Here is a 72,089-nt window from a genome sequence, read left to right as displayed (position 1 = left end):
CAAAGAAAGAAGCATCATGACTTCGTCACAGCTATCAAATATTCTTAACTGCTAGTGACAATGTTTAGTGATAAAGTTTGGTGATATGAGTATAGATCTAGTAGAGACATGTTTTAGTGATAAGGCTTAGTGACAGAGCTTAGGCATGAATGAAAGGAATTGAACAATTGTTGTCAATTTATTCATGTCTAAAAATAAAAGTGGTTTCAGTGGTGACCTTTATTTGTTTTCGCTATCTAATCAAAGTCACTAGAGCGTAAAGAAAAATATCTTATTATGATATACAGAAGTAAGTAAAAGAAATCATTCGAGCGTATCCAAACTTCACGCGCATATCTCTATTTGAATGGTATCGATAGAAGTAAGCACTAAGTATGTACCATCCATTCATACAAGTGGGGGTGGGACTGCGAAAAAAAATCAGGTGAAATAAAAGCGAGGAAAAAAAAAAAGAGAATTCATGTAGGGACATGACTCTTCGTCCAAATATATATATATATTGTATATTTCTGTAATGGTAACAGTAGACCCCGAGGAATGATAGTCAGAAACATTATAAGAAGAACATAACGTGAAACTCTTGTTTCCTATCGTCCAAGTTGAGTCAACTTAAATATTGAACAGTTTCTAAGTTGTCTATTCGTTATAAATGTGTCAATGACGCACGATATAACACCATACCTATTTGTGTATATGGGTTTCACGGTTTCATATATTTTAGATGTTGCTTCAGACTGGAAGATAGTTACATCCTAGTCCAAACCTTCTGGGGATGGAAACGGGCAGGGTTGTAATCCGGGACAATGGTAGCAATTAAACGGGCAGGGTTGTAATCCGGGACAATCGTAGCAATTAATGGACAGCCAAACGACAAGGCAGATATCATTAAACATCGCATGAATGTGTGTGCAATATGCCTGGCCGGGTGGTTAAGGCACCTTTTAAAATGCTTTTATGCAAGAAACAGCTGGTTATTCCTATTACTATGGTATGTCAGTTTCTTTGGAAGAGAGTTTATTGAGGTAGCAAATATTCGTTGAAGAATATTTGTAATCTATTTACAATTATTAGAAAGAGAGCAAGTAGTATTAAGAATACTGTAAGACTTATCTACAGACAATAAACACAAGCTTATAACATTAGCTTAATTCTTCTAGACATTATCAGCGTCTTAAATAATAGACTAAATTCCTCTAAACATAGATCCAGCTCAATTTACCGTTACAGGCATAGAGATTTCTGGTAGAAGAAATTTGAAAATGACAGAAACTGATTTCCGAGAGTTGGAGAATGTCTTATTCGCGAAACTGAGCGGTGACCTTGAACTTTGTTGACTACAAAAAAAGTTGCAGTTAAAATAACAATGTAGGCCTACGTTAGTACAGTGGTAAGAAATTAAAACTGTTACGACAGTTCCTTTTCTAGACATATCTAAGACCAGTTCTCGTGAAAACAATATAAAAGAGAAAAGCGAACGGAATGTCGAGGTTCGTTAAGTTGACTGATTTAGATGGTTCGTTTAATTTAGATTAAATCTACTCATTTGGTATAGCACGTTTTCTTTCGTGTCATTTCAGTGTAAAGATTTAAACGTATGAACTCATTTATTGTTTCTGTTAATGCAACTGGAATCTCATCTTGTGGACATCTCTGCTCTTAATTCGTTTTGAAGTTTAGTTATGTTTACAAGAGGATGAAGAATCCGCTCAAATCTACCACCGAGGCTGTGGGTGTACACGATCAAGGAAGCTGTTACAGCAGAGAGACCCAAGAAAAAGAAGTCACAGAGAGACCCAAGAAATAGAAGTCACAGAGACCCAAGAAATAGAAATCACACAGAGACAAAAGAAATAGAAGTCACAGAGACCCAAGAAATAGAAATCACACAGAGACACAAGAAATAGAAGTCACAGAGAGACCCAAGAAATAGAAATCACACAGAGACACAAGAAATAGAAGTCACACAGAGACAAAAGAAATAGAAATCACACAGAGACACAAGAAATAGAAGTCACACAGAGACACAAGAAATAGAAGTCACACAGAGACACAAGAAATAGAAATCACACAGAGACAAAAGAAATAGAAGTCACACAGAGACACAAGAAATAGAAGTCACACAGAGACACAAGAAATAGAAGTCACACAGAGACACAAGAAATAGAAGTCACACAGAGACACAAGAAATAGAAGTCACAGAGACCCAAGAAATAGAAATCACAGAGACACAAGAAATAGAAGTCACACAGAGACACAAGAAATAGAAGTCACACAGAGACACAAGAAATAGAAGTCACAGAGACACAAGAAATAGAAGTCACACAGAGACACAAGAAATAGAAATCACACAGAGACAAAAGAAATAGAAGTCACACAGAGACACAAGAAATAGAAGTCACAGAGAGACCCAAGAAATAGAAGTCACACAGAGACACAAGAAATAGAAGTCACACAGAGACACAAGAAATAGAAGTCACACAGAGACCCAAGAAATAGAAATCACACAGAGACACAAGAAATAGAAGTCACACAGAGACACAAGAAATAGAAGTCACACAGAGACCCAAGAAATAGAAGTCACAGAGAGACCCAAGAAATAGAAGTCACACAGAGACACAAGAAATAGAAGTCACACAGAGACCCAAGAAATAGAAGTCACACAGAGACACAAGAAATAGAAATCACACAGAGACACAAGAAATAGAAGTCACACAGAGACACAAGAAATAGAAGTCACACAGAGACAAAAGAAATAGAAATCACAGAGAGACCCAAGAAATAGAAGTCACAGAGACACAAGAAATAGAAGTCACACAGAGACCCAAGAAATAGAAGTCACAGAGACACAAGAAATAGAAATCACACAGAGACAAAAGAAATAGAAGTCACACAGAGACACAAGAAATAGAAGTCACACAGAGACCCAAGAAATAGAAGTCACACAGAGACACAAGAAATAGAAGTCACACAGAGACAAAAGAAATAGAAATCACAGAGAGACCCAAGAAATAGAAGTCACAGAGACACAAGAAATAGAAGTCACACAGAGACCCAAGAAATAGAAGTCACAGAGACACAAGAAATAGAAGTCACACAGAGACAAAAGAAATAGAAGTCACACAGAGACCCAAGAAATAGAAGTCACAGAGACACAAGAAATAGAAGTCACACAGAGACACAAGAAATAGAAGTCACACAGAGACCCAAGAAATAGAAGTCACACAGAGACCCAAGAAATAGAAGTCACACAGAGACACAAGAAATAGAAGTCACACAGAGACACAAGAAATAGAAGTCACAGAGATACCCAAGAAATAGAAGTCACACAGAGACACAAGAAATAGAAGTCACACAGAGACACAAGAAATAGAAGTCACAGAGACACAAGAAATAGAAGTCACAGAGACACAAGAAATAGAAGTCACAGAGACACAAGAAATAGAAGTCACAGAGACACAAGAAATAGAAGTCACACAGAGACCCAAGAAATAGAAGTCACAGAGACACAAGAAATAGAAGTCACACAGAGACACAAGAAATAGAAGTCACACAGAGACCCAAGAAATAGAAGTCACACAGAGACACAAGAAATAGAAGTCACACAGAGACCCAAGAAATAGAAGTCACACAGAGACACAAGAAATAGAAGTCACACAGAGACACAAGAAATAGAAGTCACACAGAGACACAAGAAATAGAAGTCACACAGAGACACAAGAAATAGAAGTCACACAGAGACAAAAGAAATAGAAGTCACACAGAGACCCAAGAAATAGAAGTCACACAGAGACCCAAGAAATAGAAGTCACACAGAGACCCAAGAAATAGAAGTCACACAGAGACACAAGAAATAGAAGTCACACAGAGACACAAGAAATAGAAGTCACACAGAGACACAAGAAATAGAAGTCACACAGAGACACAAGAAATAGAAGTCACACAGAGACCCAAGAAATAGAAGTCACACAGAGACACAAGAAATAGAAATCACACAGAGACACAAGAAATAGAAGTCACACAGAGACACAAGAAATAGAAGTCACACAGAGACACAAGAAATAGAAGTCACACAGAGACACAAGAAATAGAAATCACACAGAGACAAAAGAAATAGAAGTCACAGAGACCCAAGAAATAGAAATCACACAGAGACAAAAGAAATAGAAGTCACACAGAGACACAAGAAATAGAAGTCACAGAGAGACCCAAGAAATAGAAGTCACAGAGAGACACAAGAAATAGAAGTCACACAGAGACCCAAGAAATAGAAGTCACACAGAGACACAAGAAATAGAAGTCACACAGAGACACAAGAAATAGAAGTCACACAGAGACAAAAGAAATAGAAGTCACACAGAGACACAAGAAATAGAAGTCACAGAGACACAAGAAATAGAAGTCACACAGAGACAAAAGAAATAGAAGTCACACAGAGACACAAGAAATAGAAGTCACACAGAGACACAAGAAATAGAAGTCACACAGAGACCCAAGAAATAGAAGTCACACAGAGACCCAAGAAATAGAAGTCACACAGAGACACAAGAAATAGAAGTCACACAGAGACCCAAGAAATAGAAGTCACACAGAGACACAAGAAATAGAAGTCACACAGAGACACAAGAAATAGAAGTCACACAGAGACCCAAGAAATAGAAGTCACACAGAGACACAAGAAATAGAAATCACACAGAGACAAAAGAAATAGAAGTCACAGAGACACAAGAAATAGAAGTCACACAGAGACACAAGAAATAGAAGTCACACAGAGACACAAGAAATAGAAATCACACAGAGACAAAAGAAATAGAAGTCACAGAGACCCAAGAAATAGAAATCACACAGAGACAAAAGAAATAGAAGTCACACAGAGACACAAGAAATAGAAGTCACACAGAGACACAAGAAATAGAAGTCACAGAGAGACCCAAGAAATAGAAGTCACAGAGAGACACAAGAAATAGAAGTCACACAGAGACCCAAGAAATAGAAGTCACACAGAGACACAAGAAATAGAAGTCACACAGAGACACAAGAAATAGAAGTCACACAGAGACCCAAGAAATAGAAATCACACAGAGACACAAGAAATAGAAGTCACAGAGATACCCAAGAAATAGAAGTCACACAGAGACACAAGAAATAGAAGTCACACAGAGACACAAGAAATAAAAATCACACAGAGACACAAGAAATAGAAGTCACACAGAGACCCAAGAAATAGAAGTCACACAGAGACACAAGAAATAGAAGTCACACAGAGACAAAAGAAATAGAAGTCACACAGAGACACAAGAAATAGAAGTCACAGAGACACAAGAAATAGAAGTCACACAGAGACAAAAGAAATAGAAGTCACAGAGACCCAAGAAATAGAAGTCACAGAGAGACACAAGAAATAGAAGTCACACAGAGACACAAGAAATAGAAGTCACACAGAGACACAAGAAATAGAAGTCACAGAGAGACCCAAGAAATAGAAGTCACAGAGAGACACAAGAAATAGAAGTCACACAGAGACACAAGAAATAGAAGTCACACAGAGACAAAAGAAATAGAAGTCACAGAGAGACCCAAGAAATAGAAGTCACACAGAGACACAAGAAATAGAAGTCACACAGAGACACAAGAAATAGAAGTCACACAGAGACACAAGAAATAGAAGTCACAGAGAGACCCAAGAAATAGAAGTCACAGAGAGACACAAGAAATAGAAGTCACACAGAGACACAAGAAATAGAAGTCACACAGAGACAAAAGAAATAGAAGTCACAGAGAGACCCAAGAAATAGAAGTCACAGAGACCCAAGAAATAGAAGTCACAGAGAGACCCAAGAAATAGAAGTCACACAGAGACCCAAGAAATAGAAGTCACACAGAGACACAAGAAATAGAAGTCACACAGAGACAAAAGAAATAGAAGTCACAGAGAGACAAAAGAAATAGAAGTCACAGAGAGACACAAGAAATAGAAGTCACAGAGACACAAGAAATAGAAGTCACACAGAGACACAAGAAATAGAAGTCACACAGAGACCCAAGAAATAGAAGTCACACAGAGACACAAGAAATAGAAGTCACACAGAGACACAAGAAATAGAAGTCACACAGAGACCCAAGAAATAGAAGTCACACAGAGACCCAAGAAATAGAAGTCACACAGAGACACAAGAAATAGAAGTCACAGAGAGACACAAGAAATAGAAGTCACAGAGACCCAAGAAATAGAAGTCACAGAGACCCAAGAAATAGAAGTCACAGAGACACAAGAAATAGAAGTCACAGAGACACAAGAAATAGAAGTCACAGAGACCCAAGAAATAGAAGTCACAGAGAGACACAAGAAAAAGAAGTCACAGAAAGACCCAAGAAATAGAAGTCACAGAGAGACCCAAGAAATAGAAGTCACACAAAGACACAAGAAATAGAAGTCACACAGAGACACAAGAAAAAGAAGTCACAGAGAGACACAAGAAATAGAAGTCACAGAGAGACCCAAGAAATAGAAGTCACAGAGAGACCCAAGAAATAGAAGTCACACAGACACACAAGAATAGAAGTCCAAGAGAAGCACTGAAGACACACAAAAAAAAAATAAAAAAAAATTGACCACTCAACTTCATCTGCGATATAAAATAAGTAGATCAGAGCTGGGTCTTAGTAGTCAAATAAAAGTCTACACACTTTAGAAGCGCTCGTTGCTAAAGACAACTTATCACGTGACTGGTTTGGAACAACAGCTGTGGCAAGGCTTCTAAATCTAGTTCTCACCAATCATTTGAAACAAAAGAATCCTAAACTGAACCGTTGAACTATCACTTGGGATAGCGTGGGTTTCTCAGAGGCTAACCTTACACCTCACGGTTTAGTGATAAAACAAAAACAAAAAAAAACAACCTAGATAGTGATTAGTTTTTGTTGTGGAAATGAGAGCTAAGAAGATTATAGCTAACAACATTGATTGTATAATGGCAAACATTTGGTCAAAAGGAAATAAATTCACAGGATATTCGACGTTTTGGCGTGCGAGGTTCTGGCGATAATTTACAAAACACAATTTTTTTTTTAGAATAAATGTTTTTTTTTTCCACTTTACTAGATTATCTGTATATATATGTGAGCTTGCGCTCCCAGAGCTATTTTTATATGTAATTTTAGCTATTTTTATATGTAATTTTATTTTTCTACTTTTTTAGGTCATAGCTATTTTATTTATTCTATTTTTTATAGGTTAGTGTCAGATTTTATAATTGTACTTCCGCATATTGTTATATGGGTTAGGGCGGGTAGTATAAATAGTTGAATCCATGCTACATCCTGTACAGTTGACCAGCGGTCAGAAAATTATATCACTGTCTGTGTGACAGTTGATGATCTTAGTGATCTGGCGTATGATAATTTAATCATTGCTATATTTCTGTACCTGGGACGGCCTGCTGTTTTAACTGCTGAAATACATGCTGCTGAATATAACTGCTGTGTTATTGCTGCTTTTAGCTGCTATTACTCTGCTGCTAATTCATATTGCTTCTGTAGATCTAGGGAATCTAGTGTTATTTTGTTTTTGTAGTGTTGCCTTAGTCGGCTTAGATCTAGTGGCCTAGTCTGTTCTTAGTGAATAGTAAGGTACTAAGGTGTTCTTGTTTTAGTGTTTGTGTAGATCTAGGTCTAGTGTAGTAGTTGTAGTGATTTAGTTAGATAGTTGGTTTGATCAGTTTGTGTTAGATAGTTGGTTGGGTTAGTTTGTTGGTGTTTGTAGTGGCGTAGATTTAGAGGGTTTTAGTTAGTTGCTGGGTTCAGTTGTAGTGGTTAGTGTATATATTATATTTTATTGTTTGTTTATTTTTATGTAAATAAAGTATCGTTTTGTTTTATTTATCCTAAATTAAAGTTTGTTCTTGCTTTCCTTTAGTTTAGGTTAGTATGTCTGGTTACTTAGGCGACTCTAGCCCCTTGGTCGTAGACTGAGGTGTCACAGATGAAACCCACCCAGTAGCGCTAACATCTGCCTACTGTATAAAATTTAATGTTGAGCAGCGAAAAGGTCTTCTCGCGCCTCCTGACCTGCTCACATATATATAGTATACATTCTTAACTCCCTCCCCCCCCCCACCCCTGTTTAATGAACGCATATTGCAAACTATGGATGGCTGGCTGCCTGGTCGTGTGGTATGTGCTTGATGGCTCCGGTTCGAACCCTGTTCTCCGCAATCCCCCCGCCATCCTATGGGAGGTTTGGGCTATCACAACTCAAAACTATCTCCCGGGCTAAGCTCTATCAACTATTCAAGTTTTAAGTTTCAACTGTCTGCTGCGAAAGGAAGCATCATGGAATATTTTACAGGTCAGTGATTTTAAAGATAGGTCAAGGCCTTTTGGCAGCTATTATTTTCCAAAAAAATGCTTTGGTCTGTTTCTTTTACGCGAAAATGTGTGTTTATGCGTGTTTGTGTGTGTACGCGAGGTTTATTTTAAATAATACGAGTCAAAGCGTTTCATAAAGTAGGCTAATAATGCCCATGTTGTAAGCTTAAAAAAAAAAAAAAAGAAAAAAAACTTGTATTCACCAGAAAAAAACTTGTATTCACCAGAAAAAAACTTGTATTCACCAGAAATAGAAATAGGCTGGTGTATCTAGGTATCTGCCTGTTAAATAAGGTTTGGCCACAACGACCTATTCCCCTCCACTGGATTTTAAAAATCTTTTTTTCATATTTCATTGGCATTGGCCATACTGTATGGCTTATTTTTAAACTTAAATTAAGAAGAAGAAAAAAAAATAACTAGCTTCTATTCTCTGGCTGGGATTTGAAAATGTAGATCTCATTGAAGTTGGCAACTGCAAGTCCCATTGCTATTGTTATTCGTTGTCAAGATAACTCTCGAATTTGATTCTACGGTCACTTTTCTAGACTTTATAAAGCGAGAATCAATATGAAAAATAGAGAATATGGCATCCCTGAAAAATTCTTCCACCTATACAGCCATTCAAGCTTCAGCGTTAAAACAGAAGAAAAAAAGGTTCTTTAGCATCGAGACAGGTGTGAGACAGGGGTGTATCTTGTCTTTCTTCCACGTCCTCCTAACCATCGACTACATAATCTCATGATGCCAATGGCGTGAACAGAATCGAATGACAGACTTGGACTAACGACGTTGCACTACTCTCGGGTCTACAAGTAAATGCATACAAGAAAAGGACGGAGAGCCTAGGTAGAAAGGCGCCACACATTTGGCCTCGGCATAAACTTGGATAAGACTAAAATTGTGCGAGTGGGATATAAGGCTAATGCTGCCTATTACTTTTTTGACACTAAACTCCACCTATTTTTAACACACTCGTCATCGCATCAGCAACGTATGCATGCGAGGCCAGGGGCGCAGCTAGGAATTTTTTGGTCATTTGCGGGCCGGGGGACTTGACCTCTTTGGGGGCCCCTGCATTTTGCGTAATATTTAATGAAAACAAACACTCATTAGGGGGTCCCCTCAAGTGGGGGCCCGGGGGATTTTCAAATTCTCCCTTTTCCTCCTCCCACCCTAGCTACGCCACTGTGTGAGATATGGAAGTGACCAGTCAAATTCGAGAGAGGGCTAAATGTGGCTAAGTATAAATGGCTAAGGCGGATATTAGGAGTCAGTTTCAGAGATCGGGTCACAAAGAAATCCTATGCCAAACTGGGACTCCACCAACTAATGAGGTAGTGACCAAGCGTCGAATGAGGTTTGCGGAACATGTCATAAGACATCCCGCATACCAAGAGTTGCAATGACATGTAGGCCTATACGAGGAAAGCACAAACTGTGATGTCCTCGCATAACATGGCGCCACACTTTCATGCAGGAACCCAGAGCAGTGAACACCAGGTGGGAAAAGGCTTCAGACATTGCCAGTGACAGATCTTTATGGAGACAGCTTGCCACCAACTGCACCTAACGGCATGGGAGGATCTAAGTCTAAAGTAGGTAAGTCCTTCTATTAGTACAACAAGTTGACAACAACATTGGATAACTATTCATGAACATTAACAGCTATAAATCACTATCATATAAAAAAAAATCATTCAGATAGAACCAAAGACTAGGCGACATAGGTCAGTGAACACACTAATGTTACATGTCAAAATTGAACATTTATGACAAAAGGAAATCAAATTAATCAATAACCAATGGCTATGCCCTTAGGGCCTAGAGTTGTGTTTATGTACACAAACGTTTGTGGTGGTGGTTTTGTGGGGGAGGAGTATTCTAGCGGCTCATTTCTAGAAAGCACTACTGACGATGTAGCAGTATGAAAGTATTACAAATTAAAGGTTGCCTATATTGTCAATGTCCATAGAGATCTACCTTTAAACGTTACCAAAACGTATGAGAGAATTGTTTTCGGATATGCAGTTGTTTTTCTTTCCAGCTCTGTATTTGTTATAGGACTGAACTAACTAACTAACCAACCTATCTATCTATCCATTGATCTATCTATATCTATATTCATATCTTTTATGTATATATCCATCTAAACACTAAAGGCAAAAGACAACGAGAGGAATGGAAAAAGATGGTCAACAGATCTTGTATGCCCCAACGGTTAAACAGGCTAAGGGAAAGATAAAGAACTCGAAGACAAGCCTTATTATTATTATATATATATATCAAAATCACAAGTTGTCCTCCCTCTCTGCGCTCCTGCTCAACTAAAACAGAACTCGAGACCTAGACTGTGGCGACTTTGTCTATTCATGTTTCGCACGTTCGTTTCTTTTTACTACTGTGTTTGATTATCCCCCTTGGTTGTTGATCATGTTTACAATGCGTTTGTTGGACGGTGTCTCTTCAACTTTTAATCCCCCCCCCCCTTTTTCATTTTTTGTAATCACCTAGAGCATTAAGTTTTCCTTTTTAATTTTTTTTCTGTGTATGTGTGTTCATTTTATTGACACATGCGCAGTGTTTAACAAACATAAACACAATTGACTTTAGAGCGACAAGGTCTAGTGAGTTTATCTAGTTCACACTACTTATAGCAGCTTGATGTCTTTCGTATAGTCACCAATCGATCATTTATCGATGTTAACACAACGAAGTCTATCTCCAACTTTGGTAAAGAGTTGTAGTCTACCAATAATACCTTTGTAGACGATGTTAAACCTTCGACACCTAAGCAGTCTTCAACCCTTCTTCCTGACTGTGTCTTACCAACCCTTCTTACTGATTGTGTCTTACCAACCCTTCTTACTGATTGTGTCTTACCAACCCTTCTTACTGACTGTCTCTTACCAACCCTTCTTACTGATTGTGTCTTACCAAACCTTCTTACCGACTGTCTCTTACCAACCCTTCTTCCTGACTGTGTCTTACCAACCCTTCTTCATGACTGTGTCTTACCAACCCTTCTTCCTGACTGTGTCTTACCAACCCTTCTTCCTGACTGTGTCTTACCAACCCTTCTTACTGACTGTGTCTTACCAACCCTTCTTCCTGACTGTGTCTTACCAACCCTTCTTACTGACTGTGTCTTACAAACCCTTCTTACTGACTGTGTCTTACTAACCCTCCTTACTGAATGTGTCTTACCAACCATTCTTACTGACTGTGTCTTACCAACTGCTATCAAGTAACCGGTGAACTCAAGGTTAAAAGTGCTCACCTTAAAGCAATATGAGTTGTGAATCACACTCAACATTAAAATAGGGTATCAACTATAATACATCAATTTTGAGGTGGTGACAATATATATTATTCATTAACATTGAACTGTTTCTAGTAAAAGAATAAACAACACGTACGTTCCCAGAAAGTTGAATCCACTATCATGTCATAGCCAGAAAGTTGGATCCACTATCAAGTCATAGCCAGAAAGTTGAATCCACTATCATGTCATAGCCAGAAAGTTGAATCCACTATCATGTCATAACCAGAAAGTTGAATCCACTATCATGTCATAGCCAGAAAGTTGAATCCATTATCATGTCATAGCCAGAAAGTTGGATCCACTATCATGTCATAGCCAGAAAGTTGAATCCACTATCATGTCATAGCCAGAAAGTTGAATCCACTATCATGTCATAGCCAGAAAGTTGAATCCACTATCATGTCATAGCCAGAAAGTTGAATCCACTATCAAGTCATAGCCAGAAAGTTGAATCCACTATCATGTCATAGCCAGAAAGTTGAATCCATTATCATGTCATAGCCAGAAAGTTGAATCCACTATCATGTCATAGCCAGAAAGTTGGATCCACTATCATGTCATAGCCAGAAAGTTGAATCCACTATCAAGTCATAGCCAGAAAGTTGGATCCACTATCATGTCATAGCCAGAAAGTTAGATCCACTATCATGTCATAGCCAGAAAGTTGAATCCACTATCATGTCATAGCCAGAAAGTTGGATCCACTATCATGTCATAGCCAGAAAGTTGAATCCACTATCAAGTCATAGCCAGAAAGTTGAATCCACTATCATGTCATAGCCAGAAAGTTGAATCCACTATCATGTCATAGCCAGAAAGTTGAATCCACTATCATGTCATAGCCAGAAAGTTGAATCCACTATCATGTCATAGCCAGAAAGTTGAATCCACTATCATGTCATAGCCAGAAAGTTGAATCCACTATCATGTCATAGCCAGAAAGTTGGATCCACTATCAAGTCATAGCTAGAAAGTTGAATCCACTATCATGTCATAGCCAGAAAGTTGGATCCACTATCATGTCATAGCCAGAAAGTTGAATCCACTATCATGTCATAGCAAGAAAGTTGGATCCACTATCATGTCATAGCCAGAAAGTTGGATCCACTATCATGTCATAGCCAGAAAGTTGAATCCACTATCATGTCATAGCCAGAAAGTTGAATCCACTATCATGTCATAGCCATAAAGTTGAATCCACTATCATGTCATAGCCATAAAGTTGAATCCATTATCATGTCATAGCCATAAAGTTGAATCCACTATCATGTCATAGCCATAAAGTTGAATCCACTATCATGTCATAGCCATAAAGTGGAATCCACTATCATGTCATAGCCATAAAGTTGAATCCACTATCATGTCATAGCCAGAAAGTTGGATCCACTATCATGTCATAGCCAGAAAGTTGAATCCACTATCATGTCATAGCAAGAAAGTTGGATCCACTATCATGTCATAGCCAGAAAGTTGGATCCACTATCATGTCATAGCCATAAAGTTGAATCCACTATCATGTCATAGCCAGAAAGTTGGATCCACTATCATGTCATAGCCAGAAAGTTGAATCCACTATCATGTCATAGCCAGAAAGTTGAATCCACTATCATGTCATAGCCAGAAAGTTGAATCCACTATCATGTCATAGCCAGAAAGTTGAATCCACTATCATGTCATAGCCAGAAAGTTGAATCCACTATCAAGTCATAGCCAGAAAGTTGAATCCACTATCAAGTCATAGCCAGAAAGTTGAATCCACTATCATGTCATAGCCAGAAAGTTGAATCCACTATCATGTCATAGCCAGAAAGTTGAATCCACTATCATGTCATAGCCAGAAAGTTGAATCCACTATCATGTCATAGCCAGAAAGTTGAATCCACTATCATGTCATAGCCAGAAAGTTGAATCCACTATCATGTCATAGCCAGAAAGTTGAATCCACTATCATGTCATAGCCAGAAAGTTGAATCCACTATCATGTCATAGCCAGAAAGTTGAATCCACTATCATGTCATAGCCAGAAAGTTGAATCCACTATCATGTCATAGCCAGAAAGTTGAATCCACTATCATGTCATAGCCAGAAAGTTGAATCCACTATCATGTCATAGCCAGAAAGTTGAATCCACTATCATGTCATAGCCATAAAGTTGAATCCACTATCATGTCATAGCCATAAAGTTGAATCCACTATCATGTCATAGCCAGAAAGTTGAATCCACTATCATGTCATAGCCAGAAAGTTGAATCCACTATCATGTCATAGCCATAAAGTTGAATCCACTATCATGTCATAGCCAGAAAGTTGAATCCACTATCATGTCATAGCCAGAAAGTTGAATCCACTATCATGTCATAGCCAGAAAGTTGAATCCACTATCATGTCATAGCTAGAAAGTTGAATCCACTATCATGTCATAGCCAGAAAGTTGAATCCACTATCATGTCATAGCCAGAAAGTTGAATCCACTATCATGTCATAGCCAGAAAGTTGAATCCACTATCATGTCATAGCCAGAAAGTTGAATCCACTATCATGTCATAGCCAGAAAGTTGAATCCACTATCATGTCATAGCCAGAAAGTTGAATCCACTATCATGTCATAGCCAGAAAGTTGAATCCACTATCATGTCATAGCCAGAAAGTTGAATCCACTATCATGTCATAGCCAGAAAGTTGAATCCACTATCAAGTCATAGCTAGAAAGTTGAATCCACTATCATGTCATAGCCAGAAAGTTGAATCCACTATCATGTCATAGCCAGAAAGTTGAATCCACTATCATGTCATAGCCAGAAAGTTGAATCCACTATCATGTCATAGCCATAAAGTTGAATCCACTATCATGTCATAGCCAGAAAGTTGGGTCCACTATCATGTCATAGCCAGAAAGTTGAATCCACTATCATGTCATAGCCAGAAAGTTGAATCCACTATCATGTCATAGCCAGAAAGTTGAATCCACTATCATGTCATAGCCAGAAAGTTGAATCCACTATCATGTCATAGCCAGAAAGTTGAATCCACTATCAAGTCATAGCTAGAAAGTTGAATCCACTATCATGTCATAGCCAGAAAGTTGAATCCACTATCATGTCATAGCCAGAAAGTTGAATCCACTATCATGTCATAGCCAGAAAGTTGAATCCACTATCATGTCATAGCCAGAAAGTTGAATCCACTATCATGTCATAGCCAGAAAGTTGAATCCACTATCATGTCATAGCCAGAAAGTTGAATCCACTATCATGTCATAGCCAGAAAGTTGAATCCACTATCATGTCATAGCCAGAAAGTTGAATCCACTATCAAGTCATAGCTAGAAAGTTGAATCCACTATCATGTCATAGCCAGAAAGTTGAATCCACTATCATGTCATAGCCAGAAAGTTGAATCCACTATCATGTCATAGCCAGAAAGTTGAATCCACTATCATGTCATAGCCATAAAGTTGAATCCACTATCATGTCATAGCCAGAAAGTTGGGTCCACTATCATGTCATAGCCAGAAAGTTGAATCCACTATCATGTCATAGCCAGAAAGTTGAATCTACTATCATGTCATAGCCAGAAAGTTGAATCCACTATCATGTCATAGCCAGAAAGTTGAATCCACTATCATGTCATAGCCAGAAAGTTGAATCCACTATCAAGTCATAGCTAGAAAGTTGAATCCACTATCATGTCATAGCCAGAAAGTTGAATCCACTATCATGTCATAGCCAGAAAGTTGAATCCACTATCATGTCATAGCCAGAAAGTTGAATCCACTATCATGTCATAGCCATAAAGTTGAATCCACTATCATGTCATAGCCAGAAAGTTGGGTCCACTATCATGTCATAGCCAGAAAGTTGAATCCACTATCATGTCATAGCCAGAAAGTTGAATCCACTATCATGTCATAGCCAGAAAGTTGAATCCACTATCATGTCATAGCCAGAAAGTTGAATCCACTATCATGTCATAGCCATAAAGTTGAATCCACTATCATGTCATAGCCAGAAAGTTGGGTCCACTATCATGTCATAGCCAGAAAGTTGAATCCACTATCATGTCATAGCCAGAAAGTTGAATCCACTATCATGTCATAGCCAGAAAGTTGAATCCACTATCATGTCATAGCCAGAAAGTTGAATCCACTATCATGTCATAGCCAGAAAGTTGAATCCACTATCATGTCATAGCCAGAAAGTTGAATCCACTATCATGTCATAGCCATAAAGTTGAATCCACTATCATGTCATAGCCATAAAGTTGAATCCACTATCATGTCATAGCCATAAAGTTGAATCCACTATCATGTCATAGCCATAAAGTTGAATCCACTATCATGTCATAGCCAGAAAGTTGAATCCACTATCATGTCATAGCCAGAAAGTTGAATCCACTATCATGTCATAGCCAGAAAGTTGAATCCACTATCATGTCATAGCCAGAAAGTTGAATCCACTATCATGTCATAGCCAGAAAGTTGAATCCACTATCATGTCATAGCCAGAAAGTTGGGTCCACTATCATGTCATAGCCAGAAAGTTGAATCCACTATCATGTCATAGCCAGAAAGTTGAATCCACTATCATGTCATAGCCAGAAAGTTGAATCCACTATCATGTCATAGCCAGAAAGTTGGGTCCACTATCATGTCATAGCCAGAAAGTTGAATCCACTATCATGTCATAGCCAGAAAGTTGAATCCACTATCATGTCATAGCCAGAAAGTTGGGTCCACTATCATGTCATAGCCAGAAAGTTGAATCCACTATCATGTCATAGCCAGAAAGTTGAATCCACTATCATGTCATAGCTAGAAAGTTGAATCCACTATCATGTCATAGCCAGAAAGTTGGGTCCACTATCATGTCATAGCCAGAAAGTTGAATCCACTATCATGTCATAGCCAGAAAGTTGAATCCACTATCATGTCATAGCCAGAAAGTTGAATCCACTATCATGTCATAGCCAGAAAGTTGAATCCACTATCATGTCATAGCCAGAAAGTTGAATCCACTATCATGTCATAGCCAGAAAGTTGGGTCCACTATCATGTCATAGCCAGAAAGTTGAATCCACTATCATGTCATAGCCAGAAAGTTGAATCCACTATCATGTCATAGCCAGAAAGTTGGGTCCACTATCATGTCATAGCCAGAAAGTTGGGTCCACTATCATGTCATAGCCAGAAAGTTGAATCCACTATCATGTCATAGCCAGAAAGTTGAATCCACTATCATGTCATAGCCAGAAAGTTGAATCCACTATCATGTCATAGCCAGAAAGTTGGGTCCACTATCATGTCATAGCCAGAAAGTTGAATCCACTATCATGTCATAGCCAGAAAGTTGAATCCACTATCATGTCATAGCCAGAAAGTTGGGTCCACTATCATGTCATAGCCAGAAAGTTGGGTCCACTATCATGTCATAGCCAGAAAGTTGGGTCCACTATCATGTCATAGCCAGAAAGTTGAATCCACTATCATGTCATAGCCAGAAAGTTGAATCCACTATCATGTCATAGCCAGAAAGTTGGGTCCACTATCATGTCATAGCCAGAAAGTTGGATCCACTGTCATGTCATAGCCATAAAGTTGAATCCACTATCATGTCATAGCCAGAAAGTTGGGTCCACTATCATGTCATAGCCAGAAAGTTGGGTCCACTATCATGTCATAGCCAGAAAGTTGAATCCACTATCATGTCATAGCCAGAAAGTTGAATCCACTATCATGTCATAGCCAGAAAGTTGAATCCACTATCATGTCATAGCCAGAAAGTTGGGTCCACTATCATGTCATAGCCAGAAAGTTGGGTCCACTATCATGTCATAGCCAGAAAGTTGGGTCCACTATCATGTCATAGCCAGAAAGTTGAATCCACTATCATGTCATAGCCAGAAAGTTGAATCCACTATCATGTCATAGCCAGAAAGTTGGGTCCACTATCATGTCATAGCCAGAAAGTTGGATCCACTATCATGTCATAGCCATAAAGTTGAATCCACTATCATGTCATAGCCAGAAAGTTGGGTCCACTATCATGTCATAGCCAGAAAGTTGGGTCCACTATCATGTCATAGCCAGAAAGTTGGGTCCACTATCATGTCATAGCCAGAAAGTTGGGTCCACTATCATGTCATAGCCAGAAAGTTGGGTCCACTATCATGTCATAGCCAGAAAGTTGAATCCACTATCATGTCATAGCCAGAAAGTAGGTCATCACGCTCTAGGAACAAAAGGTGTAACATATTTTTCTACGCGTCAGACCATTGTAAACGACAGAGTTAGATCTAGGTGTGTCTTAATCAGACCTAGACGTGTCTTAATCAGACCTAGGTGTGTCTTAATCAGACCTAGACGTGTCTTAATCAGACCTAGGTGTGTCTTACTCAGACCTATTTTTGTCTTAATCAGACCTAGGTTTTTCTTAATCAGACCTAGATGTGTCTTAATCAGACCTAGGTGTGTCTCAATCAGACCTAAATGTGTCTTAGTCCAGGAGGCTCGAATTCCAATTCAGACTTCAGCATTTTGTTTCCTAGCTTTTGAAAGGGCAGCACATAAAGCTTGTGCGATATACCCCCCCCCCCCGGGCCAAACTGGTCCACAAAAATGATTGGATCATATCGCACTGAGCATGCTATGAGGATTGAAGGAAATGAAAAGACTAACGATCGCTTCAGCAGATTTGAAAGATAGCTAAAGTCAAATAAAATAATTCAATGTTCATGTGAAGATTATAACAAAGACTGTATGTTAACCTATAGATTATATTAAAGACTGTAGGTTTATTAATCAATAGTAAAGAAAACTTTGTAATCGATTTGGTAATTAACACTGTCTTTAAATACCATTTTTAAAATACTTTCATCCTAGACTCTTCCATTTACATACATCAGTAGGCCTACTTGAACATGATCGTAAAAGTATAAGACTAAAGACATGAAAATAATCAATAGTAATTATTTTAAAAATAATACATATATTAAAACGCACTAAAAAGCAGATAATAAACAAAAAAACAAGGCGTTGGCTTGTGGAGTTTCACTTGAACTTATAAACTTACCCAACGCTTTTATTTTCTATTTTCTACTTTTTAGTGCGTTTTCTTGTAAGCGTTTTTTTTTTTTTTGCTTCTTAGCTAAGGTTCTATTTATAGTTAAATACCAGATCGCCACCCAAGCGTGACACTTAGTTCAAGGGTCAACCAAACAGAGCGTAACGTTATTATTTCTCAGCGAGCTGTTAGTCCAGATTCTCCTCTAGAGAGAACACAAAAGCTCAGATTCTATTCACTCAAACTCTTCTGTTTTCTTCGTTTACTTTTGGCTTTCATTGTTGAGGCAGGTACAATGGTCAACATTCATATGAGGGCCACATGTATAGGTTCATCTCATTAGTTATTAGTACGTTGAACATGTGCGAAAGTTATTTAAAAACAAAAATGAAATAGAAAAAGGTTTTATGTAAAAAGAAATGGGGCGGCGGCTTAATACATTGCTTGAACTCAGTATCTTATAGTATTAATTATAATGAGAGCTAGATCAGTAGGTGGAAGAGAGAAAAAAAGAGATGGTATGAGAAAAAAAAAGACAAAATAGCAAAAGTGAGCGAGAAAAAGAGAGAGAGAGAGAGGGATGGAGTGAAAGAGAGAGAAAGAGAAAGGCATGGAGAGAGAGAGGGTGCCTTATTGCCCCGGTGAGAGCAGAAAGTGGCAGGGCCTACGAAAAAAAAAAAAAGATGTTCTACTTAAAGACATTATGGACAATATTGCAAAGCTTACTTAACAACTTGCATCTTTACAACCGATGCACTGAGTGGAGCTTATATCCTGTGTGTAATCACAAGAAGCTCAAAGACTTGAAGGAAGCATACGCAACAGAGGTGCTTCTCGTGAAAATCTCAAAGACATGAGCTCAGCTGCCTATAGGGCTTAACAGATGAGTCATAACAGACATATTGACAAGCTCTATTGTGTTCCTTAATGTTTGCACTATATGCGCGTGTTAATTTTCCGTGCAAAAAGATGTTTCAAATACATATAAATAAAGCTTAAGATATAGACCTTAAATACTTATTTTTGAGTTAAATGAAGCCAACGATGTCAACTAACATATAAGACTATATGTTTTTCGTCAATTAGAAGCCATGCCATCAAGACATTCAAGATATCAGAACTCATGCTTTGCGGGGTTACTCATGCACTTGGTAGTCATCTATACATCCAAACCTTTCTCTCCCCTCTCCATTTACAAACAATCACACACTTTTAATAAAGTTTCAATAGATTAAACTAAATCTGTGGCATTTTACGTCTCGTGAGACGATCTTTTCCCTTTGCAACTTCTTGTGTGACTAAAGAGGCCAATCCTTGATACACAGCTGCGATCACAGGTTGGGCATATAAAATCACCAGGCGCCATTGCATTTTCACCCTTCTTTCTGCTTCTGTTGTGTATGACATCTGCAATCTGTGACCCTTCCTTTATGCTCTCTCTCCATGTGGATCTGTCCAGTGCCACCTCTTCCCAGTTGCCAGTGTCGATTTTGAAGAGTTTCATGTCGCGTTTGCATACATCCGTATAACGTAAAAGTGGGCGACCAGCGGCTCTCCTGCCTTCAATTAGATCGCCATACAGGATGTCCTGTGGAAGTCGACCTACTGGCATTCTACGAACGTGGCCAAGCCAGCCAAGGCGTCTGCTGCTGATAACAGAGCGGATGTCCTGGCATCCTGCTCTATGTAGCACTTCCTCATTTGTTATCTTATCTTGCCACCTTATTTTAAAGATCCGCCTTAGGCATCGGAGGTGGAAGACATTCAGCTTTTTTTCCTGCCATGAGTAGGTTGACCATGTTTCACTTCCGTACAGCAAGGTGCTCAACACACAGGTCCGGTAGACTAGGGCTTTAGTACTGCTAGTCAGCAATATGTTGTCCCAGACTCTTTTCTGCAACCGTGACATGGTGGCCATTGCCTTGGCTATCCTGTTGTTTATGTCTTTATCCAGTAGAGTGTTGTTGGATATGATGGAGCCAAGGTAACAAAAGTGATCAACAATTTCTAGTGGTTGGCCATTAATGCTTACTTGAGGTGCAGTGTTTGTGTTTTGGACAAGTATCTTAGTCTTGCTTTGACTGATGTTTAAGCCGAACTTCTGGCAAGCAGCAGATAGTTTGTCAACCATGGACTGTAGCTGAATATCAGAATCAGCCACAATAGCTGCATCATCAGCATACAGGAGTTCCCTGACGAGTAGCTTCCTAACCTTGGTTTTTGCCCGCAGCCTTGATACATTAAATAGTTTTCCAGAGGATCTTGTATGGAGAAACACACCTTCGTTTATGTCGCTGTACGCATAATGCAGTAGACAGGAGAAGAATATGCCAAACAGAGTAGGTGCGAGCACACATCCCTGCTTGACACCACTGCAAACCTCAAAAGGTGCTGATTGGGCTCCATTGAATTTGACAGTACATTTAGTTTCCTCGTGAAAACATTCAATTAACTTCAGTAGTTTGGGAGGGCAACCTATTTTCCTCAGGAGTTTGAAAAGGCCACTTCTGCTGACCATGTCAAAAGCTTTAGTCAGATCGACAAAAACAATGTAAAGGGGTCTGTCTCTCTCTCTAAATTTCTCCTGCAGTAGTCGTAGAGAAGATTTCATGTCTATAGTGGACCTACCACTCCTGAATCCACACTGAGACTCTGGGTAGACTCTAGAAGCTATCACTTGCAGCCTGGATAGTGCCACTCTAGCAAAGATCTTGCCCACTATACTGAGGAGAGAGATACCCCTATAGTTGTTGCAATCACTCCGATCCCCTTTGTTCTTGTATATTGTGACTATAGTTGCGTCACGCATGTCCTGTGGGACATGACCTGTTTCCCAACAGCGGCAGAGGAGAATATAGAGTTCAGGGAGCAGGAGTGATTCGTTGACTTTCACTACTTCCACTGGGATACCATCACTCCCAGGAGATTTTCTATTTTTTAAGCAGTTAATTGCTTTTTTGAGGTCACTAAGGCTCGGAAGCTCATCTAGGCATTCCAGTACTGGAAGATCTGGTAGAGAAGCCAGGGCGACATCGTCTACTGTATTCTGTGTGGCATAGACTTCGAGGTAGTGTTCTGTCCATCGTTCTAGCTGCTTGGTTTGATCTGTAATTTTTTCTCCTGATTTGGATAGAAGGGGGGCAGGCTTAGACACTGCTGGATCCAGGGCCGCTTTAATGACATCAAATAGAGCTTTGCTATTTCCTGAGTGGAGACTGTCTTGGATTCTGTTGCAGGTATCCCTCCAGAAGTTGTTAGCACATTTTCTAGCCATTTGTTTTGCCTCTTTATTAGCACTTTTGAAGGCCTCCAGAGATTTTGGATTAGGCTTTGTCTTGTGAGCGAGGTGTGCAGATCGTTTTTTCTCGATGCAAGGTTCCATATGTGCTAGATTCGCCCAAACCAGTCTACATTTTGGTGTTTTTGAGGCCCAAAGGCGGTGATTGCCGAACTGTAGATTACGTCTCTTAATTTCTCCCATCTGATCGAGATGTCTTCTTCATCACTTAACGAGGGGATTGAACTGTTCAGGAGCTCGCCAAAGAGTGCACACTTCTCTGGGTCACCTACATGGTTGACGTTAATTCGCCTAGTTCTGGGTTGAGTGGAAGTGTAAGCCTTCTTGAGAAGTAGTTTGATTTTGCTTAGCACTAGTGAATGGTCTGAGTTGCAGTCCGCACTATGGTATGAACGGGTGTGGATGACACTTTTCAGATCCATCCTTCGGGTGATGCAGAGGTCAAGCTGGTGCCATCTTTTTGAGCGTGGGTGCTGCCAAGAGACTTTATGGCGTTCCTTGCCAGAGAAGAATGTATTTGTTACACACAGTTCATGAGAGCTACAGAACTCAAGTAGCCTTTGGCCATTGTCATTTATTTTGCCAACACCATGAGGTCCCAAGCATTTTGGCCATGCATCATTTCCATCACCAACAAGGGCATTAAAGTCTCCATTTATATAGAGGTGCTCGGATTTTGGAATACTTTTAATTACGTCCTCTAGAGCTTGAAAGAATCTGGCTGTGTGAAGCGTCTAGTGTGGTAGCTTGACTTGTTGCCACCGCTGGCTAGCATATGTGAAAGGGGAGCAATTTTGTAAGTCTCTCTTGCCAGTACATAGCCTCTCCACAGCAAGTCCTATGCAGTACCTCCTCGTGGTGGCAGATGGAAACTGAGGCTGCGAAGCCTCAGGCTAAACTGCAAGGGTCTCGGAGGAGGTTTGGCCCCAAGATGTGAGGCAGGCATGGCCCGTCGGCGTGCGGACACGCCCTGTTGCCCACAAACCAAACCCCTAGCTATAGGTCAATAGCCGCACTGCCTTGTGTGTGTGTCCCTGTAAGGTCTAAGGCTAAGGGAGTAAACCCTAACAGAAAATCCGGTCCTGGAGCCCCGTAGGCGGGGGGACAGTAGTAAGACTACTGCTCTCTGGCAAACTCCTGCAGCCACCTGTCCCCAAATTGTGATGGCTCGCCATCCCTTTGGACCCGGTCAGTATGGAAGAGAGGCGGGTGCTGACGTGTGGGCAGCCCAGCTAAACTAAATTAAACTAAATTAAATTAAATTAAACTAAATAAACCAACTTTTAACACACGAGACGGAAATAGTGAATCCAAATCCAGCACTAATGGAGTTTTGTTTCTCCGAAATACGTGGCGTTTCAACTGCTAATACAAGACACCCTGGATAGCACATCTCTACATTCATTTTGAATTACCGGTCACGGATTTATTACAGCTCATTGAATTTTATAACAATCTATTTTCAAAGAAACCCCTGTTGTTGTTGTTGTTTTTTAAATAATATATGACTTGGAAAATATTTTACCTAAAAAACAACAACAATAAAAACACAAATACACAAAGACCAAAAAAAAAAACACCACACAACACTGGAACTAAAGGAGTGGATCAACAGTGTTTTACACATTGTACCATCGCAATGCTAGAATGTCGTTGTCATTTATTTTATGTGCCAACAGGACGGGTTAAGGTATTATTGCGTCAGTCGTTGTGGAGCAGAAGTGAACAGCACACATCTGTTCAAAGAGTTATATGAAGCTTGATTGAACTTCCTGTCTCTAGAATATCTCAAATATGCACCTCAATCTTGCCACCTTCAGTCTAAGAGAACATTTGAGGAGAGCGCAAAAGAAACAATTAAAGGTTACTACAAATAACTATAAGTTTTATGGACGCCCTTGATTCTATTATAAAATATCATATCTTATGTCGAATACCGAGCTTAGCCGGCTTGTAAGATTAATAAACGATCATAATTAGAAATTAAATTAAGAAGGTGTTACTTTAGTATAATAATATGAAGCGCTGTATTTTATTATATAACCTTTAACCTACCTACAATTTTACATCGTCATTCCTAATTTAAAAACAACAAGTCACGGATATATCTCAATTAAGAGACATGCATTAAAAAAAAAGTGACTTTTTAATATACTTACGTGTATTATACCCATTATTAAGGTAAAGCCGAATGCACCACAAAATACCATTTATAAATAAATATATCTACTTTTATTTGTTTTGAATGTGTTGATTGATTATAAAAATTATTAAAAATTAAAAAAAAGGATATATACTACAATTTTTTCTTCTGGATCCAACACGTACATCGCAGTTGCCAGGGAGAACTGCAGTTTCCAATACGCAATAAAATCTAAGGCACTTTGTAATCTTGACCAAGCCATATTTGGAATGTTTGCTTGAAAACTGACAATCCTGACACAAAACTATAGCAAGGAGCAGTTGTTGCTCAGTTCAGTGCGCTGAGCTCGTTATGAATAAACCTTGTTTTCCGGGACACAATAAGTGTTCACACCGGAACGACCCTTAACCTTTGAACTGGTTGTCATGGAATATTCAATCATTGCTTTAAAAGTAAAAAACATGGATTAAAAGCAGTCTGGCTTTGTATATTTACTATTAAATCTATATTCTAGTCTATAATAAAATCATATTTTAAAATTTTCATTAAATTTCTGATTATAACAATTTTATGTTCTTTTTTAGTGATACGATTGATGCGTTTTTTTTCAAATATATAAAATATTTATATACAACATAAGAATAAGGAGATTCCAATTTTTAGTAGCACGCATGCGCTCTTTACATTTTTATTTTGTCTAGTTTCCTGTTCCTGTGAAAGAAGACAATCTCAAATTTTACTCTCTTTACTTGATCATTGATGTAGCTTCGAGTCTACTTGTGATTTTGAATTTCAGAGCAATGTTTTAAAGAAATAAGATCCTATTAAATATCTGACATGTAGGTCTAGACCTAGATTAATTATTAATTAGCATTTTAATAAAAAGCAGAGGTTGACTCTTAAATTATTCTAGAAGATTCAATTGTTTACATTTAAATTTGTCATATTTAATTTAATATTTTAAAATATTTATTTTATTTATGATTTACTGATCTAGATCTAGACTCTAGAGTAGAGTAGTCACTCTAAATCATTTTCAATTATTTTGAATTCCTCCCACCTCAGTGTCACTGAGTGTGGTTTACCTAGATTTGAATTTAGTTAAAGGGTAACTCCGATGGTTTTGACAATTTTTGATATAATATGTGTTTTGATTTATAGATATAAGATAATGAATATATTATTCTTTTTTTTTTAATTGCAAGAATAACTTAGTAATTGATGTTTTTGTGACATAATTTTTCTGCGCATCCAAAACAGTCAGATTTTCACTGAATTTCTGTGTGACGTCACGAAGGTGCACTCAAATCCTATTGATACTCATTGATAGGGAGGCGAAAAAGAAATTATCTTTGATAAAAAAAAATTTTCGTTATTACATCATTAAAATACTTTAAAAGAAATTTCTAATGGTGTATAAATTATGACTGTATGTTTGACCGTAAGAAAATTATGATTTTTGTGTGCTGTTTCGACCTAACATTGGTTGACATGGAAAAAGTGATGAGAGAGCTTGACGCTGGCTCAGCCGGCGAGACACACCCCCAAGGTCAAAAGTTAAAAAGTTGGAATTGAGTTTCGTAGACGATAGATCTACTTATTAAATAAGAAATTTAATAGTAGATCTAGTATTCGTAGTAAATTTCTAGCTCACAAATCTGATTTCATTTATATTTATGAACTTCAGTTGTTTAAAATGTCTCAGTAGTATCATTAATTGAATTCTTTGGCCTGGAAATCCAATGTATTGTTGGTACTGCACCTGGTATTAACTTCAATTTTTTTTTTAAATCCCATTTCCACAGCAATGAAGTTGCTGAAACAGCTTCTCTCAAAATGGTTTGAGCATAAACAGGAATTAGCTAATGCCTTTGTAAAATATTTGCTCTTCAGGCGAATAAATTTTCCCTTTAAAACTTCATCTCTTGGATACAAATGAAAAGAGACACTAATTTCTGTATCAGCATACTTGCTGATTTTATCTTTGTGATTGGAACTACTGCAACAAGTTACAAGCTGAAGAACAATATTTAATTTTCTTCAAGTAGAAATAGAGGTTTATAAACAATGACCGATTATAAATCAACGTGGAGACTAGATCTAGCTGTGAAGCGTAACAATAAATGCGATCCGATAGGTCTAGATCTAGACTAGAGAGTTTATCGGTTATATAGGTCTAGATCTATATTTAGCCAGCACCCTCGTGACGTCACGTTTTTAAAAACTAAAAACATCTCGCAGAACCCCGTTTTTTGGGGGGCGTGGAGAATTTTCTGTCTAATTTATTAAATATAAAATTTTCCGAGCATTTAAATAAAAAATGATATAATGTTTACTATTACAACTTTTTACGCAGAATTTAAATATGTCAATAACTAAAATTTGAAAAACTATCGGAGTTTCCCTTTAAGCATTAGCTATTACTATTAGGCAGGCAGTAGAATAAAGACTATGTCGTCTATGTTAACTATGATGACTATGTTACGTAACAAAAACATAGTGTCATAGTTAGTATGTAATTGCAATGAATATTATATCTGTTTCTAGATAGACTTTAATAATGATTATACTTATCATCTAAAACAGACGACTCAGTTAAGAGTCTAGATTCCAGTAGATCTAGACTAATTTAGTTTAATCTAGAGTAAGTTATGCACTCCAAATACCTAGACCTAGTTATAGGCCAAAAATTAAAAGTTTGACTTTGTTTTGAAAGCACATTATTTGATAATGGTTTTGACATAGAAATTAAAAAATCAAAATGTTCTTTAGTTTAAGGAGAATACGGATGACTACTTATATTTGTAACCCTAACCTATATTTGTTTAAAATGTATTTAAGGTAAAAGAGGCCATGTGTCTTCATCTAATCCAAAAAAAAAAAAATTCACACTTTGATTCCGTACACAAAATTTATTCCCAACAGTCTCTATATTTTGGCATAAATAAACTCAGATTTTAATGTTATATTAATATTAAATATTAACTAAATTTTAAGATCCCTAGCCCTAGGCATGATATCCTAAAGATGTTTTCAAATTATGCATAAATACAAACACCTTTCTATTTTTTTTGGTTTAAATCAAACAACTTGGATTATGAATCAAATAAATCAGCTCCAAATCAATTTTGGCTGGCTTATTAGCATAGACTTAGTCAACCAAAAAATACTTAGTCTGAAACCTAGGAAGAGGTAAAGTCATCCTATGATCCTAGCAACATAAGAAAAAAAAAATGACTTAAAAATTTGAACTTTTTTTTCTTACATAAAAAAATAACTAAATGGAAGAAAATGGGGTCAGCATAATTGGAAAATGGAAACACTCATTATACTTATACATTACAAGTGCTATTTCAATATTAAATATCAAAATAAAGATGTAATGACCACAAAAACAGCGAGTTGTTCGAATTCGTGTATAGTCCAGAATAAATAAATTACTCTATTAGATTTTATTAAGTTATATTTGTATATATTAGAGATTCTTCATTACATATTAATGTTGTATAGATCTAGATGCAATCTACTCTAGGACTAGGTCTATAATCTATATCTATACTCTATAGATTTATATTTTAAATAGATTTTATGTAGTTAAATATAGATTATTATAGATCTAGTAACTATTCTATTAATTCTAGATCTAGTCATCTAGATTCTAAATTAGTATAATCTAGATCTAGAAAATAATCTAGACTCAGGCTATATTAGTTTATATTATATATATATTTATATGTTATTATTTTTTGTTTGTTGTATTTATGAGTCAACTATTTCATCTATTTGCTAGAAGAAAAGCAAACATGGACAGCAATCAGTTTCCTTCATTTGGAAGTGGACTTACTCCACAGCCCCAGTTACAGGTACACTTTTTTTTTTTAATTACATTTCTTTGATATACCACATCTGGACTGATTCCCTTAACAGACTTCAGCTAATGATTTTTGGCTATATATTTTTATGAAGTATTGGCTTACAAATTGCATTGAAAAAATGATGCCTCTTTAGGATGTCAAGACATCTGCATCATATGGCACGCAAATTAATACTTAAAAACACAATAAAAAACATACAGATGTCAAAAGGTTTAAATGCCTCAGAGATATTGTCTCCTATGAAGGAACTTGAGTTATGAGTCCACAGCAGCAGATGTGTACGTCAAAAGAATGTAGAAAGACAGTGGCAATCACTATGCACGAAAATTAGACTGATGCCCTCATTTTATGTTAGTGAATCATGGTCTACAGAATTAGAGAGGTGGATCTTAGCCATGGAGTCGAGATGCTACAGAAGGATTCTATGTAACACCTACATCACAAATGAAGAAATCCCATAATATTAGATCATAATGGGGATCATGTCTTATGTAATGTTACAACTAAGGATGTCAAGTGAAATGAGACAACCACATTGTTGCTCAACCACTTGGAGTCAGTTTTGACAAATTTTTTCAACAGTTTTAAAATGTACTATTTTATTAATAATTAATGTACTTTGCTTGTGATCTCCACAGAGTCCCATGCAATCACCTGGCATGGCATTCAACCCGGTGCTTCCTCCATCTAATGCCAGTATGTACCCTGCTACACCCAATCCAAATGGTCCAGGCACACCATTTTCTCCAGCCACTCCGGCATCTGAGGGTTCAACCTCAGGAATCACACCACAGCTGCAGTAAGTGAAGTAATTTTTTCCTAAATCATGTAAGCCGACTCATTCAGACAAAAAAACAACTAGAAGCTAACGAAGAGCAAATATCACAGCATGAACTTTGGTAAATTGTGGAACTCATGCGTGGGCATCTAAAAGTGACATATATATATTGACTTGATTGAAAGCTGACTATATATGTAATGGGGAGGGGAAGTTAGAAATTAGGATACAGATTAATTGTAAAAGAAGAAAATAATTAATGAATGGCATTAAATTAGCAGTTATTTATGCTGTGTACTTATTTGCACCTAATCCTAAAGAACCAGAACAAAACCAATTAAATATTATAATATCATTGGTTTTTTGTGCATTTACAAAAATAAACAATTAAAAACCCTTTATCGAGCAAGCAAATGCACTACAGCAACAGAGGTCAATGCAGAAGCCAATATCTTACAATTAGTTTCATGGCAAGAGTTGGCAGGAAAACAAGCAATGTCTTTGTGTCCACCTAAACTATAGGTTGTGGAGGGTTATGGAAATGAGGATAGAGATATCAAAACTCAATGTAGAGAATGATGAACAAACTGACCTTCAATTTTTTTATGAAGATTAAGATATTACCATTGTTTCTTAATTTATATAGGAAAGCCACGATGATGCCCTAAATGAATTGCTGCCCATGACAACACAGGATGTTGGGAAATGTATTGAAAATATGCACTGCTCTATTTTGTCCATATCAGTATCTGTACTAATGTAGAAATGTAATTTAAAATCTTACTTTTAATAACTGAGATTGTCATTGTAGCTACTTTAATTGTCCTGTCAGCTTTTGCATTGTTTTTTTTTTAAATTCCCTTGGCTTACATTAACAGTGAACATGAAGTATTTAATACAAAGTTGCACAGTGTGATTATTTTAGCTTCACATTAGCATTTTTTGTGTGCTTTGGTTTGGTTTGGAATTTATGGAAGAATTTTTATTTTATAACTAATGTATTCAAAAGAAAAAATATGTAGTACAATATCAAATAAATATCTGTATCAATTTTTTCCATTCATTCTCAACATTCATCTTATTGTCCCTTTTTCTTATTTTTAAAAATTATCACAGGAATATTGTGTGCACAGTTAATTTGGCTTGCAAGCTTGATCTCAAAACAATAGCTTTACGAGCAAGAAATGCAGAGTATAATCCTAAACGTTTTGCTGCTGTTATAATGCGTATTAGAGAACCTAGAACCACAGCTCTTATCTTCAGTTCAGGGAAGATGGTCTGTACAGGAGCAAAGAGGTACAAAATAATTTTTAAAATCTAAAGGAAATTAGGGAAGATTATTGTATTGTTGTTATTTATTTTTTGCATTACTTAGCATTATGTACTTGGCGTTAAAGATACAAATTCTTCTAAATGAGTGTTGAATTTGTTGATGGTTTTTAGCTATAAACAAAATAATGTCAAACAAGTGTCCAATAAGAAATTTTGGTTTAAATTTTAATACACAATCACATATTAATTTGTTGATGGTTTTTAGCTATAAACAAAATAATGCCAAACAAGTGTCCAATAAGAAATTTTGGTTTAAATTTTAATACACTATCACATATTATATTTTCCATAAGTTCTTATTCCAAATTTAATTTTAGATGTGTTTTTAGTTTATGTATATTTTATTCTTTTAGAAACTTCTGCTGCTGTAGGTAACATTTATAAATAAACAAATTTAAATAAATGTAAAACTTTCTTGACTTACTACAGAGGGCTAATTGTTAGACAATTTTGTTTCTAGCCAGCTTGAACTTTTCCACTAATTTTCTTATTGTCTTCTTCAGTGAGGACCAAGCCAGATTGGCAGCCAGAAAATATGCCAGAATAGTTCAAAAATTAAATTTTCCTGTAAGTAAAGTTTCTAGTCACACCATTGTAACAGTAGGACTATTAACTTCAGTGAATTAGGAAGAATGCTTATTTAATTTCTTTAAAATGTTCTAGGAATGCTTATACGTCAAAACATTTGCTTTGTATACTTTGTTTAAAATCTAAATCAGTCTAACTTATTAATGATGATGCATACATATTAAACATAAATAAACAGCAGCACCAGGGGCCAAGTTTTTAAATGAGAGAAAGTAGTGAATTAAATGCAATGAAAATAAGGGGCTGCGCCTACCAAGGCTCGAACCAGTGACCCTGGAAACGACAACACCGCCTTGCGATAACGCACTAAGCAAACTTAACATCTAAACCATCGGAATGATGAAAAGCTAAAAAGATACACAGTCAAATTGAGCCATTGTTTGTCTATACATGCCTAATGGCTGTCTGTGTTGGCTCTATTGGAAGTTGTTGGTGAACGGATGTGGCGAGGTGTGGGAGTGGCTAGCTAGGGCATGTGACCATTGACCTTGACCACTGGGGAGGTAATTTGCATACGAGCGAAATGACTCTGGGCCAGGAGAATGTTTTTTTTCAGACATTCCGATGGTCTAGAGGTTAAGTTCGCTTAGTGTGTTATCGCTAGACAGTGTTGTCGTTTCCAGGATCACTGGTTCGAGCCTTGGTAGGCCCGGTCCCTTATTTTTGTCACATTTAATTTACTACTTTCTTTCATTTAAAAACTTGGCCCCTGGTGCTGCTGTTTATTTATGTTTAATATGTATGTATCATCATTTGTTTCAGCACCTAGCTTCACTTCTATATTAACTCATTAATGACAATGTTTTATCAGATGCCCATTGTATTATGTCTAACTGCTAGGCCAGTGTTTCCCAAACTGCGTTCCCTAGAACACTATGGTTCCGCGAGGCTTGAAGAGGTGTTCCGTGAACTTTTAGAACTATGAACTTTATACCTACACATGAATTATTTCTAATATATAGAAAAGAAAAACTGATTTTATTAGCTCTGCTCTGTAAATTAGAAAAAGCTATAATTGATCTAGATTCTGTCCCTTATTTAAAGCAAAGATACAAATCTCAACCTTGAAATGATTTCTTGTCATGTTTGTCTGAAGAGTACCTTAATGTTTCAAAACAAGCTAATGTTAGTTTCCTTCTTTTTCCTACAACCTATTTGTGAGAAGCAGGATATTTGTTTAGTTTTGTTGCAACAAAGTCCAAAGTATAAATCTAGAAGCATGCGGTTTGATGCCCCAGCAGATAGTAGAATTGGGCTTATTAACAAACATAGTTAAGCTCATTAAGAACTCAATACCATCAAAGTGATTAATGTTTCTGGTGCTAATGTATGTCTGTATGTTTTATGATAGTTTTCTACTTGAAAAAATTTTTTAAGAAAATTTGATTATGGTTTAGCTTTTATTTTTAATTTAAACAAACAGGAAATAATCCAACCTAAAAGAAACAAGCCAATGGTTCCGTTAAATTCTCCAAAAAATGGGAAGAGTTCCATTTTAGAAAAAGTTCTCAGAAAACTTAAAAAAAAAAAATTAAAACAAAAAAGAAAATATAATTTTGAAAGTTTTTATTCTGTGGATTATTTTGGGTATATATAAGGTGACCAGATGTCCCGACTTATTCATGACAATCCCACTTTGGACTGTCTGTCATGCTTTTCATAAAGTGTCCAGGCGGGATGGTCAATGTCCCGTTTTCATAAAAAGTCTATTAATGTCACGCTTTTATTTTAATATCTTTCCATGACAGGGTAAGAAATTTGTTGTAGACAAAATGAACATGGACGTTCATAGGGACCTACAGAGTTCCTGTTGATAAGGTAGCTTACTACTCTAACATTTAAACATCTGGAAATACCAGGTGGTTGGCTTTGAGGCATTCACATGAGTGACTAGTTATATTATATCCTGCTTTGAAATCATATTTCTTTTCACAAGAAAGAAGACCCCCATGATCGAAAGCTTCTTTGAACACCTGTGCAGTGAATTGTGGCTGCATTTTGTATCCAACATTGACGCTATATTCCATACAGAAGTTCTTTTTATCGAGGGACAGAATGTTAGGGCTCTTGAAGTATCTTTTTCCATTTATGGATTGGCTCAGAAATGCACAAAAAGAAGCATGAAACTTGAAAAGGCTCCTCCTCAACAAAGTACACATGGATGATCCAAGTTGGTTAGAAAAAGGGATGTAGCTCGAATATGGTCATCATCAACAAGTCCTGCTTTGGCTCCCCAAGTATCTGGTCACCTTAGTATATATATATATATATATATATGAATGCTAAGTTTGTGTGTTTAGTTTCACTCATTAGGAGCTGTCCAACATTTACATTATCATATATTATATCTATAGTATTCAATATTTATGCACCATATCAAATCTGTTTATTATAGATTTTATCCTTTCATCTTCTCTAAATAAAGACAATTATTGTTTATCTTTTCATGGATTTCAGGCAAAGTTCATGGAGTTTAAAATTCAGAATATGGTTGGCAGCTGTGATGTTAAATTTCCAATTCGATTAGAGGGTCTGGTCCTGACCCATTCTCAGTTTTCCAGGTAGTTTAAATATTGTTAATTTAACTTAATGGGAGATTTTGGTTTACTTCAAGTTTCTCATTCAGAATTAAAAACATAAATAAACTGGAAAGCAGAATATCCTGGGTTCAACTGCATTTAAGGATCAAAAAGAGTCATTGTATATTATCATTTTTTTTTTTGTAATATGTTATTTTTAAAAATTTCACAATTTAGTTCTTGTTCTTCTTGTGCTTGATGAAGACCTTAACCCATGACCTAGTAAATCAATGTTTGTGTTGGGAGGGGGGATGTCATCCCTTTAAATATTACTACTCTGTTTGAAGATCTCAATGCTAAGCCTTTTACTCTGTTTGAAGATCTCAATGCTAAGCCTTTTACTCTGTTTGAAGATCTCAATGCTAAGCCTTTTACTCTGTTTGAAGATCTCAATGCTAAGCCTTTTACTCTGTTTGAAGATCTCAATGCTAAGCCTTTTACTCTGTTTGAAGTTCTCAATGCTAAGCCTTTTACTCTGTTTGAAGATCTCAATGCTAAGCCTTTTACTCTGTTTGAAGTTCTCAATGCTAAGCCTTTTACTCTGTTTGAAGTTCTCAATGCTAAGCCTTTTACTCTGTTTGAAGATCTCAATGCTAAGCCTTTTACTCTGTTTGAAGTTCTCAATGCTAAGCCTTTTACTCTGTTTGAAGTTCTCAATGCTAAGCCTTTTACTCTGTTTGAAGATCTCAATGCTAAGCCTTTTACTCTGTTTGAAGTTCTCAATGCTAAGCCTTTTACTCTGTTTGAAGTTCTCAATGCTAAGCCTTTTACTCTGTTTGAAGATCTCAATGCTAAGCCTTTTACTCTGTTTGAAGTTCTCAATGCTAAGCCTTTTACTCTGTTTGAAGTTCTCAATGCTAAGCCTTTTACTCTGTTTGAAGTTCTCAATGCTAAGCCTTTTACTCTGTTTGAAGATCTCAATGCTAAGCCTTTTACTCTGTTTGAAGTTCTCAATGCTAAGCCTTTTACTCTGTTTGAAGTTCTCAATGCTAAGCCTTTTACTCTGTTTGAAGATCTCAATGCTAAGCCTTTTACTCTGTTTGAAGTTCTCAATGCTAAGCCTTTTACTCTGTTTGAAGATCTCAATGCTAAGCCTTTTACTCTGTTTGAAGATCTCAATGCTAAGCCTTTTACTCTGTTTGAAGATCTCAATGCTAAGCCTTTTACTCTGTTTGAAGATCTCAATGCTAAGCCTTTTACTCTGTTTGAAGTTCTCAATGCTAAGCCTTTTACTCTGTTTGAAGTTCTCAATGCTAAGCCTTTTACTCTGTTTGAAGTTCTCAATGCTAAGCCTTTTACTCTGTTTGAAGATCTCAATGCTAAGCCTTTTACTCTGTTTGAAGATCTCAATGCTAAGCCTTTTACTCTGTTTGAAGTTCTCAATGCTAAGCCTTTTACTCTGTTTGAAGATCTCAATGCTAAGCCTTTTACTCTGTTTGAAGTTCTCAATGCTAAGCCTTTTACTCTGTTTGAAGATCTCAATGCTAAGCCTTTTACTCTGTTTGAAGATCTCAATGCTAAGCCTTTTACTCTGTTTGAAGATCTCAATGCTAAGCCTTTTACTCTGTTTGAAGATCTCAATGCTAAGCCTTTTACTCTGTTTGAAGTTCTCAATGCTAAGCCTTTTACTCTGTTTGAAGATCTCAATGCTAAGCCTTTTACTCTGTTTGAAGATCTCAATGCTAAGCCTTTTACTCTGTTTGAAGTTCTCAATGCTAAGCCTTTTACTCTGTTTGAAGTTCTCAATGCTAAGCCTTTTACTCTGTTTGAAGTTCTCAATGCTAAGCCTTTTACTCTGTTTGAAGATCTCAATGCTAAGCCTTTTACTCTGTTTGAAGATCTCAATGCTAAGCCTTTTACTCTGTTTGAAGATCTCAATGCTAAGCCTTTTACTCTGTTTGAAGATCTCAATGCTAAGCCTTTTACTCTGTTTGAAGATCTCAATGCTAAGCCTTTTACTCTGTTTGAAGATCTCAATGCTAAGCCTTTTACTCTGTTTGAAGTTCTCAATGCTAAGCCTTTTACTCTGTTTGAAGATCTCAATGCTAAGCCTTTTACTCTGTTTGAAGATCTCAATGCTAAGCCTTTTACTCTGTTTGAAGTTCTCAATGCTAAGCCTTTTACTCTGTTTGAAGATCTCAATGCTAAGCCTTTTACTCTGTTTGAAGTTCTCAATGCTAAGCCTTTTACTCTGTTTGAAGATCTCAATGCTAAGCCTTTTACTCTGTTTGAAGATCTCAATGCTAAGCCTTTTACTCTGTTTGAAGATCTCAATGCTAAGCCTTTTACTCTGTTTGAAGATCTCAATGCTAAGCCTTTTACTCTGTTTGAAGATCTCAATGCTAAGCCTTTTACTCTGTTTGAAGTTCTCAATGCTAAGCCTTTTACTCTGTTTGAAGATCTCAATGCTAAGCCTTTTACTCTGTTTGAAGTTCTCAATGCTAAGCCTTTTACTCTGTTTGAAGTTCTCAATGCTAAGCCTTTTACTCTGTTTGAAGATCTCAATGCTAAGCCTTTATGGAAACTTTACATCATTACCCATCTTAAGCCAAGAAACAAGCAGCACAAATAAAATACTAACTTATGTTTGTTTCAATAGTTTTCACTATTCTGTTTCAGTTATGAGCCTGAATTATTCCCTGGTCTGATTTATCGTATGGTGAAACCAAGAATTGTACTGTTGATATTTGTCTCGGGCAAAGTGGTCTTAACAGGTAACTAATTCTACTAAAAATCAACACTTTTTTGGGATGCATGCTTGAAGTAGAAATGCAATCTCTCTTGTATACAGATAACATGAGTAAAAAAATAATTTTTAGCAAATATAACAATAGCTAATAAATGTAATGACTAAGGGAACCCAACTAACTCGTACCCAAATCACATTCACAACAGTAACCTTGAATGAATACAAGACTAGTATTATTGTTGGCAGACTTAATAGAAGATGATTTCTCTACTTTTATCATCGAAGTTACTAAATAACACAATGTGCCTTTTAGATCTTGTTCTTTTCATTCTGATTTAAAAACAAGATTTTTTTTTTCTTTTGAAAGCTAATAGTAGTGGTTACACTTAGTTTGAGCAAGATGAAGAAATCTGATAAATATGTTTGAAATAGAAAAATACAAACCTTTTTTTTTTGTTTACTTGTGTATTTAATGCATGTGCCTAAAATAAACATACTTTAACTAACATATGAATACTTTAAATCAGACACCACAAAAGCCACAGTGTATTTTTTCCTCTTGTGGTGGGTGGGGGTGGATAATAATAAGGATTATTTATTTTACTAGTATTTTTACATTGAAATGAAATTCGATTTCTATGGTTTCAAATGCCTTTGTATTATTTTGTAAGCACCAATGTACTAGATCTGTAAGGTTGTTTTTTCATTACACCTTAAATTGGTGTAACTGCTATAATCAAGTACTTGAGTCTGTAACATATTTCCCATTAAGCTCTAGCAGTCTATAATGATCGAGCTATTCAAAACAAAGTCCTTTGATTTTCTAGCTGTTTTTTTTTTGTTCACTTGTGACCTTCTCTGATGATTAAAAAATTGAGAACACCTAAGTTCAGTTGCTTCCTTGCTACAAACATATCAAGTGTGTCAAATCTGCATTACTTTTTAAATCTATTATACTTTTGAAAAAAAAATAAATTGAATGCAAAGCTTGGGAAGATATTAAAGTATAATTTTTCAATTATTTAATGGCTTACTAATACAGTGACATATCTTTTTTTGTGTGTTCTTCCAGGGGCCAAAGTAAAAGAAGAGATCTATGAAGCGTTCAACAATATTTACCCAATTCTGAAATGTTTTAGGAAACATTAGCATCAAGTTCACATTTTGTTTTTATGTTTAACTGCTGTTATTTAACAATTTAGTTTGGCATTTGATGTTATCACATTTGTTCAAAGTGATTGGAGTAAATGTGTATTGAAATACTGAATGGGTAACTGAATAATGTTCTTTCAATTGATTGATGGTTCATCTCTGATTGTTAAGAGTGTAATGTGAGAGGGTTTTGAAATGTATTTGCAAAACGTAAAGCATGGTTGTGTGTTGATTGAAAGAATGGTTATGTGATATAGAAAACCAAGTGTACATATTTGATGAAACCATGCATTTAATTACTGTTTCTATTTTTGACAATAAAATCCTTGTTTATTCTTTTCAACTCTTTATAATGTGTTACACTTTGTGTGTGTCTTAAGTGTACCAAACTTTCAGTCAAAACTATGATTCATTTTCTTGAGGGTCAGGCACTCTCTTAAATTATTTTTGCCTGAGAATCTGAATAGTTATCAAATTTTAAATCCCTATTCTTTTCTAATCACTGTGATACTGTTGGGAAAAGCTGTTGCTAGATGTGAGTCAAGTTTTAAAGATTTATAGTTCAATGGCATGTTGCATCAATTTTTCCTATTGTTAGCTGAAAACATTTTCTCTTGTCAATGTTATCAATTTAATTTATTGGTACATGAACATGCAATAATAAAAATCAGTTGTAAATTTTGTACCAGCACAATATTTAACTTTCAACAAAAACTTTTAGTGCAAAATAAAGTAAAAGAACAACAAAAAGTCTATTTATAAACCAATCATTTTATTATAATTTTTAACTACTCAAAATGAAGTCATAAACATCTCTTAAACATAGCCAGTGAACAAAGTCAATTATTGTCATTAAACTTCTAGTCAGTAGTTCTAGTTATTTGTTACTGGGTGGTGAAGCAAATTTCTTCAAGTTCCAAAGACTCCAGGTTACACCAGCAATAACACCTGCAATTGTCAAGTAATACATGGGCATGTCCTTAGGAAGCTTTTGCCAAACTAATTTCCCGTCATTGGCCTGGGAAAAAATAGTAAAACAATATTTATTTGAAGTTAATTATAAAATCAATAGAAACTAAAGTTAACAAAGGTTACTTGTTGGTACAGTATTAAAAAGGAAGTGTTCAGTATAAGTTATCTCTTGATGTGTCAAAATACATAGGTTACATTTAATATGTGAAGAACAGAAACTATTACAAACAGGCTCTGTACAGGCATACAAAAGGTAAGGGAAAGGCTGTGAGACCAAAGCAAACGTAGGAGTATCAGTAGAACAAGAAGCAAAGATGGCAGGATGGACATAGACCAGAGAAGTACTGCTGCTGCCCTAGGCTTCACTGAGAGTCAAAAGGACTAAGTCAAGTAAGTAAGTCATATCTTTATTATTTTCGTTCTGTAGTCTCTCAGATGACTGCATTGGGATTTCAGAGATGGGGATCAAAGAAATAATCCCATTTTACATTATTTCATTCCCATTTCTTCTTCATTAACTTATGAATATGACACACATTGAAATTACAAACAATTAGCAGAAGTCTTGTTATAAGATTTATTTAATAACTGTTTATAAACAAAGATTCAGAGAAGATCCCCCCTGACAATATTGATACCTACACAAAAAAGGGTCTGCAACTCCATCAATCTTTTGAAGCCTGGTGAGTTTGGCACAGGATACTGTCCTGGTTTTAAGTTGGCTACCTTTGTTGATGCCTGTCTAGTTGGAAGAGCTTGTACATCTAATGGTTTAAAGTCATAAAATACTTCTGGGGTCTTTGTTACATTGGTGGAAAATGCCTGAAAAAAAAAATCAAACACTTTGACACAGGGAGTAAATGATGTTATCACAAATGTTTTGAGCTTGCAATGTTCCCCCCTAATGTAGAGCTATAATAATGAATTACTACATAGATAAATAATAATAATAAGGCTTGTCTGAAGATTAATGAGGAATGCAGTATTTCCAGTGGCTATGCAGCTCCAGCTGTGACCTACATATTTGGAAAAAAGACTGCTTTTGGCATATGTTCATCCTCCTTATGGGATACATGCCCTGCCCAGCGTAACTGTCAGACCATAAGAAGTCCCTCTATACTGTCCATACTGGCGTTAGCAAGGACATCGCTGTTTGTAGTGCTTATTTTGCCCAAATGTCTTATTACTTATCAACTGCAGCAACATTGTTGAACAACAGTTCAGAACATTCAGATGGAAAGCAATATGAATACAGCACCATTGATAATAACATCCTATCCCAATGACTGTCCAGCCAGCAACATGTCCTATCAAACTGTGTACATCACAATCTCCTTCCTCTTCCTTCTTTGTTAGTCTAGTATTTGTATTTTTTTTTTCTGTAGCATCTGAGATAGGTGTGCCATTCTTATCCTTAAAATGATTTTCAAATAGCATGATATAGCCTACAATTTAGATCTATTGTAAATAAGATTTAGTTGCTTTGCCTGTTCAATCCTTTTCACAAAAGCAGGGTGTGCACTTCCAGCATTAAATCTAGAGGAACATTACACGCCTCTTGATTTGTTCCCAGGATATTGTTGATTTAAGTTTTAGAATGCTCCCCCCCCCCCCCCCCCCAATGGTATTGCATCCACAACAAAAAATATTCTTTTCTTCAGCTTTTCAATTTAATATACTACATGTTGCCTTTCTGATAGTCCCCACCCCACCCTGCTTTCACAATTTTTAAGGTCCCTTTTTTTAATTATATATATAATGACAACTCCACAAAAATTTTTTTATTTAGCATCCTCCAATGGACTGACCCCTCCACAACACTTTACTGCTCTTGATTTTTAGATATCACACCTTTGTTGAGTTTTTTCCCCCCATCCTTCAATCATAATGTAAGCAATGTGCAATATTAGACATCACGGACTACCATTTTCGGGGAAAACAATGCATTTTTTTAAAAACCTCAAATGAATGCCCCCCTCGTCTCAACTATATTCATTTTGGCATTGTGTTCATAAAAAAAAAACCAACAGAAATATTAGTTTGGTTTTATCATTTGTTATAGGTTTTTTTTAACCCCCTTTGATTGTAGAGGCCAGGAAAATCTTCAAAAGTTAGTTTGTTTTTTCCCTGTTAGATATCATGCCTGGCCATAATTCTACCAATGTCTCTTGCGTTTGAAAATATGGTTAACATTTAGCTCTTCAATATTTACATTATAAACTAGTTAAGTTCATAAATACAGAAATAAAAAAAAATCAGCTTTGTGAGCAAGAAATTTACTACTAATACTAGATCAACTATTAAATTTCTTATTTGATAAGTAGATCTATCATCTATGAAACTCAACTTCATGTTTTCCATGTTGAATATAATTTACTTCCTAGTCAAAACCTCCCGCAGGATGACAGGGGATGGCAGTGGACAGGGTATAAAACCAGGACCATAGTCAAGTCCAAATGACTGAATGACCAGGCAGCCACCCCTTTGAACTTTTGACCTGGGAGTGTGTCTTGCCTAGACTAGCCCTGCCTTGTCAGTGACAAAATCTCCTTTCAATTGTTTCATGAAATTGGGTTACTGTTTGGTAAAAACTCTACCAATACATACCCATAAATTTCTGCTTTAATTAATTAACATACTTTATATTTACATACACTGATAGCATGGCCAGTATGGTCATAATTTTTACATCATTGGAAAGTTCTACAACAAAACTTTTTTTTTCAAAGATAAATTTATTTCAACTCTCTATGTAAAATTATTTTTGGCAATTCTACATATTGTAGATTCTTATACCTGAACACTGACTTTCGGGAACTGGGTCAAATTTGTATATTATTTTTTTTATTTCGAGATGGTTTAACTTACAAAAAAACTGAAAGCAGATTCTTCTTCTTCAACTAATGGACAATAAAAATAGCTGTGTTCCTATGTATTACTACTCATATATTTAAGATTTTATTTAAAAATAAATTGGGTCAATTGGGAACACTGATCACCGTTGCTGAACACCACTATGTAATTGCTAAGAAATTATATCTGTGTACATTTAAAATTATTGAAATTGTATATTTAAAGAAGTAGATATATATATACTTTTTTCTCATTTATAGTTAATTTATATACCTATAAAATCTATTTGTAGAAACAGACAGAAATAAATCTATATAGATTATAGATCTATAAATTACTTATCATAATTTAACAAACATAACATTTTCAACTACATGTATTCTCTCTCTTGCTCTTAATTCCCATCCATGGACCCTCTTCTTGTTTTCATAATTTGGATGTTCGTTTTGTTGCACCTTACCCCCAACCCCCTAGATACTTATAATTTTTTCATATGACTCTTTCCCCCTTCCCCACACTGCCTGTGACACTACACGCTTAGTGTATACCTCACTCTCCTCGACGCCAGCTCACTGGCGTGAAGACTGCAGTTGGCATGGTCTCTGGCTTCAAATAAGCAGCCAGCACTTTTTTCTTTTATTCATAAATTAAATATTCTAGATATCTCGATCTAGGTCATGTTTATTCATTGAATAAATAATTGATTTACTAATCCCAATAATATTTCTTATTATGATTTTGCCATGTTCAGGGAAGAAGAATGAGTTAAATTCATTATTATTTGTTGAACACCTCCTTTTTAAAATTTTCTTTAACAGCTAACAGTATAAATGTGATTGGAATGTTTTTCCATAGATGAGTGGAAGGTTATTTTGATATGCCCATCAGCCTACAATCAACATGCTCATAATATAGCCCTCATCCCTTATATTAGGTACTTTGATAAACTGACCTAGATCTATTTTTTTTTCTCCCAAAAAATGGCTGAAAAGTGTGTCAGCACATTTTACCCTTTTTTTAGGGGTGGTCATTTCCATCAAAGTTTTAGCATATTGTATTTGATTTGAGGACTAATTATGATTACTTTTTGTAAACATAAGATATCAGAGATCATTTTTATTTGCTTTTGAAGCCAATCTGTTACATTTTTTTTAACAAAAGTTTATGTGAAAGTTGACATTTTTACAACTCTTTTCCTATAAAAGTTACAACAATGCTGTTTGCTACAATAATTTATTATATGATGAAATGTGTATATTTCAAATTTCATTTAATTCTCTTGGCGCACTTTAAAGATATTTGATATTAAAATTAACAAAGACAAAGAAGGGTAAAATTTTCTTTTTTAAATAAAATAAAAGTGTTTATGGTTACAACAATCTCACTAATTCTATTGAATTTAGCATGTTAATATATATATATATGTGCTAAGTTTGAACTTTGTAGCTTGGCGCACTCTTTAGATATTAATTTTCAAAGTTGATGGTTAAAATCTATTTTTAGTAACAACCAACACTGTGATTTACTGGAAATGGTTGATTTGATTTGTTGATTTGTTGATTTGAGGCACATCGGCACAATTTAGGCCATGTCGTGCCTGCAGTCCCTTAAGGACTACTCTCTCTCTAAACAACAAGGGTCAGATTCTATACAGTTATATAATTAAAATTAAGGTCTATTCACAGTTAAAATAGTAAAGGTAGTAAAAATTTAAATATTTGGTAAAAATCTAATGTAAATAGTGCATGTTCACAAATTCAGAAATCAGATCTTCGTAGATAGCCCCACTTCCCGAATAAAGCCCAGTACCTTCCCAGGGTCGACATTATTAAATAGTGTTTTTAGATTAGTGGCTCTAAAATGTTTCGCCCTGACATCCTGGTATCTGGGGCAATCAACGAGGATATGTTCCACTGTGAGGCGAGAGTCACAGTACTCGCAAAGTGGGGGCTCCTCTCTCTTCAGTACAAAAGAGTGCGTGATGTAGGTGTGGCCAATCCTAAGTCTGGACATGGTTGTGCTACCACGCCTTGTCAGACCCTTAGATGTGGGCCGCCACCTGACATCCGCCACAATCTGCCTGAGTTTACTGTGAGTCTCAGCCTCCCATCGGTTCTGCCACTCTCGATAGGTGGCAGAGGCAATACTTTGTCTCAGGTCCGAGTAGGGAATTTGGGTTCCTGACACCGCATGATTTAGGGCTCTCTTTGCTTCTCTGTCTGCGGCTTCGTTTCCCTCAATGCCAACATGGGAGGGGACCCAGATGAAGGTGACATCCCTACGGTCGGCTGTTATTAGGTCCAACAGCTTCAGGCTCTTATGTACCAATGGGATGTCAGTCTTCATCCGCCCCAAAGCTTGCAATGCAGATTTGGAGTCGGAGCAGATTATAAATTTACTCCTTTCTGATGCTTTTACGGCCATAAGTGCAAGCAATATTGCGTGCAATTCGGCCGTAAAGATGGAGCAGCCATCGGGGAGTCTACGGGAGATTGTTTTGTTCCGAAAGGAGCAGGCACACGCGACCTTTCCCTCCATTTTGGATCCGTCTGTGTAGATGGTGCCACAATCTCCGTAGCTCTCCTGCAGTTCCCTAAAGTGGACTTGTAGTATGCTTGGGTCTGTATTTTCTTTTTTGAAATTAAGGAGGGATAAATTTAATTTAGGTTTATTCATTAGCCAAGGAGGATTCTGAGGGGTTTTTATTTTAGAGATTTGGTCAATGGGTGGGGTTAAATTTTGGATGGGTTCTCTCATTCGAAGGCCCAACGGCTGTATGACGTTAGGCCTTCGATTGTATAATTCTACCTCTGTGGGGTTAAATATGGAGTCAAAAGCAGGGTTCGTGGGGTTGGATTTTAGCTTGACTATATACTGCATTGCAAGCTTTTTCATTCTTATATCCATGGGGAGTTCTCCAGCCTCCACATGGAGACTTGGGATAGGTGATGTACGAAACGCGCCGAGACAGAGACGCAGGGCAGCATTTTGTATTGGTTCCAGTATTTTTAGGTACGACTTCCTTGCTGCTCCATATATTATGGATCCGTAGTCTAGCTTGGATCGAATTAGACTCCGATAGAGCAGCAGCAAGGTATCTCTGTCAGCTCCCCAGTCCGTATGGCTGAGTACTCTTAGTATGTTTAATGACTTTTGGCATTTCTTCTTAAGTTCCTTAATGTGGGGGAGAAAATTAAATTTGGAATCTAAGGTGAGGCCTAAAAATTTTGTAGTTTTCACGACAGGGATCTTCTTTTTGTGTATAAATAGTTCAGGGTCTGGGTGGAGCCCCCTTAGATTACAAAAATGCATACTAACTGTTTTGGAGTCTGAGAATTTGAAACCATTATAGTTTGCCCAACCCTGAATTTTGTTTAAACATAACTGTAATTTCCTTTCTAAGGTGTTCATGTTTTTCCCATAAGTAAGAATGACAAAGTCATCGACATACAAAGAGCACTCTATGCCAGGGGACAGCGCATTTATGATGCTATTTATTTTAATGTTGAACAGGGTGACTGACAGAATGCTGCCCTGGGGTACACCCATTTCCTGGTCATGAGTGTCAGAAGCGGAGTTGCCCACTCGGACCTGAAATTTTCGATCTTTCAGGAATTCCTCCACAAAACGGGGGAGGTGTCCCTTAAGCCCCATAAGCGCCAGGTCACGTAGAATGCCATGTTTCCAGGTTGTGTCATAGGCCTTTTCTATATCGAAGAATACAGCTACTAGATGTTCTCTTCTGAGTAATGCATTTCTAATATAAGCTTCCAGCCTTACCAGGTGGTCAGTTGTTGTCCGCCCCTGCCGGAATCCGCACTGGTAGTTTGAGATCACTTTATTCCTTTCCAGGTACCAGACCAGCCTACTGTTAATCATTCTTTCCATGGTTTTGCAGATGCAGCTTGTTAGTGCTATTGGTCGATAGTTAGCTGGGTCAGAGCCGTCTCTTCCCGGTTTAGGTATCGGTATAACTGTGGCTTTCCTCCAGCTGTTTGGGAAAGCGCCTGTTTGCCACACACAGTTATAGACCCCTAGTAGGACTGCCAATGAGGGTTCGGGAAGGTGCTTGAGGAACTGGTAATGGATTTCGTCTTCTCCAGGCGCTGTGTCATGTGACTTGTCCAGCGATTCCCTCAGTTCCTCAAGCGAGAACGGTTTGTTGTAGTCTTCATTGTTCTCTGACCTGAAATCAATGGGGTGTCTTTCCTCCCTGGTTTTGACTTTTTGGAACTCTGGCGTGTAGTGTGCAGTGGATGATTTTTCTGCTATTGAGGATGCAAGGCAGTCAGCTATTTCTCTGGGGGACGTGACAGTTCGTCCTTGGTTTTTCAAATGCCCTATTGCATTTGATTCTTTCCCTTTGATTCGCCTTACTGCCTTCCAAACCGCTCTAGCAGAAGTTTTGGCATCCAGACTGCCGACAAAACTTCTCCAGGAATTCCTTTTGGCTGACCGTATGGTTTGTCTAGCCTTTGCTCTAGCTATTCTGAATAGCTTTAGGTTTTCCTGGGAAGGATTCTTTATAAATGCAGCCAGTCGTTTTTTCCTATCACCAATAGCACTTTTGCAAGCTGTATCAAACCATGGTTTGCTAGGCCGTTTTGGATTTGCAGAGGTTAGGGGTACAACTTTCCTGGCTATACTTAGTAGCTTGCTAGCAAAGGTATCAGCTGGGTTCTGTTCATGGAGGATATTTTCTGTGATATCCTCAGAGCATCTTTTTTGGAATTGTTCCCAATCGGCCTTATTCAGTTTCCACCGCTGAGGTCGTCCCAATGAAGGGAGATTGTTAGTAATGATGATTGGGAAGTGATCACTTCCCCGTAGATCATTGCTAACTGACCATTTAAAATCGTCCAGAAGTCCGGGGACGCATACGGTGAGGTCAATGCATGTGAATGATCCAGTTCCTGGGTGCAAGTAGGTCGGTGATGCATCATTAAGTATGCATAAATCATGTTGGAGGAAGATATCCTCCAGCATACGACCTCTTGTGTCGGTATTGTTGGATCCCCACATGGTGTTATGGGCATTGAAATCCCCAAGGATTAAATAAGGCCGGGGGAGTTGTTTCAATAGGTCCTCCATGTCTGTTCGGTTTAATGGAGCGCCTGGTGGTAGATACAGGCTGCAGCAAGTGATAACCTTGTGAAGGGTTATCCTAGCTGCTACGGCCTGTAGTGTGGTCTGTAGTTCTACCCTCTCATGGGGGATGCTATCCTTCACAAGGATACAGACTCCACCTGATGCTCTCTCTGCATCCTCAACATTCTTGGTGTAAGCACGGTAGCTTCGGAAGCTGATGAAATCTTTTAGAAATGTTTCCTGTAAGCAGACAGCTACAGGAGTCTCAGAGTCCATCAGTAGCTGCATTTCCTCGTAATTGGCCTTGAGGCCTCTACAATTCCACTGTACAATTCTGGAATCCATGGCTTATTCTAGATGACCTACTTGGAGCTATTTGGCCTTGGGAGGCCCCCGGAGCGGTTTCCCTTTATTCCAGTGACCTTGGTATTTTTATTCTTGGGTTTGGATGGAGAGGAGGACAACCCCCTTTTGGGGGAAGTCTTTCTCTCTGGAGAGGGGAGATCCCTCTGGTTAGAGCGGAGGTTATTTCCTCCTCTCTCACCTCGGGCATCCTCTCCGCTTTGATTTCTCCCCTTAGGGAGTTGGTCAACCTCTAACTCAGTAGAGGTTGGGGTGTCTGGCTGGGTTCTCTGAGGAGAACCTGTGTCAGACATGATGTCTCCGGGTTCTCCCGGAGTATTGGTTTTGACATGCTGCTCAGTCTCCATGCTCTCATCAGCGAGCACAGAGAACCTGTTCTTTAGCATGACAACAGGGCTTTCTTGTTTCTTCAGAGGTGTGTTCTTTGGCGGTGTTTTCTTCTGAGTTGGGGAAGGAGGAGGGGGTGGTGGGGTCAATGTGTCCGTCTGTGTGGCTATGGATCTTCCTTTCAACAGCCTGGGCGTAGGTCTTTGTCAAGCCGAATTGGCCCTTGGGTAGGGCCAGTACAGCCGATTTCGCCTGGCTAAAGGTACATCCGTTTCTTGCCTTGTACTCCTGCACGGCAACCTCCTGTTTCCACACAGGGCAGTCCTTGGAGTAGGCTGAGTGGCCAGCTTGACAGTTTGGGCATTTGAACTGGGCTGTGCAGCCCTTGTCCTCATGACCCTCTCCAGCACATCTGGCACACACAGTGTTCCTCTTACAGACTGCCACGCCGTGTCCATAACCCTGGCACTTGAAGCACCTCATGGGGTTAGGTATGTAGGGCCTCACTGGAACTCGTAGGTATCCTGCCTTCACATACTCTGGCGGTGTCCTAGTTCCGAATGTGAGGATAATAGTGGCGGTTTTGACCTCCTCACCCTCCCTGCGCCTGGTAATGCGCCGGGCATGGGTGACTCCTTCAATGCCCTCCACTATTTCCTTCTCGGAACATTCCAGTAGGTCCCTAGAGCTGATTACACCTCTGCTGGTGTTCAGACTCTTGTGTGGCATGACTTCCACTTGGAGATCACAGAGTCTTCTGCATCTTAAAAGCCCATCAGAGTGTGTCTTGCTGTCTACTTCTACAAGGAGTTCCATTGTTTTGTGTAGCTTAGACACACTCTTGGGCTCTCCCACTACTGACTTGAGTCCCTTATAGATAATAAAAGGGCTCAACTTGGTCAGGCTTTTTCCCTCCTCTGTGCATCTAACCACCAGAAATGATGGCCAGGTGGCACAGCTTTTTGGGACCTCCTCTTTTTTATCGTCAATTCGTCGTTTCTTGCCCAGACATAGGTCTGGGGCAAGTAGTTTTGTGTGTGTTTTTTTGTCCATATATATTTTGGTTAATTCGGCACCTGTGCTCCCCACCCGCCATCGAGTCCAACAAGGGGACGGGCCATTCGGATGTCCAGAATGAGCCCGCCAGGGCTACACAGGTGCTATACTCAGTCAGCTGCTACATCGGACATGTGTCCGATACAGCAGCTCCCTGATTGACCCTCCAGCCACCGCCCTCCAGCATAGGTCGACGACCTATGCTGGTAGCTCGGCATGACCAGCCGGTTGACCCAGAGCGGGCCATCTGGGTCTCAGGTCTAGGGGAACTTGGAGCCAAAGTATTGTGTTGTTGTGGTTTATCCTCAGATAGCCACCACTCAAACACCAGGATCTCTTTATCCCCCCTTACCCGTCGCAGTCCACGGCAAACGGACTGGTCTAGGACGTAGTGAGAATTTAAAGTTAAGGAGACAGTGTGATGATCAATGAAGGCAGACTTAGGAAAAGAGGAGGCAGACACAATGATAGAAAAGAAGTAGGGCACTTTTGAGCTCCAAAAGTGCTAAGGAAAGAGGAGCGCAGTTTAACGTCATGTCTCGGGACGAACTGGAAATGGTCAATTTCTGTCTATCACGAGCTATTTTTAGAAGCACACATAGGAATTTTTCATTTAAATTAACTTTTATAGTGTTTGAATGCTAAATTATGGAGAGGGAATGTGTCTTATAATGACTTTGTAATCTGCAAATTTTAAAGTAAAAGTTTAATTACTTTAAAAAATAATATTAAATATTAAAAAAATTTTTTTCATATTTTTAGCTCAGCGAACTAATAATTAATTTTTAGCGGCCCCCGTAAGGAGAAAAAGCCGCTATTAGGTTTGTGCAAAATGTCCGTCTGTCACACTCAGATCTCGAAAACTAGAAGAGATATGAAAAATATTATTTCATCATTAAATCCGGCTTGAAAAGTTTAGGTGCAACGGCTACTTTTGGTTTTCTAAAAGCAAACCGTTTAATTTATAAAATTAATTATGCAAGCGATTTTTTCATAAAAATACACCAATTCTAAAACAATTACGTAAATGTAAGGGAGGCAATGTTACAATATGCTAACAAAGATGGACAATTTTTGTGTATTTTCAGTATCACTAAGTCAAATATATTTTTAAAATGTACAGGAAATGTTTACAACAAATACAAATAATAGTTAAAGACGTTTTTTCTGGTCAACTAGCTGCTAAAATTAAAAGAAAACATTTCTGTTTGTTTATAAAGGCTAAAAATGCACTTTGTATGTAAATATCACGCACATTTTTTTAAATGGACTTTTTATGCAGCGATTTTCGTGCAGTAGCGTAACATCGCAACATGATCAGGTGCTAAACCAATTCCTTAAACTTTTTTTAAAAATCAGATTTTATTTATTTTTTGTTTAGTGCCCCCATCCGAATAAAAGAAGCTTATTTTTGTGCGTTTTGTCTGTTGGTCGGTCTGTCCGTCACGATTAGATTTAAAAAACTAGAACTCTAAAAGCTATTGAAAATCTGATTTACCCTTTAATGTTCCTCCCATAACATCTCAATAGTTTTAAGTATCTAAAATTGATTGTTCCGGATTTTTTTGTGCAAAACTAATCAACGCCAACAAATGTTTGTTTGCTCTTCTAGCTTATATTACATTCAATTTCCATGCTTAAACGTTGCAAAAACACATTATCAATAATATGTTGTTCCGTTTTTTATGTAAATAGCATATTAATGCTAAATCATAATCTCTATACTGACTTATATTTCATTAAGTGTAAAAATGTTCCGGATATTGTTTTATAAAACATGAATTATGCCTAATGATTGTTTGAAATCGCATAAGGCTTTTAAAAAAAGTAATTTACTAGAATTGATTACTGAAAATTACTTTTTAGACATTTAATTTTCTTGTAAAACATAACATAGAAGTTTTGTAATCGATAAAGAAAGTTCCGGATTTTGTTTCTTACAAATCGTCGCCAGAAATTTCCGAATTTATTTAAAAATCTACTAACGCCAAATAATTGTTTGAACTCCCTCTTCTAATTAATAAACAAATAATCTTCTCATTTACGAAATAATGTTTTTACGGATTTTTATGAAAAATATTTTAACTCACTACTCTCTTACAGTACATTTAACTTTCTACCTAAAACATTAAAAAATCTAATTATCGTTAATATTATGTTCCGATTTTTAAGGAAAACAGAATCCAAACACCAAAGTAAGGTATGAAAATCTCTCCACGTGGCTGTAGTACATCTAATTTTTATACGAGACCATCCAAAAAATTTAATTAACGGTATTACATTTATCTGAAATTCTCTTTTTCTTTTACTATTTATACAAACATCCGGAACAATCTATTATATAAACTTTTCAATTGTGTTCATACCTAAAAATTATTGCGATGTTTTGAAACGTAAAATAAAGGTTAATCAATTTTTAATAACTTTTAGTTGTTTTTTTTATATCAAGATAACAGACAGACCGACTGACAGACAAAACGCAAAAACAATGTGGCTTTGATCCTTTTTAAATAATATCTATTAGAACTCAGTGCACCAATGTCTATGAACTCTCGTTAAATATCTCGTGTAAATAAAGACATTTTTTTTATGGTACCGGTACTAGCCTATTGTGAGGTAATGGAATTTTTTTTCTTTGACGTCATATGAATGGACTCTTTAAATGTAATGTTAAAAGAACGCACTCGGTGCACCAATGTCTATTAACCCTCGAAAAAATTGCTTGTATTAATGAAAACATATTTTAGTCTAACTAAGCCGTGTGACGTAGTGTTTTTTTTTCCTTTGACGTCACATGGAATGAATTCTTTAAATGAAATGCTAAAAGAACGCACTCGGTGCACCAATGTCTATGAACACTCGAGAAATGGCTCGTGTTGATAAAGGTGATTTTTATTCTAGCTAGGCCTTGTGACGTAGTGTTTTTTTTATCCTTTGACGTCATATGGAATGAATTCTTTAAATGAAATGCTAAAAGAACGCACTCGGTGCACCAATGTCTATGAACACTCGATAAAAGGCTCGTAATGATGAAGGCGATTTTTATTCTAGCTAGGCCGTGTGACGTAGTGTTTTTTTTTCCTTTGACGTCATATGGAATGAATTCTTTAAATGAAATGCTTAAAGAACGCACTCGGTGCACCAAAGTCTATGAACACTCGATAAATGGCTCTTATAGATGAAGGCGATTTTTAGTCTAGCTAGGCCGTGTGACGTAGTGTTTTTTTTTCCCTCTGACGTTATATGGAATTAATTCTTCAAATGAAATGAAAAAAGAACTCGGTATAGTAATGTTTATTAAGCCTCGTTATGTGACTCGCGTTTAAAAAAGGAATGATATCTTGATTTAGATCTAATCAAGATTTTTTAAACTAGATCTAGATTTTTATTACAGTATATCTAGATCTGGATTTATATTCTAATTAAAATTATTTTAGAGTCTAGATCTAGAATTTCTAGATCTAGTTTAGACTAAAATAGACTAGATTAAGATGTAGAATTTCAATTTCTAAACTTAAAGTGTAAAAAAAAAGTGTAGATTTTCATTTCCAAACGTTTTGATCAATATTGTAATGTTTTAATATACTAAAACTAATCCTTTTTTTTTTATTAAATTTAAATTTAAATTTACGGCAAATGAATCTTTGAAACATTATTACTTTTGACCATCGGATGGCTGCCTGGTCGTGCGGTTTGCGCGCTGGACTGTCGTTCAGATTTATGGATGGCCCAGGGTTCAAACCCTGCCCGCTCCCATCCCCCGTCGTCCTGTTGGAGGTTTGGACTAGGAAGTAATTATCTTCAACTCTGAAGGAACATCCGAAACGTGTAAAACATTTTATATCAAAATTAAATCACCTCTTGAATATTATTTGCGAATATGCAGATCCGACAGGGATCCGACTTCGACGGGGGCCGCCTCTGAGTTTGTGTAACACAAACTCTCTTTGTAATCTTGTTTTTTCTGTGTGTAGTTTTTTTCTATTAATATACATGTAAATTAATAGTTAATAAATGAGTACATTATATTTTTAAAATGATGAGCTATTATTGCACAAAAATTCAAGTAAAAAATCTTTTAATAACTTCTAAAAAAATCGCAAGGTTTCTTTTTTATTTTATTGTCCGAAGCAAGAAATTTTTCATTTACAATCTAATTTTTAAAGCATTTAAATTAAGGCATTTTAAAACGATTAATTGCCAGTGCTCTACAAAAAGGTTAAAACTGTTTTTTTATGAAGTTTATGAAACTTATAGTCATTAAATTTTAGGAAATATTTTTCTGTGCAGTGCTATTTTCTTTTATAATTTATAAGAATTATCTATCTGATGCATATAAATAGCTATTTAATACAGTAGAATTATAATTAAACAAAATAAAACACAATACAGATCTCTGATTTGTTTTATTTGTGATTTTTGGGCTCATATGATGACAAAATCACATATATTTTTATTTTTTGTCGAAGGCTTTTTTTATATATTAATTAACTTTTTTTTCAAAGAATATTATTGCTTGGTCTTATTTTTTAATTTATTTTATCAGAATACTGGTTAATGTAAAAGAGTGTGAAGTTTCAACCCCATATCTTTAAGACTTTTTATAATACAGTTAATTTAAGTTCAACTGTCAGTTGTTTCGATCACAGATTTTTTTTTGCTTTACAAAGGCTAAAGAAGGCTAATTTTTGGCCACTAAAAATTTAATAACTTCCCTCACAATTAACTCAGCAATATTGCATTGTGATCATTTTGAAATTTTTATCGAAGTACCTACTTATATGAGTGTGAATTGCTGGGGGGAGGTTAAAACAATAGCTTTACTTAGATCTACATGGTTCAGAGAATCTAAAAAATTGCCATCTGCTTTGGAAAAACTGAACAAATATACAGGAACTTATAAAAAATCTGACATGTGCAGTCCCGAAATGTCATTTTGTGCTCCAAACATAAGAACAAATAAATACCTACAAAAAGAGACACATTCAGCGAATGAGAATTTGATGGTGTGTTCAAAATATAAGATTCTGCAGGAGTTCAAGGGGCAGACATCTTTGTTACTATTTTGTTATTGTTTATGTTCCAAAGAAATCCCAAGATAGTGTTTTAAAAAATACCAAGAATTAACATTACTTCTGTGTTTTCAAAGCAATGCAATTTTTTCTTTTAATTTTGACTTGGTGTCAATACAATACGTTTCTTATTGTTCTGTCTTCTTTTTAATTGTTAAATATTGTCTATATCTATTCTGAATTATTCTGATATAGAGAATCTAAATTTAACTAGGCCTACAATAAATATCAGCACAGTTTATTACCAAAAATGAATTGACCTTTATTGCCTTTAAGAACCTTGTCATATTAATATGGCGGAAAACAGATTCTCTATTGAAAATGCATTTTTCGAGTTCAATATTCATTATCTCTGAATATAGACCATCTGTGGTATATTTGCTTTTACTGATGGATAGATCTATGTTTCTGGAAGCTTCATTAGCAAAATTTTTTTGAAATTCGTTTTTATATGGAATTTGTGCATTTGTGAATATCATGAAGTATTGCCAAAAAGACAGACAACATTTACTTCTGGATTTATGTGATCCCATTTCAAAAGGTAAGAAACATATTTTAGAAATATAACTCATGTATAAAATACATACTTAGTATTTAAAAATGATTGTTATACACCATAAAGAAAAAAAAAGTAAATAAAATGCTTCTTTTGTCTTAAATTTGAAAAAAAATAGCCTAGATGCAATTTTTGAAGTTGTGATGTCGCCAAACAATTATACATTTTTTTTTTAATATAAATTACATTTTGCCGATTTTCGTTTCAAAACACTTATTTTTGTATTTCTATCATCATAATTAATTATTTTTTTTATTTTTTGGTTATTTAAAATAAAAAAAATATTTATAAAATCTCGTTTTTTTTTAACACCAATCAGAATGGAGGTCGCCGGAATTGACTTCATGACCTCCCGTTCAAAGTGCTTTTTTTTTTTGTCATTCGCTCAGAAATATTCGAAGCGATAATTCTAGCAAAGGTAATTATAGACAGAATCTATTACAGATAATTCAGTTCATAATATCAACTGCTTAGTTAATTATTCTGCTTTACAATAGGATGTCGTTTTCTTCAATAATTAACTTCAAGGACGGGAACACGGGTATCTATCTTTAGCCAGGCGCGCGCGATAAAAACAAACAAACACACGTTTTGACTTAGTCAATCTGAAGGCGCACCTCTGAATTGAGATCTTAGTCTGTAAAAGCTAAAAACCTATAATTTTTAAATTAATATCGACTACTTCGGCAATTATTTTACTTTAATATTGGTGCATTGCATGCGTCATAAAATCGGCCCGGCAATGCGATGTTTCAGCGCGAGGGGGGGGGGGGCACATTTTGAACTTAGATTTTAGATCTAAATTAATCTATCTCTAGATCTATAATAGTTTCTACAGATCTAGATCTATAAAGACTAGATCTTAACCATATTTTAAAATCAATCTAGCGAAATGCTTTTAGATTAGTTAGACATAGATCGATCTCTAGGTCTAGGACTAGATCTAGGTCACCGGACTTAGACTCTGAGATTAGATTAGTCTAGATCTAGTCATTAGTCATTAGAGTTAATAAGCGTGAAATTATTTAAATATTTACTGATCTAGATCTAAATTCTCTTATCAGGATAGATTAGATCTAGAACTAGATGATTTAGATCTATATTTATATATAGTCATTTCTAGTAGATAGTCAAGTAGCGATGTACACACGTGGATCAAGAATCAAGACCGTAGTGATCTAGTCTAAGTCTAAATGTAGACTCTAGGTCTTAGATCTATATAATTTATATAGCCTTATATCTACGTCTAAATATAATTCATAGTAAGACTTAGGACTAGATTTTAACATGGAAAAAAATCTGAGATCTAAATCTACTATCTAGTCATTTCTAGATTCTAGATCTAGTAACTAGTACTACTAGTAGATAGTCAATTAGCGATGTACACGTTGATCTAGGAATCTAAATGTAGATTAGATCTAAGATTTTATATATCTAAATCTAATTCATAGGATCTTATAAACTCAGTAGGGTTAAATTAGATCTGATCTCTAGATCTACATCTTAAATTACTTAAAGTTAAAGTGGAAAAAATCTAGATCTAGTCAATTATAAACAAGAGTAGAAGAGATTCAATAGACATAGTGACCTAGTTAAAAATAACAACAAACACATATTAACCAAATTATAAAAGTTGTTTTTATTTCTTTTCTCAGCAACAGTTACTACAGATACAAAGATTGAGATTATTTGAGATAGTAAACAGTCATTAGATATAGATCATGCACCATGCAAGTTAAGCTTTATTAGGTCTAACTCTAAGTAGAGTACTCTAGACCTAGATCTAAAAAGTGATCAAGAACTAGAATAGATCTAAATCTTGATAATATTTCATTTAATATTAGATCTTTTCTAGTCTAAAATTATACATATCTATAACCTTTATCTAAAATTGATATAAATAGTATCATGTTAAAACATGAAGATAAGAGAAAAAAAAAAACTTTTTTTATTGGTAGCGTGGGCCGAAGAGGGGGCTTATTTATTAATTATAAATACTTTTTAAGGTTGTTTTTTTTTTTTTCAAATGTTATATAAATATACTTTACTTTGTGACATAGTTTTAAGCAAATAATATTGTGAATTTGTGAAATTCATGGATTATTGGACATATCTTCTGTGAATTATGGATTTTTCATTATTAGGGGTAAGTGTGTTTGACCTCATTTTTTTATGTTAAATACTTGTCTGATGATAATGAATTTACTTTTTTTGGATTCCTCTCTTCTTGGGCATTAAAATTGATACATAATATGTCTAAACTGATTATGTTTTTGTAATTTAGGATAATGATAAAGTATAATTTGCAACCTATTTTTTTTTACGGAGGGGGTGGTGTCTGGGGTGGCTCAATTAATTTGCATAAATGACTTAAAAAACTTGTTTTTATATTTTTTTCAAATGTTCTATAAATATACTTTACTTTGGGATATATTTTTCTATAAATAATATTGTGAATTTGTGAAATTCATGGATTATGGGACATATCTTCTGTGAGTGATGAATTTTTCATTATTAGGGGTAAGTGTGTTTGACCTCATTTTTTCAAGTTAAATAATTGTCTGTTGCTTCTGATTTTATTTTTTTTGAATTCCTCTATTCTTGGGCAATAAATTTGATATATAATATGTCAATAAAAGTAATTTTGAAATTGGTCAAAAAAATGGTCCTTAAAGTAGAATGTTGAGAGCTCAATCTGTTTTCCGCCATATAGTAATTAGTTCTAGCAGTTAGATTATCATTATGAGTCTAATTAAAAGACTTATTAGGACAAGATGATTCCAGCATAGCTAGATCTAGCATATTTTTTAGCTTCAAAAATAAAAACGGTAATAGTTTAGATGCCCAGATACCTTTACTGACCACCATGTTGTGGAGATAGTCTATTATTAAGCCTTAAAACCAAAATGGCGTATTTCCATTGACAATATATGATAAGAAGAAATAAAACTTAAAAATATATATTTTAAAAACTATTTATCTCCGAGGAAATCAAATTACATATTTGTAATCTGCATTTTTTTCTGCATATTCTTAAAATATAAGAGAAACCTGATTTAGCGTTTCTAGTCTCGTAAACTAATACCCAAAGATGGCTGCCCCTTGAACTCCTGCAGAATTACCGATACTAGATCTAGAAAATAATCTCTTTTATTTATTTTTTGTTTTGTTTTATCTAGATCTAAATCTAATATACTAATAATCACAAAACCGGAGAGAAAACCCAAGATACAAGATTACAGAGTCTAAACAATAACAAAGATGGGTGCCCCTTGAACTCCTGCAGATTTTACCGATACTAGATCTAGAAAATAATCTCTTTTAATTCTTTTTTTTTAGTTTTATCTAGACTAGATCTAATATTTACTAATAATCTATAACTAGATCTAAATATTTAATAAATTAAATCTACCAGAATCTACCTGTGGAGTTATTGGCCGACCCATTGCAACGTCTTGGGATGCCGGAGAAATACTTTGCGTAAAACTGTTAAACTTATAAAAAATTGACATTATTGTTTATATCTATGAAGATAGATCTAATTTTATTGATTAGATATAGATCTATCTGGATTTAGATATCTAGATCTAGAACTAGAACTAATTTATTGTCTAAGTCAGACTATTAACCTATTTACAGTTGGATTGTTTTCTTCCAAGGACAGTAAATTAGTTATCAAGAGTAGACTCCCTTGAATTAAAAAAAAATAATCTCGCAATAGGAGTGTTTCTCGCGGATAATCGAAAAATAACTTTTGATTAGTTTTCGATACCTCAATGTGCATTGTATTTGGTTAAAATTTTCTAAATTTAGTTCTTATGGGAAAATATTTAACAAAATTATTAAACGTAAAATAATGGCAATGAGCTCACCATGACCTGAATAAAATTAAGGAGTGGGGCTTCCATTGTGCAGATTGTAAATCGAACTGAGCTGCAGATAGCCTAAATTAAGTCATTTTAAATTTAATTAATTCAGCTGGTATTTGCCTTTGCCAACATTTTCAATGCGACTTTTGTGGCCAGTTGATCAATGCGTTCATAACTTTTAAAGCACATGCTAAACTAATTGAATACTTTTCATATAAAACTTTTTTTCGAATGTTAAGCAAAATTTGAAATGAGAGATGCTGAGACGTTTTCTTTTTGTGAGAATACTAAAATACTAAACCTTAGTAATTGATTTAAACAAATTCCTATTGTAATTTGAATGCTTTAATAGACAAAAAATATCAAGATAGATTTATGTTGTTTAATTTTGTAGTTAGCCTATATGTATCCTTGGAGTTTATAATATTCTATCGTTTAAACCATGGTATCGATACTTTGCGTTGAAACGGAAGCCATCTGTTGTTGTCGTTGCTATGTGATGTTCAAACGAGAAAATAATATTTGTTGTTATCCTTAGTTGCTGATATTTTCAGTGATATTTCCTAAACTATTTTATTGTTTCATTTCGCATGAACAGTTTATTTTCATTATGAGTTATATCAATTCAGGAAAAGATACTAATGGTCTTCCAGCTATCAACTCGGCTAGGCGAATCAAAATTCTAGAAGATGAACTACAATGGTTTAAAATGCGAGAAAGTGCAGGCAGTGGTATAAGTGGTCGTGTGACGCCGGTGGGTATCTTGAAGTACGATAATAAGTACGATGGAAGCGAGACACGCAGGCAGATCAATGAGGTTTGTATCAAAATATTCACATATTATATTCCACATTCTAATACGAATTCATATAAATTTTATAAATTTATCAAGTAAAAAGTTTGTTTTTTTCTGGTCACTGGTGGCTAGTGGTGCCATTTCATTAGTAATAATTTTACTAAGTCTTTAGACAAGTTTAGAATAGGAGAAACAATCAGACTGGAGAACCAATGAATTATTGGAGTTAAAAATTCCTAGCTAACACGAATGACAAGATTAAGATATAATTTTAAAAAATAAACATCTGTAATTTATAGTAGAGTAAGTAAGATGTTTGATATCATCCACCTGCCACATTCTTTTTAATATGATTCACTGTTCATGAATGCACTATTAAGATAAAATTTAAAGAATTTTCTAAAAAATTAATTATTCTTTTACCACTTGGTCTTTCAATGTGATGGTTAGGTAGAGTAATTATTTATATGATTGACATGTATTTTAAATTATCAAGGCATGATACTTGTAAATATTAATACCTGGATTTAAAAAAATGCCTTCATATTAAAATGAATACTTTAACATTCCAAAAGTTTTGTTTTTTAATGTAGCTTAGAAAAAAAAATGTTTTGCATCTCTTTATTGTAATTAAATCATATTTTTTCTCTTATTATTTAAACTTTTATTTTTCAAAACAAAATCTTTAAGAATTTAATAGGCCTAGGAGTTCATTAGTATGTTTGTTAAGGTTGCATTGGTATTTAAAAATAAGGGACATTTAACACTAGTTTAAAAAAAAACTAAAAAGTTGATACACATTCCATACACATACCTTATATCATATTAATTGTAGAAGTTTAATACGAAAGTATTAAAAATACAACCTAATACAATGAACAAAATGAATTGAAAAATTTTGATTGGTCATTTATTAGTTAATTGTAGACCAATTTTGTATGATAAAAAGATACTTAAAATGTAATATTAAACAAAAATTTGTAAGATGTAACTTTGTAACTTTAACTTTGTGTGTGAAATTTTGATCAGGTACAATGCAAACCACGGGTTAAAAAAATAAATTTTGATTTGCCATTTGTTAGTTAATTGTAGACATTTGTAGACCCATTTTTATGAAAGAGACATACATACACAAACACTTGTTGAAACATAATGTTAAACATAAATCCATACGATGAAACTTTTTTTGTGTGAAATTGGAAAAAAAAAGATTTATAAACATGATAATTTAAAATATTATGAAATAATGACAATCAGTAGATTATACTGAACTATAAATAGATTTAGCCGTAACTGAATACTATGCAAGAGTACATGATACACATTAAATAATTGTTATCTTTTTATGTTTAAAAATGCTTTCTAGTTATTATTCATGGGTATAAACTATCACAGATGGCAAATCATAGCTTGTTTTTGTATACCTGTATTTAAGAAAAAAATAAAGAAAACATATCAATATATCTCATTAATATAAATATCATATTTCTTTTCTTGCTTTTCAAACAGTGAAAATATGAACTTTTTGGTCATACGAATATTTTACATATTTTCATTAAGAGGACAAAGTTTTACCAATTTTTTTCTTCATTTAAAATGTTTCAAATCTCTTAAATTTTTAAAGTGAAAGGAATTTAGAAAGAAATGAATATATATATATTGATGTATTCTTTTATGACAGCTTCAAGACCAAGTCAGAAATTTCCGTGAAGAGTTGAAAAAGAAAGATAACTTAATTCAGCATCTTGTTAGTTTGGAGTCAGCCCCTAAAGTTCCCAGAGCACCTGATTCATATAGAGTAAATAGATAAGAATTTGAAACTTAAATTATAGATCGTAAAAAGTCTTGATAAAATTTGTTGCTTCTAATACATTATCTAAATGCCTTATTGGCTTTATACAGTATTGTTGTAAATGAAATAGAGAGCACAGCAATATAATCCAAACAGTAGCCAAATGTTAAAGTTTCATTGTTTTATTCATACAGTTAGACAGTCTCTATCTTGGAGAACGTTCTGCTGTAGACATGACCAGAAGTGAGTTAGCAGCAGTACAGGTGAAACTAGACAGAGCCCAAGCTCAGGTGATCATCCATTATTTTTACAACACCATGAAACGATGGTTAAAGCATGAAATTAATCTTAAAAATTAATGAAATAATAATTAAGTCTTTTGTTTTGTTTCATAAAATTTCTTTTGCATTAGTAAAAAATGTTTTTTAATGTTCCTAAGCTTTAATTATTGTTTTTTCAACTATACATATTTAGATTTGCTATAAATCTAATGATAAATATTTAATATTAATTAAAATAATTTAACATAATGGCTGAGCACTAGCATAAAATTTCATTTTGGAAAACTGATCTAGCAGATCATTTTTGTTTGAATTCAGAAACATATACTTAGTAATCTTCTTTGAAAAGCAACCTAATTTAAAAATCAAGAAGGTATTTCAAGATACTGCTTGTCACAGAAAGAAAATATAATTTGTGAACTATTGGACTGCCAAGTTTCAATGTAAGAACTTTTTTGTTCTTAATTTTTTTTTTTTTTTATTGAAAAATGTAGATTGCAGACTTTCAGCGAGAAATGGAATCAAGAGACATCAAAATCAAAGAACTGCAGCATTTACTTGACAGTAGCAGGGAGACAGAAAACCGCCTTGGTAGCATGGTGGCATCCTTAAGAGATAAACTGGCTGAGTACGAGTCAAGAGCAGGTTCTTACGAAACTGTAGCTAACAGAGGAGAGTTTACCATTTCCACTCTTCAAAGAGAAAACAGGGAATTGAGTGATAAAATAGTAGACTTGGAACAAAGGCTACGGTAGATCACTGTTTTATTTGTATTGTATTTTAGAAAGTAGAAAACTTATCAGGCTTTAAAATAAAAAAATGAAACACTAGTACTATAAATGTTCAGTTGTTTTGAGGGTGTCTGACTATTAAGGAATAGATACAACAGGTCTTCTTGCTTATATTAATTTCAATGTTGGTTTACCTGTCAGCAACCTTTAACATGCTCAGCCAGGAGTCATATGTGATGCTTTGCTTATTGGTCAATTAATCAGTATTTATGAGATGCTTCCCTTATTGGTCAATTAATCAGTATTTATGTGATGCAGATATTACCAGATAGTTCCTGAATGCACAGCTAATTAATTAGGTGATTAACAAAGTGATAGTTTATTGATGGTTTATGCAGTTAGGGTTTCTGAGAATACACTATGGTGTGAAAACTTTGTTAGTGAAAGATTCAATGTAGAATATTATTCAAAAGTACACCTAAATATTTGGTGAATTTTTTATTTTTAATTTGAATGTCTTTAGACATATTTTCAAACCACACACATACACACCCTTATAAATTTGCTAACTAACATCACTTCTTTGAGCCCATATCTTTAGTTCAAAACAAAATATAGGCTGGAATTGTTTTGTGTTTTTGTTTTTATTGTGCCCATGTCTTTTGCTTTGCTCTGCCCATGTCTTTTGTTTTACACGTCAGTTAAATTTCTTGCTATCTTTGCACTTACTTAGAGATGAAATTTTTTACTTTGCAGGAAGAAGACAGAAGACCATGAGTTGGCAGAGTCAAAGCTGGTAACTGAAGGGAGACGACATAATGAACTTCTCAGTCAGATTAGTTCTTTGTTATACACTGAAGACTTAACAGATCCTTATGGTCCATCTGTAGACATTGTTATACGCAAAGTATGTTTTTATTTATCATCGTCCTAAAATTTTTCTATCTAGATTACAAATATTTAGTATGAACTCTAATTTTTTAATGCATAAGGATTCCATGTTGGCAACATTTTGGTGTTATTGTTAAGTCAGGCAATGAAAACAGATATCTTGATTATATTGGTAGGGATGAAAGCTCTGTCTTATCATTGAAGTACAAACAAGGAAAGCTTAACACAAATGAAACTAGGGTCCAATATCTTTTGGGGACTAGTCATAGAGTGGGTATCTAGTAATAGGTTTCTGTGCTGCCTTTAGGCACATAGCAAACACAACTCAGCTCAACCCTTACCTAAGCTCCCTGTTTTTGCCACTCAACCACACAAGCCACTTTTTATAAAATTAATTTTTATCATAATGTTGAAAAAAAAAACATCATGAATAATTGGAATGGATAAAAAACAACAACAGTTTTTAGCAATTCTTTTTATTTTAATGACAAACTAGAAATATTCTGTGGTTGAAGATGAGCCAAATCTCATTTTCTATTGAACTCAAAGATGGTTATGACTTTTGATTTTCTCTTTGTGAAACCATTTACACTCAAGCCATGTTTAGCTTGGGCCTATTGACATCTTGTCTGTTCATTTTTTTTAAGTCTAGTCTTTTTTTTTAATTTGCAGTCAGCTATCCTCTTAGCCTCATAGCCTGAAATATGAACACTTCAGGAGTGATCATGGATTAGTTTTTCCCAGCCATGCATGTTGATTCCACATTTCTTGAGGGAGTTATTGAGACCAACCGTATATTTCTTATATATAAAGTTCTTCTTTCAGACCATGTGATCTATAGGGCAGATAATGTTAGTGTCATCTGTTTCTTTGACCAATATATAATGAACAGGGTGTCATGTGACCAGCACAATGTGCTATTGGTCTCCACTTCCCACAGGTTGCAACGTTGTTAGTCAGTGTTTAGGCCTTCTATAATGATTGATCTTGCTCAGGGGCTCCTTGAAAACAGTTCTTTGATGTGTCAGGAATATAAAGTTTGGGACTATGAAGCATATATTAGTGATTGAAGGACTCCAGCACTCTAGACCTTCAACATTTTTACTATTTTTGAGATCCCCCTTTAACCAGACTTTTTCTTGAGGTCTGCCAGTTAAAACTTTTCATTTTTTACCTTATAAAAAAAAGTTTTAAGCTATTGGCTATTACCAAATTTAGACTGAGTCTAGCAGCTTGATTTGACCTTTAAAAGTTTTTGGCACTGGCCATTAATTGTTGCACAAGTTTTCAACTATTATTATGAATTAATCACCCCCCAAAAAAATTAAAAACAATATTTTCTGTATTTTAAAAGTTTTAAAAATATTACTTGTGCAAGAGTATTGCTATGGGATAATAGTGTTAGAAGTTTATAGCAGTTTTCATATGAGATCATTTCAATGTAACGAGAATGATTCAGGGCCACTATTTTGTTAAATTCCTTTCTTGACACATACTCATGAAAACTATTTCATTACTGCTTGGTTAGTGAAAACTGTCAGTTTATTTTGTTTGTAACTATTGGTAATTTTTAATAGAAGTTTTTCTTCTCTCTCATAAGTTGAATGATATCATTCAAGAGAATGCCATGTTGAAAGGCAAAATAATGACAATGAATGAACATTTAAATGAAACTCAGCTTGAAACTAAAGCCAGCAGGGAGACAATTATGAGGCTTGTGTCTGAAGTTGGTCGTGAACAGAAACATGCCACAAGATACACCAGTGATATAGAGAACCTGAGACTGGTAAGATCAATCTGAATCAATTTAGTACTTAGTTTTCCTATCAGTTTTACTCTGTTCTGTGTCTCATTGTGACTTGCTCTTTTTATTTTTTTGAAGGAAAGGGATAATGCTCTTGCTGCTCGTCGTGATCTTGAAAGAGAAATTGACCTTCTTAAAGAGCGTCTTGATGCTAGTCACAGGGCTTTGGAGGCCACCAAGAATGAGCTCCAACTTAAAGAGAACAGATTCAGTTCCTTGGACAGAGACCTTAGAGAAAAGACTCACAATGTTCGTTCAGCTAGCACGCAATTTGACCTTTTCCGTGAACAACTTGCCAACCTTTTGAGCTCAGCTGACATCAATGTTGTTCCCAGTGAAGAAAATGTCAAAGAGTCTGTACGCCATCTTGTTACTGACCGCAAAGAGTTAACTTTGGTAAGTAAAATTGTTTGAGGTACTCTTAAAAGTTTGTTGGTTATCCATATAGTAACTGATTGATGAATCTTGTAAAATCTCTTGAGGGTTAAATTTTAAACTTTCTGGAGGATTTCCTTTAAATAATTTCTTAAAGTATTACTCATTAATAAATGTATCATTACCTCTTCTAGCGTCTGGATGAGTATGAGAACCGAGTCAAGCACCTGACAGAGCAGTTAGATAATGAGCTAACCATACATCGTGATATGGCTCAAAGATGCAAGAGGTTTGAGGTTGAGGCAGCTGACTTGGCTGAGCGCTTACGTAGTGCTGAGGCTGAGCTGGCTGCTGGAGATTGTCTCAGGGATGGTTTCAAGTTTGATAAAGAAAAGGTGGGAATCTTTTTTTTTTCTTTTGTTGACATTGTAGCATCATAAATTTATAATTTGCGTAAGGCAAGTATTTTATTTTAAAGAGTAAATTTAATAGCTTGCTATGTAGATAAATATAAAGAAAATTGAGTTATAAATCTATCATATTTATTTAAAGAGACTGGCACACCTCACTCTTGTATTTATGTACTGTGTTCTACTTAATGAACTGAATAAAGATCTAATAGATTTAACAGTAGCTTAAGCTTTGATGACTTGTAAAAAAGTTAAGTTCTTAGAGTTCATTTGACTAGAAACATTGAAAACTATTAACATATTTGTGAGATTGAATGTCTAGATTAAATAAATTAATTTTTTTTTTTTTTCAGTATTTACGTGGCCTACAGAAACTGGGTGAAATCATGAAAATGGATAGAATTTCTCTTGACCTTGGATTAGACCTGACAATGGATGCATTGATTGCACGAGCTGAACAGTTGATGAAGTTGGAAGCAGATGCCCTGGCAGATAAAACATCACATGTTTATAACCTTCAGCGCAAAGTAAGCTTCCCTTTCCACCCTTGGGAATCATCTTGACCATGTTATCATCTACCTACTCATAGTCTTTCTCAACATTGTTTCACATCTACCTACTCATAGTCTTTCTCTTAATTAATTTTTAAACTAACTAAAAGCAGGTATATTTATGTTAGATTAGTTTTGTAAGGTCTACCAGATAATACTAACAATAATCTATATACAGCTTTCTTAATTGTTCGCCATTGTCTACATATCTATTGATCATTCTAACTCAAGACCTTTAGGTTAGCCTCCATGGCTTTAGGGCATTCCTTCAGTGCTTTGTTTTCCCACAAATGCATGCACACAGCTTCTTAGACCACACAACGAATTAGTCTCACTAATCTATTTCCAACATTGCTCACAGTATTAACTATTCATATACTTTGTACCTAAATTATATATGTGTATTTATTTATAACTATTGATCAAAAAAATATTCTGATTGTTTCATATAGTTTGAAAATCAGTTTTCCTTGTTTCACGTTACATTTCAAATTTCCTTGCTCTAGATAAAAGCACTGAAAGAGCAACTTGAGAGCAAAGACCTTCACATTGACCTACTAAGAAAGAAGATGACCAATTTGGAAGAGCGTATGCATGGCAGAATCGACATTGAAAAGCAGAGAGAATCAGAGAGTATCAGGGTGCAGAAATTGGAGAAATTAGTTGAGAAATACAAACTTCAGTTGCAAGACTCCAGACATGAAGTTCAGAACTTGAAAGCTCAATTACTAGGCTCTAGTGAACTAAAGGTACTGTTTAAATAGATCTGATCCTCCACCAAGAAATGAGGTTGATGCACCCAGAGCTCATTTAAGTTACTTAGTGAATCTTTTAAAATTTCATTTAGAGCCAAAAACCATTAAGAATTACACATTTTAACATACAAATTTATAATTTTTTAAATTAACCATTAGAAATCTTAAGGCCACAATTTTTCTTAGCAGCCACATGTAGAACTACTTTTTTTTAGATCTTCAACATGAATGAGGTGGTTTTTTTTTTTTAATTTATTCAAAATCATTAGCTGTCACTTTTAAAACACTCTATATTTCTCTTTTTTTTAATTTTTCGGATGTGAGAGTGATTGTTCTTTGTTATGGTTGCAAATTGAATGCAAGACCAATACCTTTAAAAGAAAAAAAACATTCTGTTAGTGGTTCCTCTTTTTAGTTTAATTCACAGGACCTGAAATAATATCAATTACACAATTTCCTAGTCAATTAGTTAATCTTTTATGAAATTTGAAGGGATATACCATGTGTTGAGTTTTATGATTTTTCAATATTTATGAATTAAATGTATAATTAAAAGGTTAAATCTTTGAGTACATCGAATTTTAATGAATTTTAAAAAATATTTCCTTTTCCATACTCAGTTTCAACAATAAAAAAAATATTTTCTTGAATAATTAATTTTATTTATTACACTTTTGTAGCCAATTCATTTTTCTTTAAAATATGATCAAATATGTTACATTATATAAAAAAATAAAAAAGTTGTATTAGTTTGAGTAATTCTACCCCCCTAACACAATTTCCTTTGTCCTGGGAAAACTCCCATTTTTTCAATCAAAACAATACGCACTGAAAGAGTTAATGAGAAATATGCTTGAAACAATGAGTCATTGATTGGTCTACAAATAGTGAGAATTAACAATTATTTGAAAACTATTCTAGTTTATTGAACAAAAAAATTTTTCTTTTAACTAATAATATTCTACTTTTTAAAAATGTAATCTTCACCATTTTATTATTTTCCTAATTTGTGTAGGTGCGAACTCTTGAACAGCGTAAAGACATTGAAGAACTTGCCAAACAGATTGAAGAGTTGGAAGAAATACGCAAACGTCAGTCTAGAAAGATATCAGAGTTGAAATCTACTGTGGACAACACAGAGACAACCTTCCAGGAGAAGAAAGTGGCTTCTGAGAATGCAGTGCAGGCTTTGAGTAGTGAGCTGAGAACCACCAAGAATGCTCTAGACACATTGAAGTATAGGGAGAAACAGGTTAGTTGTATTGTCTGTATGACATTATCATATACTTGTGATATGTATGAGCTTTAGCTTCTAGTGTTTAGTGATGGGAACTAAACTAACTTTTAAAAGTTAAACTAAAACTAGTTTTCAACTAAAATAAAGTAGTTAAACTAAATGTTTATCATGAATTTCAAAATATAGTTAAACTAAACTAAAGGAAATTAATTAAACTATAACAAACTTTTCATAACTTTTTTTTTTAGGGGGGGGGAGGTGCGGGGTTGAACTAGAAATATTTATCCATAATAAAATCAGTAATAAGGAATATGTTTCTTACATAAACATTAATGTACAATAACATTTAAAAAAAAAAGATGTCTAAATAAATATGTGTGCTTGTATTTTAGCCTTCAATTAAAACCTTGTACTCTTTTTTTTTTAAATTATATTTATTATATTATTAACGGAAAATTTTAATTACTTATACCGGTAAAGTTTAATATCTCATTTAATAACATACAATTAGAGTTTAAAAATTAGATCTAGTAATCAATAAAATAGAAATGAAATTGTCTATTTACTTTCTGGGCAGGGAGGGTGTGTATCTATTTTAGTGTAATGAACATGCTTGACTAGCCATGCCTCGTCTGACCACTCCACATTAAGCAAACACTATTGAATAACACATAATAAAAAAAAATGCAGGGTAGTCTTGTAGTATCATGGACTACACACATACAGTACACTAGGCCAACATATGTATGTCTAGATGACCAGGTTGTTAAAATTAGTTGGACACACTCTATTTACTTTATGGTCAAGAGAGGGTGTGAATTAAGATTTCTTTTTCTAGAGTTGGTTATCCTAATGCTTTAAGATCTATATAGGCCTAACTGTTGATTCTTAGATCTCAATAATAAGTCTTAAGACTATAAAAAGGTTGTAGTTGATGTTTCTGCAGTAAAAAAAATATTGTTTGCTGCAATGAATTGATCAAAACCACTAAACATAATATTGACCTAACTCACTAAACATAATATTGACCTAACTCACTAAACATAATATTGACCTAACTCACTAAACATAATATTGACCTAACTCACTAAACATAATATTGACCTAACTCACTAAACATAATATTGACCTAACTCACTAAACATAATATTGACCTAACTCACGAATCAGATTCCCACTATAAACAGAAATGAAACACCACCACATGGCTCATAAAAAAATTCGGAACATTCATAATATTGCTTAGAAGCTTTTAGCAAAAAATGTTTAACAACATTTTATTATACTGCTACTTTCAATTGCTAATATTTAATCCCATGACTTCTACCAGCATCTTACTTTACCCTCTTCAAATGCAGACTGACTAAATAGTTGTTAACTGCATCATTTTTTTGATAATCAAAGTTATTGATATCACATGACCAGAAAACAGGGATGTGCGTTTCAACCCTGACCACTGTTGAAAAGTTGTACAAATTTTAATTAAACTTTTTAGTTAGTAACTAAAAAAAATTAATTAAACTACGATTTTAACTAAACTTTTTTTTTTTTTAGTTAAACAATGGTCTTAGCTAATTTTTTTTAGTTAAACTAAAAGTTTCTAATTTTTTTGTAAACTTTTGCCCATCACTACTAGTGTTAGTCAGCACTTCTCTTGTTATACTCACAATAAACTAGCAACAAAAGTAGGCTCTCAATGCCTTCATTTTTTCTAAATATAATATATATATATATATCAGAGAATAACAAATAGGGGTCCATATTGTAATTAGAGCTGTGTTTCTCAATCTTTGGGGGAAAAAAGTCTTTTTTTTTGGCCCTTTTCTTGGCAACTAGGGGGTCTGGAGGAGTGCTGTAAGCTCCACCAGTGGGTTTAGGGTGGAGCCCCAATGCTAAGCATTTTCTTGCATTTTTGACTGCAGAAACTCATTCAGTGTGTCGGACTATGTTTTGTAAATGCATGTTAGAAGCTTTTATTAGTTTTTTTTTCAGGCTAGCGGCAAAATGTCCTCAAACTTTAGCAAACCAACTTACATTTTAAATTTTGTAGACATATACTTAATCATGTTGTGTTTATCTGGGTATTTCAGCTGGTAGATTTCCGAACTGTTGTGGCTCGAATGTTGGGCTTAGATATCAACACATTGGCTGTTCCAGATTATGAGATCATCACCAGGTTAGAAAAGTTGATCCAGGCTCATCATGCTACAACCTTCTCCACACTGTCTCTGGAAGATGCTCTGCAAGGTGTGCATGAAGGGAGTGCACCACTCTTCCACAACACCATTGATGCCACAGATCCTGTTATCGCCAGATCTAGAGAACGCTCCAGAAGAAAAGCTGCAAAGCTTCGAACCCGAGCACGATCTGTGTCCCCCATGAGACGTGATCCTAGGATATATTAGTTTGAACTATTTCCTTTTTGATGCCTTTTGAAACTGATCCTTCTAATAAACTGACAGCAAAAGTTGTAATGTTTCAATGAAATCAACAGACTACATTTGGAAATGTTGCATTTCTACATTATATGTCAACAATTATTTCTTAGCAAAAGTTTCACTGCAATGATGATATTTTATAAAATTTAGAACTTAAAAATGAAACTACAGAAAGTCCTGTGATAAAATATAAATTATTAAATGAAATATTACCTAATGCTACCATCTCAATGTTTTTAATGTCCATTGGAATTTCAACATTTCTTCTATTTTATAACTTGAAACGAGCCTTGGTACTTGTACTACTTAGTACTTGTACTACTTGGTACTTGTACTACTTAGTACTTGTACTACTTGGTACTTGTACTACTTGGTACTTGTACTACTTGGTACTTGTACTACTTGGTACTTGTACTACTTGGTACTTGTACTTCTTGGTACTTGTACTACTTGGTACTTGTACTACTTGGTACTTGTACTACTTGGTACTTGTACTACTTGGTACTTGTACTACTTGGTACTTGTACTACTTGGTACTTGTACTACTTGGTACTTGTACTACTTAGTACTTGTACTACTTGGTACTACTGATGGTACACAACTGCACAAGAATGTTTTTATTACTGTTTCTCATTATTTGTTATAAGCTTTAAATCATACAATTTTCATGTAACTTTAAATTATAATACTTTTAATATTCCTGCTAGTTCTTGTAATTTATATTTCCATCATGTAAACTTTAGATTTATCCACAATATCTGTGATAATTGCAAGGGAAATTGATCTTGCACACATCTAGCACAGTTTCATTGACTACATTTTATATTATGATATTTCTAGAACAGTTTAACAATAAGTTATTTTCTTTAGTTAGTAAAATGGAAAATGAGAAAATGGTAAAAATGTATAAAAATGTATGAAGATATAATTTCAATAAATGGATGTCCAATATTCTTAAAATCTGCAAAGGTGCATCAAACTGAAAGGACATCTCATTTCAAATTCTGAAATCAACATATCATTATTGTAGGCCTATTTTTACAATTCATTTGTATTTCTCTGTCTCAGGAAAATGGACATCTTTTTTTTTACTACTCAATTTTATTATACATCAAAATATTTTTTAACAGCAACTTTTGTATGTGTATTGAATATATTTTTGTTGAGGGCAATGTGTACTACATAATGTAACATTATTTATTAATAGCATTTTTTCCCCAACATTTTGTAATTTTAACTATATAATTATTTGCATATTATATATAGTTGGCTATTTCTTTTATACTGCTATTTTAAACAATGAAAAGTATTTGTTTTTAAAGCAATAAAAATATCTATAATTGTTTAGTTAGTAATATGAACAATTGAATTTTTTCTTTCTTGAGCAAATTAATAAGTAAATGAACTTGATGATATACAAACAAAACAAATTTTAAATTTATCTTTACAGCTTTTGCATTTTTGTAATGTTACTTAAAGTTTTACACACACACACAAAATTCTTTTACATGTAATTTTTAAGATATCAGGATGATGAAAAAAAAAAAAATCAAAGCAAATAAGAAAATAATAAAATTGTTTAATTAAGAATCATTTAAAAATGTTTTACATACAATAGATGCTCAGGTTAGGGTTAGGGTCTAGAATGTTAGGGTTAGGGTCTAGAATGTTAGGGTCTAGAATGTTAGGGTTAGGGTCTAGAATGTTAGGGTCTAGAATGTTATTCTATGTGCCTTCAACTTACATTTCCATTGTGTCCAGAAGTCACTTTGTCTGATAGACCAAAACGGACACAAATTTTACAAACTGATCTATTTTGGGAATCTCAAGGTGTTTAAGCTGTGTACAGCTATGTCAATTGAAAGAAGAATCACATGTTCAGTTTTTATAAATGATATTTTGACATCCCCACTTGTCTTTGCTGTCTGGCCAAACCTTATCAAACCTTGCCTGCTGTTATCTCCAATCTGCAGAATAGCTGGGCATGTAAGAAGTTATTGCTAAGTGATTATATCGACTTTCTGTAAAAACAATTTAGCAGAAGAAAAACTTGGCTAAGTCTAGTTATGAAAGTTCAGAATGCTTTTAAATATAAATTCATTTACATCAATTGATTTCTATCAAATTGTGTTTGATGTTGATGAAGCTGTACTTTGTATATGTAAATATATGTTATTCTTTTTTTTTTTTTTTGTAATTCAATGACACTTGTTGTATAGAAAGCACACCAGCAGATGTACTGCACTCTGTACTTCCACCAACTTGAATGTGACCAGACTCTCTAGTGAATGTTGTGTTGGTTCTTTTGTTTTATTTCTTGTTTTCATCCCCGTGTTGAATGTGAGAACAGTTTTAGTCACACCCATTCATAATGACATTTTTAATTAATTTTTTGTTTACATTTTTATGTTATATTTTAAATAACTTATATTTATATAGTAGAAAAATAAATAATTCAAACTATTTTAAATTTGTATTTATTTTTTATTAAACTTTTTTTGTCCAGTATTCTCTGATTGAAAGAACTGTTTCTCTACAGTATTCTCTGATTGAAAGAACTGTTTCTCTACAGTATTCTCTGATTGAAAGAGCTGTTTCTCTATAGTATTCTCTGATTGAAAGAACTGTTTCTCTACAGTATTCTCTGATTGAAAGAACTGTTTCTCTACTCATCCTGAGGTAGTGGCAGAC

General features: G+C 35.1%; 3 protein-coding genes across 3 annotated transcripts; 2 read left to right on the top strand and 1 right to left on the bottom strand.

The window, feature by feature from the left end:
• The first annotated feature begins 24,879 nt into the window (after positions 1-24,879).
• Positions 24,880-37,519, top strand: LOC106055480 (uncharacterized). The gene is made up of 8 exons (XM_013211747.2): positions 24,880-25,027; positions 27,979-28,051; positions 28,702-28,862; positions 29,958-30,137; positions 30,677-30,740; positions 33,219-33,322; positions 35,960-36,054; positions 37,102-37,519. Exons 2-8 carry the CDS (start codon positions 27,992-27,994, stop codon positions 37,176-37,178), a joined length of 741 nt encoding a protein of 246 aa, XP_013067201.1. The 5' UTR covers positions 24,880-25,027; positions 27,979-27,991; the 3' UTR covers positions 37,179-37,519.
• Positions 37,520-37,932: 413 nt separating this feature from the next.
• On the bottom strand, positions 37,933-57,142 carry LOC106055481 (uncharacterized). Its single transcript, XM_013211748.2, has 3 exons — positions 56,891-57,142; positions 38,796-38,975; positions 37,933-38,199 (listed from the first exon to the last, which is right to left on the bottom strand). Exons 1-3 carry the CDS (start codon positions 56,978-56,980, stop codon positions 38,059-38,061), a joined length of 411 nt encoding a protein of 136 aa, XP_013067202.1. The 5' UTR covers positions 56,981-57,142; the 3' UTR covers positions 37,933-38,058.
• Positions 57,143-57,819: 677 nt separating this feature from the next.
• On the top strand, positions 57,820-71,868 carry LOC106055479 (coiled-coil domain-containing protein 170-like). The gene is made up of 12 exons (XM_013211746.2): positions 57,820-58,154; positions 59,815-59,931; positions 60,120-60,215; positions 60,701-60,957; positions 61,694-61,844; positions 63,429-63,614; positions 63,711-64,028; positions 64,202-64,402; positions 64,771-64,944; positions 65,475-65,717; positions 66,739-66,975; positions 69,051-71,868. The coding sequence occupies exons 1-12, from the start codon at positions 57,948-57,950 to the stop codon at positions 69,363-69,365; spliced, it is 2,502 nt and encodes an 833-aa protein (XP_013067200.2). The 5' UTR covers positions 57,820-57,947; the 3' UTR covers positions 69,366-71,868.
• The last annotated feature ends 221 nt before the right edge of the window (positions 71,869-72,089 follow it).

This window comes from Biomphalaria glabrata, chromosome 3, assembly GCF_947242115.1.
Source record: "Biomphalaria glabrata chromosome 3, xgBioGlab47.1, whole genome shotgun sequence".
NCBI lineage: Eukaryota > Metazoa > Mollusca > Gastropoda > Planorbidae > Biomphalaria > Biomphalaria glabrata.
This window is presented reverse-complemented; position numbering and strand designations above follow the sequence as displayed.

What these genes read in the sequence shown, in the direction of transcription:
- LOC106055481 (XM_013211748.2), bottom strand. Translation starts at nt 56,980, where the DNA reads ATGTCAATTTTTTATAAGTTTAACAGTTTTACGCAAAGTATTTCTCCG. An exon ending in GTCGGCCAATAACTCCACAG is followed by an intron (nt 38,976 to 56,890) that starts GTAGATTCTGGT and finishes TTTTTTTTTCAG; the next exon opens with GCATTTTCCACCAATGTAAC. An exon ending in AGTTGCAGACCCTTTTTTGT is followed by an intron (nt 38,200 to 38,795) that starts GTAGGTATCAAT and finishes ATTTTTTCCCAG; the next exon opens with GCCAATGACGGGAAATTAGT.
- LOC106055479 (XM_013211746.2), top strand. Translation starts at nt 57,948, where the DNA reads ATGAGTTATATCAATTCAGGAAAAGATACTAATGGTCTTCCAGCTATC. An exon ending in GAGCACCTGATTCATATAGA is followed by an intron (nt 59,932 to 60,119) that starts GTAAATAGATAA and finishes TTATTCATACAG; the next exon opens with TTAGACAGTCTCTATCTTGG. An exon ending in TGAAGTATAGGGAGAAACAG is followed by an intron (nt 66,976 to 69,050) that starts GTTAGTTGTATT and finishes TGGGTATTTCAG; the next exon opens with CTGGTAGATTTCCGAACTGT.
- LOC106055480 (XM_013211747.2), top strand. Translation starts at nt 27,992, where the DNA reads ATGGACAGCAATCAGTTTCCTTCATTTGGAAGTGGACTTACTCCACAG. An exon ending in GTCTGTACAGGAGCAAAGAG is followed by an intron (nt 30,138 to 30,676) that starts GTACAAAATAAT and finishes TGTCTTCTTCAG; the next exon opens with TGAGGACCAAGCCAGATTGG. An exon ending in GGGCAAAGTGGTCTTAACAG is followed by an intron (nt 36,055 to 37,101) that starts GTAACTAATTCT and finishes GTGTTCTTCCAG; the next exon opens with GGGCCAAAGTAAAAGAAGAG.